The sequence below is a fragment of the Piliocolobus tephrosceles genome, chromosome 17 (assembly GCF_002776525.5).
Source record: "Piliocolobus tephrosceles isolate RC106 chromosome 17, ASM277652v3, whole genome shotgun sequence".
In the NCBI taxonomy this organism is placed as follows: Eukaryota; Metazoa; Chordata; class Mammalia; order Primates; family Cercopithecidae; genus Piliocolobus; species Piliocolobus tephrosceles.
The window spans coordinates 60,426,126-60,489,118 of NC_045450.1; the positions used below are offsets into that span (position 1 = coordinate 60,426,126).

At 40.3% G+C, this 62,993-nt stretch overlaps 1 protein-coding gene and 1 pseudogene across 1 annotated transcript; both read right to left on the reverse strand.

The window, feature by feature from the left end:
* Positions 1-24,903: 24,903 nt before the first annotated feature.
* LOC111552505 lies at positions 24,904-26,094 on the reverse strand (annotated as a pseudogene).
* A 4,150-nt stretch (positions 26,095-30,244) lies between these two features.
* On the reverse strand, positions 30,245-36,572 carry CPHXL (cytoplasmic polyadenylated homeobox like). Its single transcript, XM_023226761.2, is given in 4 exon segments — positions 30,245-30,271; positions 30,273-31,178; positions 34,197-34,390; positions 36,508-36,572. Coding segments are annotated over 4 exon segments (1,152 nt in total). The 5' UTR covers positions 36,533-36,572.
* Between the last annotated feature and the right edge of the window lie 26,421 nt (positions 36,573-62,993).

Consider the following 62,993-nt stretch of genomic DNA (forward strand, 5'->3'; position numbering starts at 1 on the left):
CCGGCGCCCACCACCATGCCCAGCTAATTTTTTGTATTTTTAGTAGAGATGGGGTTTCACCATGTTGGCCAGGCCAGTTTCAAACTCCTGACCTCAAATGATCTGCCTGCCTTGGGCTCCCAAAGTGCTGGGATTACAGGCATGAGCCACCACACCTGGCAAATCATGGGAAAGTAGAGTTTGATAAACTGATGTTATTTGGTAATACTGTTTGACCCCAGTGTTTTTTGGAATCTGAAGTTTGCTGTTGAATGGGAAATTGGAATGGAGTTCCATGTATCCAGGCTTTGATGCTGTTGTTCTAAGCAGGGCTGGGTCTGATTAGTGGGTGATGTCTTTCTGTGGTGCTATTTGGCCCCACTATTCTTTAGCGTATAGGGAGGCTTGGCCTTTAAAAATCAAACTTCCATGGAAACTGCTTTACCAAAAATTTTGGTTGATAGCCTTCATTGGATTCCCTATCTGGGCAAACAAAGTGTAGTCATGTAAACCAGTGAGTTAGTATTGCTATCTTATAGCTAGAGTTCTGAGGTTAAACTACTGGATCTTTGTTTATGTGTGTGTATACATGTCTAGATGTGTTTGTGTATGTACATTTATTATGTTATATATTGTGTTTGCCAAATTGGCTTATAATAAAAGAGCACCCATAAATTAAACCCAAAGTATTTTTTAAGTTCATGTGACTTAGGTAAACCTTTAATAAACAAGTTGGCTTTAAGATTATTGGTAAAATGAGAAAATAGAAAGGCCTTCAGAATTGTCAGCATAAATTTTTGTCTGGATTTTATATTTGTCTCTGCTAGATATTTTGAAGTGTCAAAGTTTGGCATAGAAAGTTATAAAACTATGGGGCCGGGCACCGTGGCTCATGCCTGTAATCCCAGCACTTTGGGAGGCCGAGGCGGGCAGATCGCCTGAGGTCGGGAGTTTGAGACCAGCCAGACCAACATGGAGAAACCCCGTCTCTACTAAGAATACAAAATTAGCCCGGCGTCCTGGCGCATGCCTGTAATCCTGGCTACTTGGGAGGCTGAGGCAGGAGAATCACTTGAACCCAGGAGGTGGAGGTTGCAGTGAGCCAAGATTGTGCCATTGTATTCCAGCCTGGGTAACGAGAGTGAAACTCTGTCTCAAAAAAAAAAAAAAAAAGTTATAAAACTATGAACCCTGCAAAAACAAAATAATCTTGGTTTGTGTGCCTTTTTTGACAAGTGAGACTAATTTAATGTTGTTAGTGAATCTTCTGAGTTACGGGAAAAGTATCTATGTACTTACCTTTAAGATTCCTACTTAGGTGAGTACCTGATGTTCATGGGCTATTAAAAAAAATGATTAACAAGGAAATAACTAAGTTTAAGTATATCTAGCTGGGTCTAATATCTCAGTTTTCAAAAAAAATCTCAATTTTCAGAAGTAATCCAGATAAATTGTTAAAAATGAAAGAATTGAGTCCATATAAATAGGACAATGTTGTAGGTGAACTTTTTGTGTCATTGAAAATCTTAAAATTTTCAATTTTCAATTGGATGTCAAGGTCATTTCCAATGAAGAAAAAGTTATGATGGGGAGCAACATATTTCTTTTTAAAATTTATTTTATTTGTTTTAAATTTCAATGTTTTGGGGGGAACAGGTGGCTTTTGGTTACATGGATAAGTTTGTTAGTGGTAATTTCTGAGATTTTTGGTGCACTTGTCACCTGAGCATTGTACACTCTACACAATGTGTAGTCTTTTATCCCTCACCGTTTCCCACCCTTCCCCTGAGTCCCCAAAATTTGTTATATCATTCTTATGTCTTTGCATCCTCACAGCTTAGCTCTCGCTTGTGAGAACATAAGATGTTTGGTTTTCCATTCCTGAGTTACTTCATGTAGAATAATGGTCTCCAACTTTATCCAGGTTGCTGCAAATGCCATTATTTCATTCCTTTGTATGACTCAATAGTATTCCATGATATGTGTGTGTCTATATATATACATACATATATATATATATATATACATACCACATTTTAAAAATTCACTCATTGGTTGATGGGCGTTTATGCTGGTTTCATATTTTTTCAGTTGTGAATTGCACTGCTAGAAACGTGTGTGCAAGTGTCTTTTTCCTATAATGACTTCTTTTCCTCTGATGTGGGATTGCTGGATCAAATGGTAGTTCTACTTTTAGCTCTTTATGGAATCTCCATAGTGTTTTCCATGATGGTTGCATAGTTTACATTCCTTCCAGCACATCCATAACAACATCTTCTATTTTTTGATTTTTAATTTATGGCCATTTTTGCAGCAGTAAGGCAGTATCTCATTGTGGTTTTAATTTGCATTTTCCTGATAATAAGTGATTGTTAGGTGGGAGAAAAGAGACAGAGACAAAGCTTGGGGTGGCTGGACAGCAACACAGGTTTATTGGATGAGGAAATCTGCGGAGAGAGACACCAGTGAGCGCAGGAGTCCTAGCCTCACTTACAGACTAGGGCAGTTATAGGTCCGGCCGGGATGGAGGGAAGTGTTGCAAAATGGGATTGGGGTAGTGCCGCTAACCGCTGATAAGTGAGAAAATTCCTGTGGTCAGGTGGTTGGGCCTGGGATCTGCCCGACATGTTGTTTCCACCGCCTGGGCCCCAGTGGAATTTTCTACCCTGGTGAGGGTGTGCATGATGGCACGAGTTTACAGGATGGTGCAGCTTGGCTAACATTCCTGTGTTTTACTTTCATATAAAACGAATAGAGGTGTTGTTGATTATGTGACTGCTTCCTGCTGAGTAGGGGCGCTGAAATCAGGGTTCGGGTTTTGAAGCAGTGGATGTCTGACTTCAGAGTCACTTTTCTGGAGGCCCTGATATTGGACTTGGTGGAGGAGAAGGATGGTATCAATATGTTTCTGGGTGTTTGCCTGGACAAGGGAGTTCAGCCTTTGGGAAATAAACAGGGATATGAAGGTGAGTATGCATGGGCCAATTGTTAGTATTAGGAGGAGGAAGATTAGAAACCCTAAGAAAGGGACATCCCAATGCATCCACTTTGGGAGGGATGACCCCTGCCACCAAGAGTGAGTGACTTGAAGTCAGATTTCTACAGCCCTGTCACAGAGCCTGTGGGCTGTGTCACAATCAATGCCAGATTCATTAACCTAAAAACAGCATTCTTGCTTGAACCTGGGAGGTGGGGGTTGCAGTGAGCCGAGATCACGCCACTGCATGCCAGCCTGGGCGACAAAGCGAGACTCTGTCTGAAAACAAACAAACAAACAAACAAACAAACAAACAAACAAACAAACACCTCAGCATTCTTTATGGAGGCATATACATGTGCCCCTTTTCTCAGTGATTAGCAGGTCTAGGGCCCTCCAGTTTTGGAGGACGACTCCAGCAATGGAGTCTGTCTGTCTCTGGAGGCTTGTCATGGAGGTATGCATGTCCTCTAGGGTACTATAAAGGAGTGTGGAGATTTTTTGATATAGGGCCGTCCAGGTTGATATACCTACCGTTCTGGTGCTGAGTGTGGTAGAGATGCTTAAACCTGTTAACAAGGGAATGAGATGCAGAACCTGCCTACCGTGTGTGGAGGAGGATGAGATAGGAAACACTAAAGGAACCTGAATGGTCTGGTTGTTTGGCAGGATGTTAATGTCTGGGGATTGAAACACTAGGGGGCATGCTCCTGACCAGTTGGTTGGTAGGCAGAGATAAGAGTTCCTGCCACAAAAGAAGAACACATGGGGGGTGGATGGACAAATGTAGGTTATGGTGGCAAACCATAAGGAAATGGGAGTTGAGTCGTCAGGGAAGCCCTCTTGGATGCTTTTCTCATTCTCCCATATTGAAAAGCTACCTGCAAGGGCAGCCCCAGTGAGGAAGTGATAAGGTACGTCAGTATGGGAAGAGGTGAAGGAAGTGTGATTTTGTAGGGAAAGGAAAGAAGAGGTTCTGTCCACTAACAGCCATTGTGAATTGGAAGAAGGGCTGGAATGGAGAAAGCATGAGAGAGAGGAGTCATGGCATTTCCTCTAAGGGAGTCCCTTAACACTTGGTGGGTGTTGCTGACAGAGAGGGGTGGGGGAGAACATAGGAGAAGTGGGTGCTGAGATGAAAGGGGGGCCAGAAAATTGCAGTCGATTTTTGAAGGCTGAGGAAGACCCTTTTCAGTGATTTGGTGATTTTGATGATCCTGAGATGGGTCCAGAGTGAGGGTGAAGTTGAACAGGGATGGAAGTAGGTTCCCCACTCGAGTCTTGTGAGGGGGTTGGAGAAGAATCAGCTAAAGCAGAGGGGAGCCTGAGCTATGAGTGACATCTGGGTGGAAACGAGGCCTTCAATGGGTAGTCTGGGGGGATTTGCCTGTATTAGGGATAGATGAGGATTAAGGAGTTATAGTAGGGTAATAGCCCTACATTCAGCATTTTGGAAAGAGTGAAATGTTTGTGGAGGGAAGGTGTTTAAATGGCTGAGGGTATAAAAAGATTCTGTAAATGGAATGCCCTCATATGTGAAGTATAGGGTTACGATAGACTGGATCCAGGTACGTAAGTCTGTGGGGATGGCAGTGAACCATTGGGTCTGTGGGGATATGCATAACCAGCAGTTAGAGGAGAGGGGAGGCTGGGTTGGTTAAGGAGGTTGTGTGGCAGGTTGACGAAGGGTGCCCAACTGCCAAAGGTTGGGGGTGGGGACTTAGAGCATCCCACAGACAAGGAAGACAAAAGGAGAAAAAGGAGATTTGAGTAGGAGTAAAATGTTGGAAGGTGCCCTGCAGCCGTAGCTCCTGGATTATTAGTGTGAAGAATTGGAGTGAACTATCCAGGGATGTGGGGAGGGAAGACAAGGAAAGATCTGTTCAAAATGGCTAAATGCTGTCTCTACTAAAACACAAAAATTAGTTGGGTGTGGTAGCATGCACCTGTAATCCCAGCTATTTGGGAGGCTGAGGCAGGAGAATCACTTGAACCTGGGAGGTGGAGGTTGCAGTGAGCTCAGATTGCTGCCACTGCATTCCAGCCTGGGTGACAGAGTGAGACTCCATCTCAAAAAGAAAAAAAAAGAAGATGTATGTTTCATAAAGAAAGTTATAAAGAAATGATAATAAGTTCGTATGAGAAAGCACCTTGTTTGGTGAATTTTTTTTCTAAAGTAAAATGACTCATTACTAAAAAAAAAAGAGAAAAAAAAAGAGAAAAAATTTAGGACAAAACAAAAAGTTCAAGCATGCCATAGATGATCTATGTAAGTCATAGGCAGTTTTTTTCTGTTTCTCTGTATCTATCTTCATGCACATAAAAAGAAAATGGAAAGATGAAAAAGTTTAGATAATAAAGTATTCTTTAAAACCTGATAGAAAATTGGAGAAGGTTGGCTAATTAACATTGCTCAGAGTTAAAGGTCTTAGTGTTGATGAAAGTGAAATAAGAAATGTTATAAAGAAACACATTGGCAGTTTGGCAATTATTATTATTATTTTTTATTTTTATTTTTTTGAGACAGAGTCTTGTTCTGTCACTCAACCTGGAGTGCAGTGGCACAATCTCAGCTCACTGCAACCTCCTCCTCTCAGGTTCAAATGATTCTCCTGCCTCATTCTCCTGAGGAGCTGGGACTACAGGTGTGTGCCACCACACCCAGCTAATTTTTGTAGTTTTAGTAGAAACAGGGTTTCACTGTATTGGTCAGGCTGATCTTGAGCTCCTGACCTTGTAATCCACCGCCTCAGCCTCCCAAAGTGCTGGGATTACAGGCATAAGCCACTGCACCTGGCTGGCAATTATTTTTTAATATAGTTAAGCATGAAGCCAGATTTAGCCTGCAGCCAAATTTCACACGTGCTTGCATTGCTTCACACTGTATTTGCAATTCTGTATAGATAGTACTATCAGTAAAGTGCTTACTGGTCATGCACCTAAAGTGAATTTCTTAATTGCACAAAATGTATACTGTTATTGGTGAACTTAAAGACATTAAATTGTGTATCAGGAACAAAATATCCATATATATATATATATATATATTGGTTCTGGGTAAGACTTTAACCTCTAAGGTAAACTGAGTAGGAGAAAAATTGGGGATTGGTTCCTTGTTTATTTATTTTTGCTTCTAATTTTCATTTATTTGCTTTTCTCTTTGGGGTTTTACTTATAGATACATGTAAATGCAACTGATGTATTTTAGGTTTCCCAAGAAAGGCTTTTTATTTGGTCCTATGAATAGTCATTATGTTTTCTATGAGTTTCTAATAATTCATTGTTTGCTCTATTTGTCTAAAGTTCTTTTTTTTTTTTTTTTTTTGAGACGGAGTCTCGCTCTGTCACCCAAGCTGGAGTGCTGTGGTGTGATCTCGGCTCACTGCAAGCTCTGCCTCCTGGGTTCACACCATTCTCCTGCCTGAGCCTCCCAAGTAGCTGGGACTACAGGCACCCACCACCACGCCTGGCTAATTTTTTGTATTTTTGGTAGAGACAATGTTTCACTGTGTTAGCCAGGATGGTCTCAATCTCCTGACCTCGTGATCTGCCTGTCTCGGCCTCCCAAAGTGCTGGGATTACAGACATGAGCCACCAAGCCTGGCCGTCTAAAGTTCTTAAGCTACCTTTGTCAAGCCTCTAAAAATTGATAAAGGACACTGGCTATTTAAAATCTGATTGTTTTTGCTTACCTCTAGTAATCTAGAGAGCTATAAAAGATTTAAGGTTTCTGGCCAAAATAATTAAAAGACTTACTTTGAAAGTTCTGAGCAGAAATAGTAACATTTGTTGTTTGAAAAGTTAGGTGAGAATAAAAATATTTTAAATAGTGTTTATTTCCAAGGTAATTCAATTCAATCAATAATTTGAATTGGTTTCAGGTCTTTTCCTTCAGGTAAAGTGAGAAAACACTGTATTACGGGTACACATTGGTACACATTTTTAATGTTCAGAAATGATTGGCCTTGTCCATAAGGAAATTACATTGATTGGGATTTCTCTCAAACTAATTTGGTTGTGTTGACAATTATTAAAATTAACTGACATTCATTTGGATTAAGTAGTAATTTAAAAATGTGAGGCTTTCTAGTGATTTTTTTTTTTTTTTTAAATTGAGATAGAGTCTCATTCTGTTGCCCAGGCTGGAGTACAGTGTCTCAATCTCGGCTCATTGCAACCTCTGCCTCCTGAGTTTGAGTAATTCTCATGCTTCAGCCTCCCAAGTAGCTGGAATTACAGGCACTTGCCACCACACCTGGCTAAGTTTTGTGTTTTTAGTAGAGATGGGGTTTCACCATGTTGGCCAGGCTAGTCTCAACCTTCTTAACTCAAGTGATCCACCTGCCTTGGCCTCCCAAAGTTCTGGGATTACAGATGTGAGCCACCACCCCCAGCCATATTCTAGTTATTTTTAATCCTAGGCCATTTATCTATCACTGATGGGCCTTCACGTATGTACTTGAAAACAAAATATATACAAATGTTGCACTGGTTTGAAGATTTTAGTAATGAAAGCTACCTAATCAGTTGTCAGTATGTTATCTAGAAAACAATCTTAGTAATATGTGATGAAGCTTTTTCAAAATAGCTGAAAAGAAATTATTCCGTGCCTGCTTTTACTTTGTCCTTGTTTTGTCCTATAATATTTAAGTGAAGGGAGATTATTTAGCCTCATATTGAATTTCCAAAACTGATATTTGCATTTGCCATTTTTTTATGACGGAGAGAAAAGTTAGTTATCTTACTCTGATAAGTTTGACATAGGACCTATCACTTTTTGAAGCTTTGGGTGACAGTTCTGTCACTAGAATGCTAGCAATTAGATATATGCAATGAATAGCTTAATTACTTTAATAAAATGTCTTGAAGTGCTGCAGACAGTAACTCTTGGACACCAAATCACAGTATTTTAATTTGTGACATGTTAGAGAGAATGATAATACTTGCTGTGGTATAAATATCCCATTACCTAATCCTAGTTTTGTTAACTTTCAGGGCTTTGACTCCTTAGTCTGAAAAAGCCACCACCCCCTGCTAAATCTTAAGTGTTAACACCAGTTGAAGTCTCATCTTCAGACTTAGTAGAAGATGACAATCAAAATGAACTGTTTTCGTGAGACATGGGTCCAGGAATAAAAAACACTCAATCCCTCTAGGCCCAGGGACTATCGAAGAAGAGGTGGTGGCCTGAGACTGTAAGGGCTGATTTTGAGGGATAAGATTAGTTCATTTTTTCTTTTTATATGTTTCCTTTGAGACAAGGTCTCCCTCTGTCACCCAGGCTGGAGTGCAGTGGCGCCATCATGGCTCACCACAACCTCTGCTTCCCAGGCTCAAGTGATCTTCTCACCTCCACATCCTGAATAGCTGAGACCACAGACGCATACCACCATGCCTGCCTTGGCCTCCCAGGGTGCTGGGATTACAGGTGTGAGCCACCACTCTGGGCCTGGAGTTTCTCTATAAATCAAACATTAATCTCAAAAGCACACTGAAGCATGGCCAGCATCTGGTCCCCTGTGTTGGAAAAACAGAGTTTTCTTGGAACACAGATCTACTCTTTAATAAAAAAATATAAAAGGTTGTAAAACATTGATGGAAATCTTACCTTACGGTGGAACTGATTAAAATTTTAATAGTTAAAATGAATCACAAAATTAATTCAATTTTAATTTAATTAAAATTAGTTTCCAGAAGTCCGAGAGAGACATATTAGGCTTATTAGACTTATTTGTTATGTGAGAGTTATGTAGGAAGCATTGTCAAATCTGAGGTGGTGTTTAGCTTCCTTTGGGTTGTATTTATATAGATGTGTTCTTAATGTGTGTTCCAGGAGCCCATGAGATTTTAAAAATTCTCATATGTCTTAATATATATTGTCAGTAGTAATTATGATTATTATAATTGTTGTATGCCACAGAAATAAGCAAATTTCCTTGTTGACTCTGTTTTTAACTATGGCTGTCTTAAGACTTTTGTCACCCATTATTGTTTTTTTTGCTTTGATTCTTCTCAAAAAAAAAAAAAAAAAAAAAAGACTTATAACTATAGTCCAGGGCTTGCTTCTTTGGGAGAGTTCATAAACAAAAACATTTTATTTTATTTTTTTTTTGAGACAGAGTCTCACTTTGTTACCCAGGTTGGAGTGCAGTGGCACAAGCTTGGCTTACTACAACCTCCATCTCCTGGGTTCAAGCGATTCTCTTGCCACAGCCACCTGAGTGGCTGGGATTACAGGAATGTGTCACCATGACTGGCTAGTTTTTGTTTTTTTGGTAGAAATGGGGTTTTGCCATGTTGGCCAGGCTAGTCTTGAACTCCTGACCTCAAGTGATCTGCCCACCTCGGCTTCCCAAAGTGCTGAGATTATAGGTGTGAGCCACTGTTCCCAACCAAAAAGGACTCTTAAATGCAGATTTCTGATAACTTTGGAGATTGTGCCATTGGATTAGAGAGAAAACTTCCAGGGCATGAATAGAAAGGCAGACATGTTCATAAATATTGCTGACGTATTTTGAAGCAGAGCAGGGAGTTGATTGCATGGACTGGACTAATGGAGGACTGAAATAAGTTGTTATTGCTTTTGGTTGCTGTTGTTTGTTACAAACATTGCTGATTCTTCAGAGTCTGGAGAGCTTTTTCTTTTTGAGCTATTTGTAGCCTTTAACAATTGAGTAGAGTATACTCTTGTAAACAGAATTTGAGGCATATTTCTCTCTCTGCCTAATTTCTCAAGAACTTGTAAATTAGTTGTGAATGTTCTTAATTCCTGGCAACATGTTTGCATAAGTGCAATAAGACTCTGTTTTCTGGCTGGGCGCAGTGGCTCATACCTATAATCCCAGCACTTCGGAGGCTGAGGCAGGTGGATCACGAGGTCAGGAGATCGAGATCATCCTGGCTAACATGGTGAAACCCTGTCTCTACTAAAAATACAAAAAATTAGCTGGGCGCAGTGGCTGGCGCCTGTAGTCCCAGCTACTAGGGAGGCTGAGGCAGGACAATGGCGTGAACCCGGGAGAGCTTGCAGTGAGCTGAGATTGCATCACTGCACTGTAGCCTGGGTGACAGAGCGAAACTGTCTTAAAAAAAAAAAAGAATCTGTTTTCTTTTATAATGGGACACAGTTTGAGGAACTGGTGATTTTCCCAGGGCTTTGACTGAAATGCCTTTGTGAGAGGTTCTAGCAAGGCCATTTTAGGAGAGGCTATGTGGACGATGATTCTTGCTGCATTTGTGAGGGTAATCAGGCCAAGTATATGGGACTGAAGCTTTTTTTGCAGGTAGGTTGGTTCTGCTGTGATTTGTCTTTGGCAGAAATTGGGAACTGGAGAGAGAAAGACTGTGTTTCTGAAGAAAACTACAGTATTAGATTAACCTTTGATTCCTGGGTAGCCACGTGGTCGCCCATGGTATGGAGCTGCCGACAACATTCTTCCTCAGCGTGATGGAACCAGTAAGATTGGCGATCAGATTCCTCACGATTGAGGAATCAATAAATAGAAAAAGGAGACTGGACTGAAATTGACCCAATAGTCTTATAGACAGTTTTTTTCTTTGAATAAACATAGAAATCAACCCTTCTGGTCTTAAAGGTTGAAACTTAATATTTGTTTTATCTGAGTTCCTTCCACAGGAAAGTAGCCCCCAGGCCTCTCAAAAAGTGTCAAAGAACTGAGAGTCACCAGATCCTTGCATCCAGACGATGGGATGCCAGGCCCTTCATTCATCATGATTTGTTCCTTACCCTTTCCAAGTTCCTGTTGTCCCATGCATAGTTAATGTTTCTTCCCTGCTATATAAACCCCTAATTTAATCAGTAAGAGTGATGAATTTGAGACTGATCTCCTGTCTCCTCAGCTGCAAGTGCCTGATTAAAGCCTTCTTCTTTGGCAATAATCATTGTCTCAGTGATTGGCTTTCCTTGTGGCCAGCAGCAGAACCTAGACTGAACCCCTGGTATTTTGGTAACATGAACATAAACTGGTCCTGGCTAGTTTTAGAGTCAGATAATGAAGGTAAAAAGAGTCTTCAGCAAAGTTTCCCTTTTAAAAAAAAGCAGCCCCCCCAATCACTTCTTTACTAACAAAAAGGCTTTTCTATGCCTTTTCCCATCTCTTTGCCTTCTGAAACTCCCCAAATTTGAATATTTGTTCACTTAATGATATCCCATATGTCATGTAGGCTTTCTTCATTCTTTTATTCTTCGCTTTCATCTGACTAAGGTATTTCAAAAGACCTGTCTTCAGACAGTTGTGGTGGCTCATTCTTGTAATCCCAGCACTTTGGGAGGCTGAGGCGGGTTGATTGCTTGAGCTCAAGAATTTGAGACTGGCCTGGGCAATATGGCAAAAACCTGTTTCTACCAAAAATACAAAAATTAGCTCAGTGTGATGGCACATGCGCCTGTAGTCCCAGCTACTCAGGAGACTGGGGTGGGAGGATCACTTGAGCCTGGGAGGTTGAGGCTGAGGTGGGAGAATTGCTTGAGCCCAGGAGGTTGAGGCTGCAGTCAGCCAAGATGGTGCCACTCTACTCCAGCCTGGTTGACGGAGTGAGACCCTATCTCAAAACAAAACCAAAAACCAAAACACACACTGACAAACAAAACAGAAAAAACAAATATAAAACTTGTCTTTGTAACCTGGGGAACTCTTTTCACGTATGTGTTGGAAGTAGGGAGGAGTGACTATTTATACTAAGAGCTCTAATCTTTGCCTGCAAACAAGAATTATTTAGGGGAACAATTTAAAAATAAAACTAGGCATGGTGTTGATACAGGAGGTAGAGAGAAATTATGTAGGCAGATAGTGAGGGTAAAAGGAGCCCCCAGCAAGGTTTCCCTTTTAACAAAAGCAGCCCCAAATCTTTTCTAACAAAAAGCAGCCTGAAAAATGGAACCATAGACATAGATAAGGCTTCTTTTGGTAAGTATTCTAAAGGAGAACATAGAAGCTGTTAGGGGAATTTTCATATTCAAACCAGAAAAACAAACCCATGAAGATAACAAACCCATGAAGATAATGCTGGCCATATTTGCTCTCTCTGAATCCCCGAGGTGGCAGAAGAGGAGGTCATTGCTCTGCAGCAGGACCAAAAAGCCCAGAGCTAGGCTGGGCCCAGTGGCTCATGCCTGTAGTCCTGCACTTTGGGAGGCCAAGGTGAGCGGATCACTTGAGGTCAGGAGTTCAAGGCCAGCCTGGCCAACTGGTGAAACCCTGTCTCTACTAAAAATACAAAAAATTAGCTGGGCGTGGTGGCGCACCTCTGTAGTTCCAGCTACTTGGGAGGCTGAGGCAGGAGAATCACTTGAATCTGGGAGGCAGAGGTTGCAGTGAGCTGAGATCACGCCACTGCACTTCAGGCAACAGAGTGAGACTCCGTCTCGAAACAAAATACAAAAATAAAAAATAAAAAAATAAAAAGCCCCGAGCTTGCTTGTGAAGAACCTGCCTGTCTCATTCAATTGTGGGAGGCCACTCTGCCTATGGAGTAGCCATTCTTTTGTTTATTTACTTCTCTAATAAACTTGCTTTCACCTAAAAAAAATTGTACTCTCAATGGGACCCATTGAGCATTCTTACCTTGAGTCAGATGCTGGGACTGGTCATGCCCCTGGGTTTGATCTTTTTCTGAGAAGCATTTATAATCTAGTTTTCTCTGTTTTACTCTGTAGTTTTTAAACCAAACCTAAGTAGGAGAAGAAGATGTGATAGTCATGCAACTCAGGCTGTGTCATTCCAAATATCAATTCAATTGAACAAAACTGATTTGACTACCTGTCGCTGGAATAATACCCACAAGTAAAAGGCAATGCATTATCCTAGGAATGATGCTACTATTGGCATGATTCAGGGTCACACATGAATCTCCCTTCAAATCAAAGGAGCCTTTCTTTCATGGTCATTTTTTGTGGCATCCAAAGTAAATTTGTTTGATTTAGGAGACCATATGAGGTCTCTCAAAGGATTGTACTCTCTCTCTCTTCTCCTAGTGGGACTTCAGTTTCTGAATATCTTTTCTTGACCCTCATCACTTCTTCACAGGAAATACCATTTCATAACGTACAATACATATGGAATTAATTGCAGAAAAATTTCTTTAAACAGGAGAGCAGAATTAGCCATAGTAAAGAGCTAGGCTAACACTCATCCGTATTTCCTCTTAGTCATTTTTATCCCAGGGTTAACAATAGATGAGGAGACTTCTAGGGAGCCACACACCTCATTTTTGTCACTCTCGTCCCTAACAAAACCAATTGAACTCTTTGCTTGTTTCCCCATTATTAGAGTCAGAATTGCAATATATTTTCTAATGATTTTCTAAGTGTTATTATTTTGATAATTAGATATACTTAAGAACATATAGCGTCTTAATGACAACCAATATCCAATAAACCACTCTTATATCATAGGCATTGTGCTAAAGCTGGCGTCCTCAACCCGGTTAGGAACCGGGTCGCCCAGCAGGAGGTGAGTGGAGGGCCAGCGAGCATTACCTACCTGAGCTTCACCTCCTGTCAGATCAGCTGCTGTGTTAGATTGTCACAGGAGCACAAACCCTACTGTGAACTGTGCATTTGAGGGATCCAGGTTATGAGCTCCTTATGAGAATCTAACTAATAGCTAATGCCTGATGATCGGTGGTGGAACAGTTTCATCCCAAAACCATTACCCACCCCTCCTTGTCTGTGGAAATATTGTCTTCCACAAAACCGGTCTCTGGTACCAAAAAAGTTGGTGAACGCTATGTTAAAAGGTTATATCTCTTCTCTAAATTAATGAATCAGAATAGTTTTAGTTAAGAAATCTTAAGTACAGATGGAAACTGGAAACAAGTGAATAAAGTATAAACACTATGGCAGAGGCAACCTCCATCTACATCATTTCCTGAACTTGCCATTTTCACCATCATTCCAAGTGGGGCCAGTACCACAAAGCCAATTACCAGTATTCCCATAGAATGTACTTTTGTTACTGGGACTTGAGTAATCCCTGCCTCCCACATCCAGTATAGATACATGAAGAGACAAGTAAAATTCTTCTCTCCTATATCCTCTCAGAATGAGATCCTTATAGCCAATGGCTTGTTAGAGTCTATACGTTTGATGCAAAACCCAGAACTCATTATTTTCCTCTAAAAATACATTTTCACTTGGTCTTCATTGGTTTAAATACCATTTTCACTGATAGAATTATATTATTTACAGGGATCCCTTTTTCTTTCTTTCTCTCTTTGAGACAAAGTCTTGCTATGTTGCCCAGGTTGGAGTGCAGTGGCTATTCACAGGCACGATCCCACTACTGATGAGCATGAGAGTTTTGATCTGCTTTGTTTCTGACCTGGGCTGACTCACTCTTCCTTAGGCACCCTGGCGGTCCCCAGCTCTTGGGACATCACCATATTGATGCCAAACTTAATGCAGACATCCAATTTGCATACTGCAGACACACAGTCTGCATAACACAAGCACACTATAGCACAGAATGTCTGGGCTCAAGCGATTCTCTTGCCTCAGTCTCCTAAGTAGCTGGGAGTACAGGTGCACACCACCATGCCAGGAATCACAGACATCTTCTTTCTTTTGGTAGACATTGTCTCGCTCTGTCTCCCAGGCTGAAGTGCAGTGGTGCAATCACGGCTTACTGCAGCCTCTACCTCCTGGGCTCAAATGATCCTTCCACCTAAGGCCCCCCGAGTAGCTCGGACTGCAGGTGTGGACCAACACACCCAGCAAATTAAAATACATTTTTTGGAGAGATGGTGTTTTATGTTGTCCAGGCTGGTCTTGAACTCCTGGCTTCAAGTGATCTTCCAATCTCGGCCTCTGAAAGTGTTGAGATTACAGGTGTGGGTCACCCTACCCAGTCCACGTATCTCTCTGATAACTGAAGAGACTTAACTTAGCTTCATTTTTTATCAGCTATTATATTTAAAATAATTCAGTATGGAGTTTTATTTCAAACATATATTTATTTCAAATATATGTGTATAAATCGCATTTGAGACATTAAATTAAAAAATAGTCTGAGACTTGGGAATGTACATGCATTCTTACCCCAGTTTCCTTGTAATTACATATGAATAATCTCTCTGAATATTCTAATACTAAAATATAGGACATAATTCTCATGGTGATTTCATTTCCTATAGTCTCTAAATCTCAAAATATGACTTAATTACCTATTGGCAGAGACTGACCCAGTATATTTTCCTTCCCCATCAGTGAATACAAATGATATTTCCACCTTTGGTAAAATACATAAACAGCATCCTTGTTTTTATTTGTTTTCTTTCCTTTTTTTTCTGAGACGAAGTCTGGCTCTGTCACCCAGCCTGGAGTGCAGTGGCGCGATCTGGACTCACTGCAAGCTCGGCCTCCCGGGTTCACGTCATTCTCCTGCCTCAGCCTCCTGAGTAACTGGGACTACAGGTGCCTGCCACCACGCCCGGCTAATTTTTTTTGGTATTTTTAGTGGAGATGGGGTTTCACTGTGCTAGCCAGAATGGTCTCGATCTCCTGACCTCATGAGGCCCCACCTCGGCCTCCCAAAGTGCTGGTGTTACAGGCGTGAGCCATTGCGCCTGGCCTTTTTATTTGTTTTCTAATTTTGTGTAACAGGAAAACGTTTCTTAGCAAAATACCCGATATAAGGGAACTGGCAAAAGCGCTGGGCCTAGTCTTTCTCTTTACCGTGGTTCTGACAGATAATGAAGTAGAAATCTAATGCCCACCTGAATATTAGACTCTGGAACCCCAATTTCTTTGGCCAGTTGTTCTCTGGCAGCTTTATCAGGGAAAGGGTCATGTTGAAACCATGATTGGAGGATATCCTTTTGACTCTGGTTATACTGAATTCTGTTTCTCCAGAATTCTTTTTGAGTATGCCTGATGAACAGAAAAGGGGGAGAATAGCATGAAGAATATATTTATAGGTTTAAATCTGTGGTTTAATTTAATTAATTTATTTTGAGACAGAGTCTAACTCTGTTGCCCAGATTGGAGTGCAGTGGTGCAGTCTCAGGTCAATGCAACCTCCACTCCTGGGGTCAAGCGATTTTTACGCCTCAGTGTCTGCAGTAGCTGGGACTACAGGTATGCACCACTGTGCCTGGCTATTTTTTTTTCTTTGTAGAGATGAGGTCTCATCTACCCAGGCTGGCCTCGAACTCCTGCATTCAATTGATCCTCCTGTCCTGGCCTCCCCATTTTGTTAATTATTATTATTATTATTATTATTTTGTGAGACAGAGTCTCGATCTGTCACCCAGGCTGGATTGCAGTGGTACCATCTCAGCTCACTGCAAGCTCTGTCTCCTGGGTTCACACCATTCTCCCGCCTCAGCCTCCCGAGTAGCTGGGGTGCCACCACACCTGGCTAATTTTTTGTATTTTCAGTAGAGACAGGGTTTCACTGTGTTAGCCAGGATGGTCTTGATCTCCTGACCTCGTGATCTGCCCGCCTCGGCCTCCCAAAGTGCTGGTATTACAGGTGTAAGCCACCGTGCCCATCCTATTATTACTCTGTATTTTTGCTTTTTTTTTTTTTTTTTTTTATAGCTAAAGTCATGCTAAATTGGGTACATAAACATTTAAATATATATATTAGAAAACAATAGTTAATGGCCTAAGTTTCCAAAGAGAGAACTTACACAGAAAATGTATAAAATTACCAAAGGAGGAAGCAGTAGGGAGGAGGAAAATTAATAAAAATCAATGAAAAAAGTGAAACTCATGGAACAATTGAAAAGGTGAAATAAGACACACAGGAACTGGTACTTCTAATGAAAAAGAATATATCTCAAAAAAATTCAGTAGGCTGCATTAGGCAGTTCATACATTCTTCCCTCCACATAAACTGTCAACTTTAAAACTTTAGGTAGATGACCCGTGTGTGGGACTCATGGCTGCCATCTTACGTTTGAAATTCAAGAGTCCAACTTCAAAGCACCCATGGCTGTTCTAACACAATTTATCAGCTAAAAACAACTGCTGCTCTACCAGTCTGTACCTCTAATCATGTTTGTGCTATAAACTTTGACAAACTGAAAAATAAGCAAGGCATGTAGCAATCCCAAAGAACAGAGAAAAAGCTGATGGGAACTTACCACCTGAAGTACCGACCAAATTCATCTTGGGTAGAAAACCTGGACTCCCCGGAGATCAGCGAGTAATTGAGCAGCTCCCAAAGACACAGGCTTTATATAGGATCAGGGTGACCCGCCCCTTTCTTAAATACCTTTCAATTTAATCCCCTCATTAAATATTTAACACCTGTAGAAAGAAACTTGAAGTAACTAGATTAAGCGGAAGTACAGATTCTACTTGATGATTTTGTCTTTTTCATAATACCTTTCTAAATATGACTCTTGTTTATTTCAGTTTGGCCATAATAGTTTCCACTTTATAAGAATGTTCTTACCTTACTTTGTATTTTTTGTTTTCCTCGGCTTTTCTGAAACTCGTGTCTTTTCATCATTGCGATGGTGCTATGTGTCAACTTGGCTGCTCTACACTTCCTATTTTTTCAATAAAACACGAATCTAGGCGTTGCTGTGAAGGTATTTTGTAGATGTGATTGGGTTATATAATCAGTTGGCTTTCAGTAAATGAGATTACCCTGGATAATCTGGGTAGGTTATTTTCAATCAGTTAAAGAGCAAAGCTGAGGTTGCCCTGGGGGGTGGGGGTGGTGGAAATCACATCTGGCTGGGTGTGGTGACTCAAGCCTGGAAACCCAACACTTTGGGAGGCTGAGGCAGGAGGATCGCTTGAGCCCAGGAGTTAAAATTCAGTCTGGGAAACACAGGAAGATCTTATTTTATTTATGTAAAAATTTAAAAAAGTTCCGTAAGTGCTCAGCTGCTTCATCTGCTGTTTCAGGAGTTTCCATCTGCTTTTCCGAAGGGCCTTCCCTACAGAATTTATTCTGCCTACCCAGCTCCTAGAATTATAGAAGTGAGTTTTGTATTGCTATGGCCTGAATGTTTATGTAGCCTCAAAATTCATATGTCAAAATCTTCACCACCAAGGTAATGGTATTAGGAGGTAGGGCCTTTGGGTAGTGACTAAGACATGAGGGTGGAGTTCTCATGAAGGGGATTAGTGTCTTCATCAAAGAGAGCAGAGAGGGGGAAGGAGAGAGGGAGATCCCTGTGATCCTTCTGCCATGTGAGGTTAGAGTGAGAAAACGACTTTTTACTAGGACGTGAGTCCTCACCAGACACCTAACCTGATTGTACTTCCCAGTCTCCAGAACTGTGAGAAATAAATTTCTGTTGTTGATAAGCTAACCAATCTATGGTATTTTGTGATAGCAGCCTGAATGGACTAAGGCATATATATGTCTTTATATATATGTACAATTGTGTATGTGTATAGATGTATATGTAACTATATATTTATAATATAAATACACACAGGCACACACACATATATATAGTTCACTAGTTCACTATTAGATATGACCTCAGAACACTATTGATGGTTTCTCTGATTGAACCCTGAATGATACAGATGTTGGTGTGCCCAAAATCATATTTACTGTCACTCGTGTCCGTGTGAAGAGACCACCAAACAGGCTTTGTGTGAGCAACATGGCTGTTTATTTCACCTGGGTGCAGGCGGGCTGAGTCCGAAAAGAGAGTCAGCAAAGGGTGGTGGGATTATCATTAGTTCTTATAGGTTCTGGGATAGGTGGTGGAGTTAGGAGCAATGTTTTGCGGGCAGTGGGTGGATCTCACAAAGTACATTCTCAAGGGTGGGAAGAATTACAAAGAATCTTCTTAAGGGTGGGAGAGATTACAAAGAACCTTCTCAAGGGTGGGGAAGATTACAAAGTACATTGATCAGTTAGGGTGGGGCAGAAACAAATCACAATGGTGGAATGTCATCCGTTAAGGCTATTTTCACTTCTTTTGTGGATCTTCAGTTCTTTCAGGCCATCTGGATGTATACGTGCAGGTCACAGGGGATATGATGGCTTAGCCTGGGCTCAGAGGCCTGACATTTACTGCTTTCTTTTGCATTAAATGAACAGTTCCTAATATAGCATTATTTTTCTTTTTTAGAGACAAGGCCTGGCTCTCTCGCTGGAGCCTCAAACTCCTGAGCTCAAGTGATCCCCCTGCCTTGGCCTCTGAAAGTGCTGGGATTATAGGCATTAGCCACTATGTCTGGTCAACATTTTCTTTTTCTTTTCTTTTTTTTTTTTTTTCAAGATGAAATCTGGCCTTGTGACTCAGGCTGGAGTGCAGTGGCTCAGTCTCTGCCCACTGCAATCCCCATCTTCCAGGTTCAAGCGACTTTCCAGCCTCGGCCTCCTGAGTAGCTGGGATTACAAACGTGTGCCATCGCACCCGGCTAATTTTTGTATTTTTAATAGAGACGGGGTTTCACCATGATGGCCAGGCTGGTCTCGAACTCCTGGCCTCAGATGATACATCCGCTTTGGCCTCCCAAAGTGTTGGGATTACAGGCATGAGCTACCGCGCCCAGCCTGGTCAACATTTTTATTAATGATTTTTTGCTGTATAGTTTGAGTGTTTAAAAATGCTTTTGGCCAGGCCAAGGTATAGGGATTAAAGGCCTGAGCCACTGTGCCCAGCCTTTTGCAGAATTGTAATAAGAATAATCTAATATGGCAGACTTCATCTTACTTCTAACCTGACAGTGCCCCCCCTTTTTATCTTATTCTAACACAGAGTTCTCATAGATAACTATGAGAAATATTTAGTTTATAATTAAACATAAGGCAAGAAAAACTGAGCCCTTCCACTCCTTGCCCCCACCAATTCGGAGGTTAAAGCAACATTCATGAGACAAGGTTAAAATTATGGCCGGGACTTAAACTTTTCTGAAAAATAGGCATGGTTAACCAATAACCTGCCATCGATCAGGGTGTTTTTCTATAGGTTGTTGAGTACTCCAGAGTCACGTGGCCAGGGGTTACAAAATTTATAACTTCCCCAGCTACCCCTATAAACAACATCGTGAATGTAAAACTCAAAGAATGAGTGTGTGAGATATTTTTCAGATTTGGCACTTTAGTAGATCAAAAGCCCCTCCTGGTCCGTGAGGCCCCCCTCCCACAAACTAACTCAGCTGCATGAAGACAGTTTTACATACCCCTGTGATTTCATAAATTGTTTCTCAGCACGCTGCTTGCCAAAATATCCTAAAAAAGCCCTAGCCTCCGAATTATCAGAGAGATGGGTTTGAGAAGTTTCTCCTTGTTCTCACCTGGCTGGCCCTGTGATGATTAACCTCTTTCTTTCTTTTTTTTTTTTTTTGAGGCAGAGTCTCACTCTGTCGCCCAGGCTGGAGTGTAGTGGCGCGATCTCGGCTCACTGCAAGCTCTGCCTCCCCGGTTCGCGCCATTCTCCTGCCTCAGCCTCCGGAGTAGCTGGGACTACAGGTGCCCACCACCGCGCCCGGCTATTTTTTTGTATTTTTAGTAGAGATGGGGTTTCACTGTGTTAGCCAGGATGGTCTCGATCTCCTGACCTCGTGATCCACCCACCTTGGCCTCCCAAAGTGCTGGGATTACAGGCGTGAGCCACTGCGCCTGGCCTGATTAACCTCTTTCTTTGCTGTAATACCTGTTGTTCTAAGGGCATCTGGCTTTCTGAGCAGCAGACAAGATAAACCCAACTGGCTATTACAATTTTACCTTAATTACCTTTTTGAAGGCCCTCACATTTGAAGGTACTAGGGGTTTGGACTTCAACATATGAATCATATGAATGGGGGGGTTGGGCAGAATTCAGGCCATAATAGCCCTCCAAGGGTTAAATCTTGATTTTGACCCCTGAGGTTGAGTCCCCATTTCTGTCTCCTGAGGCTTCAGTGCCCACGTGACCAGGACTGGAACATGCCTTGCCGGATCCGGGACCTCATCCTTGAGGCTTCCCCACCCTGGGTTTTTAGGCACTGGAAGTCTGAGGAGGACTCAAGTGAAAGTGGCTTGTTGGGGGCCCTGGGCCTTCCTGTGAGCAGTTGTCTTTGTGGAGGAAAATGGGATCTTGCTGCATGCAAGCCTGCGATGCGACCCGCTCTTAACTAAGTCCTTGCTTAGCCTGAGTCCCAGGGCCTCGGGAATCCTTTGTGCAGTGACAGGGCCTTCCTGAAACGTGTGGACATCTTTTCACAGAGGCCCTCAGTGGCTAGGGGATGTGGGTACCCACTGGCGGGAGCCGGGACACCTGAGCCGTCTGGGAGAGGCCCAGGACCCTAACCAGACAGGCCCCCTGGCCCTCAGCAGCCCCCACTGCCCCAGAAAGTCATGCTCACAAAGAGCATTGAGGTCTTTCCTGCAGACACTGGTTGTTTGAGAGGACAAACGTCTGGCAAACAAATCAAGAACAGACATAGAAAGTCCAAATATGAAACATTACAAACAGTACACTGCTGCATGTGCCCTAGGAATGAAAAAGTTAAGAGGATGTTGGGGTGATTTTATAATAAATTTGAAGATTTCGATGAAATGGATATATTCTTAGAAAAATTCAACTTCCCGGCTGGGTGCAGTGGCTCGCACCTGTAATCCCACGACTTTGGGAGGCCAAGGTGGGTGGATCATGAAGTCAGGAGATCGAGACCATCCTGGCTAACATGGTGAAACCCCATCTCTACTAAAAATACAAAAAAATTAGCTGGGTGTGGTGGGGGGGCGCCTGTAGTCCCAGCTACTCGGGAGGCTGAGACAGGAGAATGGCATGAACCCAGGAGATGGAGCTTGCAGTGAGCAGAGATTGAGCCACTGCACTCCAGCCAGGGTGACAGAGCAAGACTACGTCCAAAAAAAAAGAAAAAAGAAAAATTCAAAAATTCAACGTCCCCAAAAATGATCTAAAGAGAAATGCTTGTCTTGTAATTGTTTAGAGTCTTGTAATTGTATAGAGTTATAGAGTCAGTAGTCAACAATGTTTCCATGAAAATAATGTCAGAGCCAGGCAGAATCACTTTAAATTTCAAGCATTTAATAAAGGAATAAATGAAGCCAATATCACTCATGAACATAGACACCAAAATCTTAAACTACTGGCACCTGCAATCTAGAAATACATAAAAAGGGTATGTCATAGCTATTGGATTTTTATAAAATCGCAATGCTTTACAATAGTCACTACATGAACAGATTATGGAAGAAAAATACCATCATCACAACAGATGAAGAAAGACATTTAAAAACTTAAAAATTTGGAGAGATTTCAGAGTTTTGAGGGAAGAAGCTAAGAACAACAGAAATAAAAGGGAACCCCTTAACCCCATATTTGGTAATGTATTTTGGAAATATACCTAATGTGAAGCTTGGCGATGTGGCAATGATGTTGTTTCTACCCTGATTTAGCATTTTACTGCATTTCTCAGCCAAGTAGTAAGGAAGAAAAATGAAAGTAGAAGGACTGGAAATAAGAAAGAATACTTTCATTGGCAGACGGTGTGATGGTGTGCATACAAAATCCAGTGAATCCACAGACGCTAGTATACTTTTATTCACATTTCTGTTTATAATGCTATGTTTTGTCAACTGAAGAATGATAAGATTCATAAATATGGAAAGGAGAGCTTTATTTTTCATAAAGGATTATAGCCTGCAGGGTGGCCGTTCTGACAGGCTGGGAAGCATAGCTCCCCAGCCAGAAACTAGAAATAGACACTTCAAGGGTCCAAAGAATAAGACAGGAATTGAAGCTGGATGGGGTGGCCAGATATACATATTCAGTGAGCTATAGAGACAATAATGCATATTTATGAAAGGAGAAACATATATATATATATATATGCAATTCAGCTTCATGCCTCTCTGTGACCCATGTTCAAAGATGGCGGCATCAGCATGATCCCAGGGTGGAGTGTTGTGCTCTTTGACATCCAAAGGTGAAGTAGAGGACACAAAAACCCTCACTGGGCATTCGTCATAGACTGGCCAGGATCATTCCATGGTTGGTGGTCTCTCATCAGAAGAAAAGCTCATCTGTTGTTATGCTGAAACTGCTAAAAGGGAGAGCAGTTAAGCAGTCGGTTGATATAAGTGGTGGAATCTTTTGAAAGGGCTGGTTTTTTTGAGCTCTTACAGAAGAAAGCTTAATGTCAGTGAAGGAACAGGTATAACGAGCTGTGTCTGACCTCCCATCCTGTCATGGCTGAGAACTCAGTTTTATTTTTTTTGAGACGGAGTTTCGCTCTTGTCACCCAGGCTGGAGTGCAATGGCTCAATCTTGGCTCACTGCAACCTCTGCCTCTCAGGTTCAAGTGATTGTCCTGCCTAAACCTCCTGAGTAGCTGGGATTACAGGTGCCTGCCACCATGCCTGGCTAAGTTTTAGTAGAGACAGGGTTTCGCCATGTTGTGCAGGCTGGTCTTGAACTCCTGACCCCAGGTGATCCACCTGCCTTGGCCTCCCAAAGCATTGGGATTACAGGCGGGAGCCACCACACCTGGCTGAGAACTCAGTTTTCTAGGTTAACTCTTGGGTCCCCTTGGTCAAGATGTGGTCTGTTCAGTAGGTTGGGCCCTTAGAACTTTATTTTTATTTCTCAGTTTCATAACAGAGGAGAAAAGCTATTCTTTCTTTTTTATCTTGTCCAAATTAAACTTTCAGTAATTTAAAGAATATCAATACAATATCTATATTTTTAGAAATATTTTTTACTGTGTGTGTATGCATGTATTTATGTGTATTTCAGATTTACAAGACCTAGCTTTACCTTGTTTCATTTTGATAATTCTTATACCATACTATTAATTAGGCAACTCACTTTAAAATTAAACATTGTGTCTCTGGTAAGGACTAGTTAATTCCAGAAGCCCAGAGATAGACAGGGGCTCACTGTTCACTTCTGTATTCCCTCTGTTCTCAAGTGGGTAATTGTGACGATACAGTTACTAAGGGTAGACTGTAAAGACTGGTTAAGTCCAGAACCCAGGTTGATGGGAAATGCCCCCTTCAGGATAATAGAAGAAAGGGGGGATGCCTTCTTTTTTATTTTTTCCTTTTTTCCTCCTCTGTTCTCCTCCCAGATGGGTAGTCATGTCTTCGTATCACAGGACATGCCCGTTGGATGCATCCCCTAAAAGTGGGAAAAATTTAATTTCTCCAAAACTTAAACTATTTGGCTTATAAATGAACTAGGAGAAAATTACAAGTCAGCCTTGGAACCCAGTGCCCCTATGCAAGAGGTCCTCAGATTAGCCTCTTCAGTCTTTCATAACTGAGAGCAGAACAGGAAGGACAGGGCTAAGCCTGTTGGGTAGGGCAAATGGCATCCCTTCCCCTCAAATAAAAGATCCATACCCCTTTTTATTACTTAAGGGACCAATTACCATTCTCCCACTGGTCCTTGGTAATGTCTAAATACCTCACACCTCTCTGGGGCAAAAATATAATTTCCAAGATCAGTGCTCACTGAATATTTACCTGTCCTCTAAATTCATCTTTCTCTCTAATAGCCTTATTTCTCCCAGGAAAGCTACCTAAATCATTAACCAACAGCTTCAACCTAGAAAGCCCTACCTCAGAGATTTAGAAATATCCCACACTTACTCAGAAAAGTCCTAGCAAAAAATCTAACCGAGCAATCTCTTGAGGGGGGATAACTTTTTTTTTTTCCATTCAATTGTCACTTTATTGAAAGATGGTAGAATTACAAATTTAAACTATAACCTGGTAATTTTTAGTTAGGCAGCAAGTTTTAATAAATAAAAATAAAGGCAAACTGCTTATTCAGAAGTGATCATGGAACAACTCATATGCAGAGTAAGAAGGATGAGAAACATCTCATTGGCCGATAGATTTCATTCTCTCACTGTATGAAATAAACTTTTCATTTTTAGGAGTGGTAAACTATAACTTCAGTGGACACCAATACAGAAATATTTTGTCACATAGGCTAGTTTCCATTTAGTCAACTGTTTCTAGCTATCTCAATTGGGATAGATACATTTACATAACTGGCTGTGCTTGAGCCTTCTTTGCCAGCAGCTTTAGGTCTGTAATGCACTTGGTAATTGTCTCCTTTTCCTGCTGTGCAGAGACGCTCTGCACCAACCTCGTGCTTCTCCACCCAATTTATAATGTGCTCTTGTTCCTTTCAACACATCATGTTCTATACAGATATATGATAGTCCAGGCAATTTTTTTTTTTTTTTTTTAAGACGGAGTCTTGTTCTGTCACCTAGGCTAGAGTGCAGTGGCGTGATCTCAGCTCACTGCAAGCTCCACCTCCCAGATTCACGCCATTCTCCTGCCTCAGCCTCCCCAGTATCTGGGACTACAAGTGCCTACCACCAAGCCCAGCTAATTTTTTTTTGTATTTTTAGTAGAGACAGGGTTTCACCATGTTAGCCAGCATGGTCTCTATCTCCTAATCTTGTGATCGGCCCGCCTCGGCCTCCCAAAGTGCTGGGATTACAGACATCAGCCACCGTGCCTGGCCCCAGGCAATTCTTTACTTCCTTGTACACTCTATACAGTCGTTCCCAGTAAGTAACCTCCAAAGCCATAGGAATGTGATTCCTCTGCACATCTAAAAGGAAATGACAGGACCTGATGTGACTTCTCCAAATCAGTTGTATACTGGATTTGTTTGATGGGAGCCTGCTTTACCTCTTCTAGTTGGGCAAGTTTTTGCTCATTGAGTTTATCAGCAAATTCTGCAACAGAGGCACAATATTTTTTAATTGCATAGACAAGTAACCCTACTACTAATATGCTAGAGAAGGTCTCTGTGGTAATCACTTATATTTCTCTGGATAAAGCATACAAGATAAGCCCAATTCTGAGCACATAGGGTCCTGTTACACCAGTTTTAGGATAAAGAAACTGGAAGAATTCCTCAGGGATCAGTCCAAGATGAACTTTTCCTTGATATTCAGGAAGAGGTGGTAGAAGGGCAAGGTGTGGCTGCCCTGTCTGAAAGGTTCTTGTTGCCTGCAATACCCCTGGACCTAGGAAGGCTGCATTCTTCAGAGAGACGGCCACTGTGGCAGCAGCAAAAAGTACCACCCGGGACAGCATTGTCAGTGAAGGTCCAGGCAGCAATTTTAGCAATCCCCCCCATGAGAGGGGGCATAACTTCTGCCGTATGCAGATAACTTCTTTATCTGTGCCCCCTTCACAGGACTCCTGGGTCACTAGGGCTCATCAGGGAAAGGGAACCCAGAAGCCTGGCATGCTGGCAAAAGTATAAAAATTTTTGCCAATCAGACTTCAGGCCTCTCTCTCTCTGTGCAAACCATTTGTAGGTATGGTAGAAACCACTGTATTCTCTGCCTCTCCATGAATGACTTCTGACTTCCCTTCTTGGATTTTCCTTTCTCTGAGCTACCTGTGGAGGCTTTAAATGTTTTAAAAACTGCTTGCCACCTCCTTAAAAGTACCTCATATGCTCATGGTTAAGTCATAACCTTAGTTAAGATTTGTTTCACCTGTGAGGTTACTTTTGGTAATGTTCAAAGGCCAGAAATATTGTTCGTTTGGGCTGGATAAAGTAGGGCAATAACAGATGTAAAATGATTTTTTTAAGAGTGCTATGGTTAAAAGTCAGCTTAATTAAAAGCAGATAGCCAAGCAGATACATATATTAACAGCTGAAATGTTCATGAATACCAAGTGGAATGAGAGTTAACTGAATGCACTGAACTAATAGAAGAGTGAAGTAATCTTTTTGACTTTTTGCAAAATCCTTTGTTTTTCAGAGCCAAGAAAACTTTTCTTTTGAGCTTTTCACAATTGAGTATACTCCTGTGAACAAAATTTGGAGCACATTTCTCTCTACCTGATTTCTCCAGAATTTGGAAACTATGTGTGAGTATTCTTAATGTGTGGCAATATAGTTATTTGCATAAATGCAATTAGAATGTTTTCTTTTGCAACAGGACACCATTGGAGAAATTGGCTGTTTTACCAGGACTTTGACTGGAATGGCATGCTTTCCTTTAATGAAATCAAGCTCGACTTACAGGGCCAATAAAAGTTCCTTGGGGAGACTGGCCTCATACCTTGTCTACAGAGTCCCTGTATGGGGACCTAACCTGTGGTGAGTAAAGAATGTCACTGTCTAACAGGCCCAAGTGCTCCAAGTTATGTAGAGACCTCAAGAGGAGAGAAATCTACCCTCCTCATAGGTATTTGAGGGTACAAACCCATGGCTGTGCTTGGCTTTTAAAATGTCTTCTCTGAGATTTCTTATGGAACAGAGTTCCATCAAAGCCAATTTTAAAAGCCTATGTAAAAATAATTATCCTTGCTGCATTTTATGCAATCAGGCCAAATATGATAAGGCTAATGTTTATTTTACAAACAAATCATTCCTATCATGATTTTAATAAAAAGGAGGACTGTAAAGAGAAAAACTATGTGTCACAATTTATGGTACACCTACTATTACTTTCTAATGTCATCAGTTCTAAGCTTTTGTCTGCATTGTAGCCTAACCTTGCTTATTTCTGTGAACCAACCAGTGATCTCTCACTGCAGCTCAGAAGAAACAAAAGAGATGGGTAACTTAAAAATCTGGACCAATATTCTAGTTCTGGGCACATTGAAATAAGTTGGCAGCCCAAGTCTTAGCAGGCATGACCATGGCTACCAGTTACCTGGGCATCTTGGCAGCCTTAATTTTTTGGAGCCGTCCTCATTCCCTTATTTTGCTTTGGTCTGTGTCTTCTAAATCTAGTAACACAATCTGTCTCCTGTTGCCTTCAGGCCATCAAGCTCCAGATGATCCTCAGTGTGGGATACTGTCCTCTCAATATTCAAGAGGCACCCCCTCTACAGGGGACCCCTAGACTGCCCATTAGTGGGACAGGAAGGCAAACTCCTGCCCCTGTCTCCCTTGGACCTTGCTAGATACTACTTTTGCCAACCCACGGAGTCACCCTCCTACCCTGACAGCTAGTAAGAGGCCAAGACCTGCAGAACCAACACAGCCCCTTTGTCAGCGGGAAGAAGGTCTTGGGCTCTTGAGGGGGAAAATTTTACAGGTAGTTAGACAGGCATGAGCCAGGCAGGAGAGGGCTCTCCCCCACCCCCTAGGAAAGCCAAGTGATGGTTCAACAAGTTCACATTGCCTCTGTAAAAGCAATAAACTGGCCACCCGGGCCAGGGAGAGGCCATTTTCTGATGGTCCATACCTGTTACACTAAAGTGTTAATTGAATGCAGATGCCAGGGAGCAGCACATTCTGGGGCATGTGCATCAAGAGACCAAATGGTAGAATATGTCCTGGGGGCACTCCACCAGAAAGGGGAGGAAAAGCCTCAGATGGGTTCACATACAACTTCCTAAACATACTTTGTGTGCTTATTTTTCAAGCACTGCACATGTGGGCAGACTGCCCTAAAAGAAGAATCATGGAAAAGGGGTCACCCTATAAAGTCCTAAGATCAAGGTTAAAGACCACACTTGACCTTCATGTCCCAACTTAGGTTTCTTCCAAACTTACTTTCCTTTCTTTCCTGTTCTAAAGTCCTTTTAAATAAACATCCACTCCTGCTCTGGAAAAAAGAATGGAACATTGTGCCTCATAAATCTCCCATGTATCTATAGATCTAGTTCATTCTTATTAACTGTGCTAGCTTATTACTTTATACTTTATTTTGATTCTTCATCAGTCAAGTTGAAATACTGTGTTTCTATGGCTGTGTATTCTTTGGAACACTTGAAAGAATTTCTATGTAGGACGCATCTAATAGAGAATTGGTGGGAAATTTCAGCTTTTAACGCAAGTTGTCTAATTCATATTATAATATATGCTTTGACAAAACTCTGGAATCTTTCAGAAATAATTCTACATGTCAAAGACCAAAACTATTAAAAAGACCTGGAAGTTCAAAGACACTTGATCTTTTCTAAAAAATCAGGTCAGCACCTGACATTCAGAGACTCACCTGGGTACTTCAGATCTTTGTTGGCCTTGGTGTCACATCCCTAGATGATTTGGTCACGAACTCTGGATTCCTGGGCAGCAGCTGTCAGCTAAGAGGGCTGGTGGGGGTTGCTTCAGCACAGCAACTTCCTGAGGCTTTTCAGAGTCCTCTTGTACAGTTTTTTCTTCTTCCTTTTTCTAGAGACAAGGTCTTGCCATGGTGCCCAGGCTGGTCTTGAATCCCTGGGCTCAGAGAGGTCTTCCTGCCCTGGCTTCCCAAAGTGCTAGGATTACAGGTGTGAGCCATTGTGCCTGGCTTTATGTACTGTGTCTTTAAAGGCCTTTCAATGAAAACCTCTTGCCTTTATATTGGGCTGCTTTTGAGATGTACAAAGGCCGGGCTGATGTTGCCGCAGCTCCCTTCACAGGCAGAGCTTCTTCGGTGGAGCTGGCTGCTAAGAAGATACAGCTGGGTCGTGGTAGGCCACATCCTGGAGATACTGCTCTGGTCCATGGAGGAGAGAGTTTTGCAAGAGGAGCCTTTAGAACCCCCCATCCAATTGTCACTGCTGTGGGACTTTGTGGTTACTCTGTTGTTGGCTATATTGCCTCTGAGGTGAACAATGCCTGAAGCAGGGGCTGGGCAAGAGCCTCCTTCTGAAGGCAAAATGTCGTTAGACTTTGCATGATGTGGTTTGAGCGATGCTCCTGCAATCTTTGTGCTTGCTAGTTTTTCAGTCCATATTATATGGAGTCAGACTTTTCAAGGCCACCATAAACTATATGGTCAGGAGCTATAACACATGTGGACACTGTAGACAGTTTTAGTTTTCTTCTTCTTTTTTATTTTATTTTTCACAGACAGGGTCTCACTCTGTCACCCAGGCTGGAGTGTAGTAGAATGATCACGGCTCACTGCAGCCTCTACCTCCCAGGCTCAAGTGATCTTTTCACTTCAGCCTCTGAAGTAGCTTGGACCATAGGCACAAGCCACTATGCCTAGCTAAATTTTTTTTGTTTAGTTTTATTTTTTTGTTTTGTTTTGTTGGTAGAGATGGGATCTTCCAATATTGCCCTGGCTGGCCTTGAACTGCTGGGCTCAAGTGATCCTCCTGTCTCAGCCTCTTGAGTAGCTGGGACCACAGGAGCACACCATCATGCCCAGCTAATTTTTTAAAAAAGTTTTTTATAGAGACAGGGACTCACCATGTTGTCCAGGCTTTTCTTGAACTCCTGGGCTCAAACAACCTCACTGGCTTTTTTTTTTTTGTTGTTGTTGTTTTTATTAATGTGGAGGCTTCTGGTAAGGGCTTTGCCTTGGGCTACTGTGTAGGTGACTGGTTCTCTGACACTTAGCACTACTTTGCAGAGCTGCATCCTTGGTTCCCTGCTGCAGACCCTTGCCTACTCCTCACCTTAAAGTTGCTGCACTTGGGCCCTGGGGTTGCTCTGAAGCCCCTTCCTGCATATCTTGCCCCAGACACAGCAGGGGTGAGTCGGCAGCTATTTGGGGAGGCACGTGCTGCAGTTGAGAGCACAACGGCTTTCCATTATTCTGAGGCAGTTGACTCTGCAGCTGTGACGGAGCCGAGGGCCACTGCTTCCCTAGATCCCAAGGGCCTGAGTCCATCGGCAGCCGTTCCTGGACCATCATCCCCTCTAAGTAATTCTGAGGCTGTTGGTGCTGCTGCGGGTGATACTGCCAATCATTCTGCTGCTGTTCTCGCAGCAGTGAGAGAGAGAATGAGCAATGACAATGGTCTTTCTTCACCCCATATGCGCCTTGAGCATAATCCAAAAGGAAGGGACTTGCATGCTGGCTTTCCCTGGTTTCAGTCCTTTCTCCATGAAAATATGGCACAGAAGATGGAGGAGGATGAAGGCATACTGCAGAGTTGTAGCTGAGAAAACGATAGTCAGTAGAATGCCCACTTCTTGTGTCACCTCCATACTCCAAAGCACAGCGTGGTTGCTTTCCAGTGCCTGTGACCAGATGGTATCTCTGGGAGGCCACCTGTTGACTGGGAATCCCCGGTTTCTCCAGATAAGAACACTGGGGGCCCACCTGTTGACTGAGAATCTCTTGGTTCTCCAAAGAGAAGCAATTGTAGCCCATCTGTTGACTGGGAATCTTCTGTTTCTCCAGAAGGGAGCAACCAGCTCTTCTAATCAAAACCCCCTGGGCTCCAGAGAAGCTCTGCTCTGTGGCATAGTTGGGAGCTGCAGCCTGGGCCTCCTGGCAGCTTAAAAATGGATGGGCTTGGACTGGAAAATAATGCTTTTTCTGAAGAACAAATATTCTGTGTCTTTCTGCAGGTGGAAGTCTGGCTCTTTTATTTTGGAACCAATTCTAGAGAGAAAAGATAATATTATTTTATTAACTCTACTTATCTGAATATATTCTTATATGCATTCCTTAATGTAGGAGGATTTTTCTATTTAAGCCTCTTCCAAACAGAATCCCTGACTTGCCTGCTGACATTAAAGCATATACATAATAAAGGCAATCTATCCTAGGAGGCACATGCGGTAACACAGGTCATGCACTGTGCATTTCTAGAACCATAACCTCCTTCACTGGAGACAGTGACACCATGGTTTACATGTAAACCATGGCTCTCCAGAGTCTCTCCCCAACCTGTTTGTGACCCATACGCAATGTTCTTCTTGTTCACTAAGAAACCCACTCTGTGCTACAGAAGAGGCTCCCAGCTGTCCCACCTAGTCGTGCATTATTCACACAGCCCTGCTACTTTACTCATACTCTCCCAGTAAGGAGAATTAGTGGTGTATTTTCTGACATCCACATTTCTGTCCCTTTTCTTCACTTTTTTTTTTTTAAGAGACAAGAGTTTTGCTCTTGTTGCCCAGGCTGGAGTGCAGTGGTACAATCTCGGCTCACTGCAACCTCCGCCTCCTGGGATCAACTGATTCTCCTACCTCAGACTCTGAGTAGCTGGGATTACAGGTGCATCACCATGCCTGGCTAATTTTTTTGTTTTTTAGTAGAGATGGGGTTTCGCCATGTTGGCCAGGCTGGCGCTGAACTCCTGACCTCGGGTGATCTGCCCGCCTCAGCCTCCCAAAGTGCTGGGATTACTTGTATTTTACAAAAAATGTAAGTGCTGGCATGAGCCACTGCACCTGGACCACTTTTCTGTTTCTTATATGGACATAATTCTTACATGCATTGGTTCACAGGTTACAACTAAAGAGTACAATTGTTTGAATAACTTCCTGAGCATATATTTGTTGTATGACTCTGAGGGAAAAAAAAGAAACCATTTTTCCTCTGCTCTCATACCACAACAATCAACAGGGAAAGCCTTGTGTGAGCAAATGTGTTTTTCCACACACCAGGCCAACAGTTCTGCAGTGCACACAAGCTGGGTGTCCTTCAGTTCAATTCTGACACTACATACCTGGAAATACTGTCAGATCCCACAGGTTGAGGGCTCAGTCCTGCAAGACTGCCCCTCTTTCAGATGCCAGTTGCAAGTCTGGGCTTCTGAAACTTTTGACTGACTGGCTTCAGGTCAGGGCTACTGTTGACCTCCTCTCTGGGTTTGATTAACTTGCCAGTGTGGCTTACAGAACTAAGTGAAACACTTAGGTCTACCAGTTGATTAGAAAGGATATTACAAAGGATATAGATGAGGGGATGCATAGGGTGAGATATAGGGCAAAGGATGCAGAGCTTTCCTGCCTTCCCTGGACAAGCCACCTCCAGGAACTTCCACATGTTCAACTACCTGGACCCTCTTCAAACTCAGTCCTTTTTTTTTTTTTTTCCTGGAGGCTTTATTGTATAGTCATGATTGATTAAGCCATTGGCTATTGGTTAAATTGGCTATTGATCAATTTAACCTTCAGCTCCATCTCCTCTCCAGAAGTTGGAGGATGGGGTTGAAAGTCCCCATTTTCTAATCCTGCCTGGATCTTTTCAACCCTCATTCTGAAGCTACTAGGGGCTACCACCCATCAGTCAGCTCACTAGCAGACAACTCTCAGATTTAAATCTTAGCTAAGTGCTCTCCCAACCCTTCAGAAGTGCATATTCAACTGTTGACTTAGCGTTTCCACTTGGATGTTTATCTGACATATGAAACTTCATGTGTCCAAAATGCAAATTTTGATTTCTCTGACACACCTGCTCCTCCCTAGGTCCCCTCCTTAGTAAAAGGCAACTCTCATCTTCCATAGACTTAAGTCAAACGTCCAAGTAACCTTTGAGTCCACCTTATCTTTCACAGCATATCCCACACATGGTAAACTTTGTCAGCTTCATCTCAAACATCTACAGTCTCATTAGTCTCATCCACCTGCACAGCTAGCAAGCTGGCCCAAACCACCATCACCACCGCTAACTACAGCAGCATCAACTCATCCACTGCTTCCAAATTTGCCTCACTGCAGTCTGGTTTTCACAATACATACCCACTGTATTTTCACAAGTACATGATACTATTTCTTATGCAATTAAATGCTATATACTGCTTAAAATATTTTTCATATTGTTGTGTGCGTGTGTACAATTTTCTCTGAAATTGGTTACGGATACCAGTATCTGAGAATGTCTCAGTCCCTCATACCTATGAAATGGTGTGGCATTTGCATATATACTATGCATGTTCTCTCATATGCTTTAAACCATCTCTAGATGACATACAATACCTGATACTTAATATAACACAAATGCTACATAAATATTTCTTATTCTGTATTGTTTTAAAATTTGTATCATTTTAAAATTTTTGTATTGTTATTTGTGCTCCCCCGCCAACCCCGACCTCCCCTTGTTTTTGAAACAGAGTCTCACTTTGTCACACAGGCTGGAATGCAGTGATGTGATCAGGGCTGGAAACGAGAGCCATAGCACCCATCCTATTTTCATTTTTTAACTTTCCAAATCTGCATGTGGACCCAGTGGATATGGATGATTAACTGTATATACATATATATTTTAATTGCTCTCTCCCATTTCTTTGAATTCTGTACCTTCCTATCCAATCCCCTGCATTCTACCTCCATCTGTACTCATTGCCCTTTAATGTTATAGGAAACAGCTGGATGTGGTGACCCATGCTTGTAATCCCAGGACTTTGGGGCGCTGAGGCGGGTGAATCTCTTGACCCCAGGAGTTCATGATCAGCCTGGGCAACATGGTAAGACCCCATTTTTTACAAAAAATGACGAAGCCCAGCAGGGTGGTGTGCTCCTGTAGTCCCAGCTACTCAGCGGACTGAGGTGGGGGAATCATCTGAGCCCGGAAAGTGGAAGCTGCAGTGAGCTGTGATTGTGCCACTGTAAATCCGCCTGGGTGACAGGAGTGAGACCCTGTTTCAAAAAAAAAAAATCTTGAACTTACATCTATTACATTCACTGGACATTCAAATTTGTTGGCCAGTGTTTTCCTAGTTGTGTAATCAGGATAACAGTTTTCTCCAAATATTTCCTTGAGTTCCCGCAGTAATTCTTCGGAAAATTTATGTCGGTGTTTTGTTTTTCTTTCTTTGTTTGTTTGTCTTTCTTCATTATGATGATTCTCTTCGGCTGGGAAACCTGACAAAAGTATCAACAGAGAGAAGAACATTGGAGAATATTGGTAATTACCAGACCAAAGAAGACTTCCAAACAGTGTTAGCACCATTGATTCCCTCCCTTTCCCAAGGTGAAATCCAGGCGTGACCTCATAGCTACCCACAATAATAAAATTACAAATGAAAGCAGGAATTGGCTAACTCTAGGCCTATGGGCCAGATCCAGCCAGTTGCCTGATTTTGTAAATAGAGTTTTATCGAAACATCAGTCACATTCATTCACGTACGCATTGTCTATGGCTGTTTTCAAGCCACAGTAGCAGAGTTGAGGCTCAAATGTGTCTAGGGTCCACACAGCCTAACATATTTACTATCTGGATTCGAGAATTTATCTTTAAAATTAGAACTAATTGCAGAAGAATATTATTTCATCACTGTAATGTATAAGAGGAAAAACTCATCTATACTGATTGAAAGGCAGGATGTGGGCTACTGAGGGAACGGAGTCGGAGCCTGAAAGGAACCGAACAAAGGCCTCTGGGTGCCACTACGTTCTCTTTATCTGAGTGCTCTCCGAGTTCCATAGTTGGTTTGTGAATATTCATTAAATTAAACGTATAAATATTCGCTATTTTTAGCACGCACACTATATTTCAATTAAATCCTTCTTTTTTTTTATTTATTTTTGAGACAGAGTCTCCCTCTGTCGCCTAGGCTGGAGTGCAGTGTCATGGTCTCAGCTCACTGCAACCTCCGCCTATTGGGTTCAAGCGATTCTTGCACCTCAGCCTTTGGAGTAGCTGAGACTACACGTATGCACCACCACCGTGCCTTCCTAATTTTTTTTAAATTTTTGAGATGGAGACTCGCTCTCTCGCCCAGGCTGGAGTGCAGTGGCGCCATCTCGGCTCACTGCAAGCTCCACCTCCCCAGTTCAAGCCATTCTCCTGCCTCAGCCTCCCTAGTAGCTGGGACCACAGGCGCCCGCCACCACGCCCGACTCATTTTTTGTATTTTTAGTACAGACGGGGTTTCACCGTGTTCGCCAGGAGGGTCTCAATATCCTGACCTCATGATCCACCCGCCTTGGCCTCACAAAGTGCTGGGAATTACAGGAGTGAGCCACCGCGCCCGCCCAGCCTCTCTCTCTTTCTCTCTTTTTTTTTGTAGCGATAGTACTTTGCTATGCTGCCTAGGCTGGTTTCAAACTCCTGAATTCAATTGATCCCCCTGCTTTGGCTTCCTTGTTTTATTAATTGTTACTGTGCATTTTTACTTTAGGCATACAACCGAAGTCATACTAAATTGGATAAACACTTAAATGTACATATTAGAAAATTATAATCAATGACCTAAGTTTCCAAAGAGAGAATTTACTGAAAATGTACAAAATTACCAAAAGAGGAAGCAGTAGGGAGGAGGAAAATTAATGAAAGAGGTAAAACTCATGAGACAATTGCGAAGGTTAAGAAAGATACATAAGAACTGGTACTTTGTAATAGAAAGTAATACATCTTAATAAAATTCTGTAGTATGCATTAAGTAGTTCATATATTCTTTTCTCCACTTAAAGTGGAGACATTAAAATTTTAGGTAGATATCACTTGTAGGGGACTCACGGCTGCCATTTTACATTTGAATTTCAAGAGTCCAACTTCAAAGTACCCATGGCTGTTCTAACAATTTATCAGCGAAAAACAGCTGCTGCTGCAACAATCTGTACCTCTAACCGTGTTTGTGCTTTAAACTTCGACTTGAAAAAAAGCAAGGAGGCCGGGCGCGATGGCTCAAGCCTGTAATCCCAGCACTTTGGGAGGCCAAGACGGGCGGATCATGAGGTCAGGAGATGGAGACCATCCTGGCTAACACGGTGAAACCCCGTCTCTACTAAAAAAATTTCAAAAAACTAGCCGGGCGAGGTGGCGGCGCCTGTAGTCCCAGCTACTCGGGAGGCTGAGGCAGGAGAATGGCGTAAACCCAGGAGGCAGTGCTTGCAGTGAGCTGAGATCCGGCCACTGCACTCCAGCCTGGGCGACCGAGCGAGACTCTGTCTCAAAAAAAAAAAAAAAAAGAAAAAAGAAAAAAAGCAAGGCATGTAGCATTACCAAAGAACGGAGGAAAAAGCTGATGGGAACTTACCACCTGAAGTGCCATCCGAATTCATCTTGGGTAGAAGACCCGGACTCCACGGAGATCAGAGAGTAACTGAGCAGCTCCCAAGACACAGGCTTTATGTAGGGTCAAGGTGACCCACCCTTTTCTTAAATACCTTTCAATTTAATCCCCTCATTAAATATTTAACACCTGTAGAAAGACACTTGAAGTAATTAGATTAAGTAGAAGTACAGATTCTACTAGGCGATTTTGCCTCTTTAATAATACCTTTCTAAATGACTCGTTTAATTATTTTGATTTGGTTACGTTAGTTTCTACATTATAAGAATGTCCTTACCTTACTTTGTAGTTTTTGTTTTCCTTGTCTGAAACTCATGTCTTTTCATCATTGCGATGTAGACCAGTCAACCTGGCTGCTCTACACTCCCTATTTTTTCAATAAACCATGAATCTAGGCGTGGCTGTGAAGGCATTTTGTAGATGTGATTAGTTTATATAATCAGCTGGCTTTCAGTAAATGAGAATATTTTGGATAAGCTGAGTGGGTTCAATTCAATCAGTGAAAGGGCTTAAGAGAAAAGCTGAGGTTTTTCTGGAGGGAAGCCAGAAAACACATCTGGCTGGGTGTGGTGTCCAATGCCTGTAATCCCCACACTTTGGGAGGCTGAGGCAGGAGAATCACTTAAGCCTTGGAGTTCAAGACCAGCCTGTGCAACACGGTGAGACCCTATCTGATTTATATGAAAATTAAAAAAATTCCCACCCGTGCTCAATTGGTGCCTCAGGCATTTGACTGCTTTTCCAAAGGGCTTGCCACAAACTTTATTCCTGCCTATCCAGCCTCTACAGTTATAGAAGTAAGTTCTGTATTGCTATGATCTGAATGTTTATGTAGCATCAAAATTCATAGGTCAATATCCTCCCCCACAAGGTAATGGTATTAGGAGGTGGGGCCTTTAGGAAGTGGTTGAGTCACGGGGGTGAAGTCCTCTTCAAAGGGATTAGTGTCTTTATCAGAGAGCTGAGAGGGGGAGGGAGGGAGGAGACCTCTGTGATTCTTCTGCCATATGAGATTAGAGTGAGAAGATGGCTGTCTAGGAGGAAATGGGCCCTCACCAGACGCCAAACCTGATTGTACTTCCTCATCTCCAGAACTGTGAGAAATAAATTTCTGTTGTTTATAAAGTAGCCCATCTATGGTATTTTGTTTTAGCAGCCTAAATGGACTAAGGCACGTATATGTCTCTCTCTATATGTATGAGTATGTATGTGTATTGTATATGTATTTATATATTTATAATATAAACACACATACATATGTTTTATATAGCTCAGTAATTCACTATGGGATTTGACTTCAGAACACTGCTGTTTCTCTGATTGAACCCTGAATGATACAGACCTTGGTATTGGAGGTGGTTCTATAAGAACAGAACCTTACAGAGATATATATGCTTATAAATATACAACTAAAAATAGGTATACTTTAAGTTATATATACGTCTTCTTTTTATATAAGGACTCCAGTTCCAGTGGTAAAGAGAGCAATGGTAGTCCATGGCACGATGTGGCAAACACTGCCATTGAACAGCCCCAGCTGAGTGCCAAACTTAACCTGCAGCAGCAACCAATACTGAGGCCTTAGAGTGCTAACATAAGGACACATGCATTACACTGGACCGTTTCCTTTGTGGAAGGGTCACTGCATCGTTCTTACTGGAACAGATACTCTGGGGACAGATTTACCTTTCCTGAATGTAACACTTCATCAGAATTACTATTGTGGACTTAGGAATGTCTTATTTATCCTCATAGCATTGACTTTGATCAAGGAGCTCACTCTACAGCGAATAAAGTGTGGTAATGGCTAGGAGCAGTGGCTCACACTTGTAATCCCAGCACTTTGGGAGGCCAAGGCAGGTGGATCACCTGAAGTCAGGAGTTTGAGACCAGCCTGGCCAAACTGGTGAAACCCTGTCTCTACTAAAAATACTAAAATTAGCCAGGCGTGGTAGCAGGCGCCTGTAATCCTAGCTACTCAGGAGGCTGAGGTGGGAGAATCACTTGAACATGGGAGGCAGAGGTTGCAGTGAGCCAAAACCGCACCATTGCACTCCAGCCTGGGTGACAAAGCGAGACTCCGTTTCAAAAAAAAAAAAAAAAAAAAAAAAAAAAGTGGGGTAAGGACTCATAATCTTTACTTAGCAGTTCAATTGTTAAATATCTAAAGCAACAGATATAATTAGGAGAAAATACTTTCAAGGGCTAAACCACCTAGACAATGAAGTTACCTATTAAACTAATATTGTCTGTATATCCCTGCATTTAAATAAGCGACAGCCCATGATTACAATTAATCAAATATTAATAGTATATTTCAGTTTATGTTCTTTTATATATGCTATGGGAATAAAATAATTGAAATTATAATCAAATTTATCTACTAGTTTTTAACCTTCTCTAGGAAATTTCTTTTGTTCTTCCCCAAATCATGAGAGCCTGAAAAAGACAAACCATCATTTGTGTTACTTTTTGCACAATAGGGAATATTTAAAGTACAATCATGGTTTAGAAATGCATTGCTTTATAAGTGAAGTGTAGAACTTGGGGACACCACATGCCATTCTATTTCTTGACAATGACACATATTATTTTACTGTCAAAAAAGGCAAGCATATATCAGCCTTCTGAGTAGGTGGGACTACAGGCATGTACTACCATACCTAGCTAGTTTTTTTTTGTATTTGTAGTAGAGACAAGGTTTCTCTATAGTGGCCAGGCTGGTCTTGAACTCCTGGCCTCAAATAATCTACCCGCTTCATCCTCCCCAAGTGCCAGGATTACAGATGTGAGCCACCGCGGCCAGCCATGGCTTTATCATTTTTACTCCAAGAATAAGACATAACTGACAAATAAAATTACATATGTATATGGCATACATGATGTTTTGATGTATGTATATATCATGAAATGATTTCAATCAAGCCAATTAACATATTGTCACCTCACATACTGTCATTTTATTTTGTGGTGACAACATTTAAGATCTGGTCTCTTAGCAGTTTTTTTGTTGTTGTTTTGAGATGGAGTCTCACTCTGTCACCAGGTTGGAGTGCAGTGGCTTGATCTTGGCTCACTGCAACCTCCGCCTCCTGGGTTCAAGTGATTCTCCGGCTTCAGCCTCCCGAGTAGCTGGGACAACAGTTGTGTGCCACCACACCCAGCTAATGTTTGTATTTTTAGTAGAGATGGAGCTTCACCATGTTGGCCGGGATGGTCTCGATCTCCTGACCTCGTGATCCACCTGCCTCAGTCTCCCAAAGTGCTGGGATTAGAGGAGCAATTTTTAAGGATACAATATATTATCATTAACCATGTAGTACAATAGGTCTCCCGAATTTATTAATCTAACTGAAACTGTATACCTTCTGACTAACATCTCCCCATTCGTCCCACACCCCAGCCCCTGGCAACCACCATTCTACTCCCTGCTCCTTTATTCGTTTTAGTTCTTTCTTTTTTCTTTTACCTTTTTTCTTGAGATGGGGGTCTTGCCATATTGCCCGGGCTGGAGTACAGTGGCTATTCACAAGCACAAACATAGTGATCTCCCTGTTTCAGCCTCATGAGGAGCTGGGACTACAGGTGTGCACCACCACACCTGGCCATCCTTTTTAAATATGGAATTTTGATTATTGTTTAAAGGGCACAATTGTATTTTGTTTTGTTTTATTTTATTTTTGAGACAGAGTCTCGCTCTGTTGCCCAGGCTGGAGTGCAGTGGTGTGATCTCGGCTCACTGCAACCTCCACCTCCTGGGTTCAAGCGATTCTTCTGTCTCAGCCTCCTGAGTAGCTGGGATTACAGGCATGCACCAACATGCCCTGCTAATTTTTGTATTTTTAGTAGAGACAGGATTTTGCCATGTTGGCCAGGCTGGTCTTGAACTCCTGACCTCAGGTGATCCGCTGGCCTTGGCCTCCCAAAGTGTTGGGATTACAGGGGTGAGCCACTGTGTCCCCTGACAATTTTCTGTCATTATAGGAAGTTTAAAGTCAGTGATTACTTTCTTTCTTTGTCAGGCAAATAAACAAACCCACAGAGAGGCTCATGGTTTACTCCCAGATCCCAGTTCTAAGTATGCGGCAGAACTGGACCAAGAGCCAGGTCATCCTGCATTGATATACTTACAAAATCTTATACATATATTATTATTTTTTGTGTGGCTAACACTATCCAGGGGAGGAAAATGATATGTAGATCAATATCACTTAAAATTCTGCTATACGGAATTTATTATAACAATACAATTTTTTTTTTTAAATTTAAAAAGTGGTCACAGAACCTAACATCTTAAGATGACTTAAAGTCAGCAAAAGCAGATAAACCAAATTGCATAATACTGGCTTGATATTATTTTTAATTGCATTTAGTTTTTCAATGAGCTTTCTCAGATTGAAGTAGATCTATATGAATTTGGTTTTGATTTTGCAGAAGATGATTGTGATAATAAGAGAAAATGCGGTGGTCCTTATAATAACTGAATCATGGCTGGGTGTGGTGGCTCATGCCTGTAATCCCAGCACTTTGGAAGTCCGAGGTGGGCGGATCACGTGAGGTCAGGAGTTCGAGACCATCCTGGCCAACATGATGAAACTCCCTCTCTACTAAAAATGCAAAAATTAGCTGGGGCGTGGTGGCAGGCACCTGTAATCCCTGCTACTTGGGAGGCTGAGGCAGGAGAATCGCTTGAACCTGGGAGGTGGAAGTTGCAGTGAGCCGAGATCACGCCATTGCACTCCAGCCTGGGGGACAAGAACGATACATCGTCTCAAATAAATAAATAAATAAATAAATAAATAAATAAATAAATAAAAAAAATAACTGAATCGTGCAGAGAAGTGTATTGTATCAGCCTAGTCGTCTACACTAGAAAACTACTTCTATCATAATTGCTGAATCAATATATTGTCTTAAATCTATTTGTTCTAAATAAATTTGTCAAAAGTCAAAGTGCCCATTTACAAACTTTACTGACTTACCAAAAATTTATTTTTCTGTTTATCGTAAAGATTTTTTAGGCCAGGCATGGTGGCTCACCCCTGTAATCCCAGCACTCGGGGAGGTTGAGGTGGGTGAATCACCTGAGGTCAGGAGTCTGAGACCAGCCTGGCCAACATGGTGAAACCCTATCTCTACTAAAAACACAAAAAATTAACCTGGTGTAGTGGCAGATGCCTGTAATCTCAGCTACTTGGGAGGCTGAGGCAGGAGAATTGCTTAAACCTGGGAGGCGGAGGTTACAGTGAGCTGAGATAATGCTATTGCACTCCAGCCTGGGTGACAGAGCAAGATTCTGTCTCAAAAAAAAAAAAAAAAAAAAAGACAATTCATAGTTGGATGATTTTCTTAAATTTATTTTTTAAATATCATTAAGGAGACCTAAGACGATATAGTTGAACATTTCCCATTTTATGTTAAAAGTACCATTAAAGCGACTACTATTTATTGGCTGTCAGGGCAGTTTTGTCTTCTAATAAATACAATATTTATGTGACAATATATACTTTTTAATCAGAAACCCGAACGCAATTGCGATGTAACGTAGCAAATAAGATAACAATTACAAAAGTCACCCTGCAAACAAAACCAGGATTATAATGGCTTGACAGTTAAAAGACTAGGATTAAGAAAATTACTCAGAAAATACCTGGCTGTAACTTCGAGCAAGAAGTTCCCATTCTAGAGAAATTTCTATGAAAAAAATCCAGTAGTTAAAGAAATAAAAAACTTATAGTGACCAGAGACCATCTCTTTGAAGGTAGAATTCAAAGAATACAAAACCAAGGCAACACTGGGTTCCAATAAATGCAAGATACCATGACAATGTGGAATCTTTGTTCTTAAAGGGCCTCCATGGATAAAAGATTTTTAGATGTAGGAAGATATTTTCATTCAGTTCAGCTATTTACTCATATATATATATTTTACTCTTGTAACCAAAGAAAGTAGTACCCTACTTTCTTAAAAAAATACCTTTACCATTTCTTTTTTTTTTTTTGAGATGGAGTCTCACTCTGTCGCTCAGGCTGGAGTGCAGCGGCACGATCTCAGCTCACTGCAAGCTCTGCCTCCCAGGTTCACGCCATTCTCCTGCCTCAGCCTCCTGAGTAGCTGTGACTACAGGAGCCTGCCATCTGTATTTTTTGTATTTTTAATAGAGATGGGGTTTCACTGTGTTTGCCAGGATGGTTTTGATCTCCTGACCTCGTGATCCGCCCACTTCGGCTTCCCAAAGTGCTGGGATTACAGGCGTGAGCCACCGCGCCCAGCCTACCATTTCTTTTTTTCTTGTGTATTCACCTCTTAAACTCCTTAGGGATGCCATTATAACCTTTACCTTCTCTCCACCGGGCACTTCCTGCAGGCAAGTTTATCTTACTAAATGTTTGCTTAGAAATTCTAATGACCATGTGTTGAACCAAACCTGGCACCCTCTGGAACTCCTCCCTACCAGGAGAATACCTAGGGACAATGGTCAATTTACAACCTAGTTCTGGCCAGATGCTGCCAGCTGGAGCATCCCCTAGCTAAGAATGGAAGCAAGTCACACAGACCCTGCACCTCCTCGTGCCCCTCCCCTGCATGCCATTCATGACATATCCACCTTTAAAGCCCCTGCTTTTTGCCCCAAAAGATGAAGTGGTTTCCTTAAGGGAGGAGCCTGTACTGTTTCCCCTCAGCTAAGCTCTGGAATAAAAGTCACTTTCTTTTACCAACCTCATGCTTGTTATCTAAATTTGCAAGTGGCTGAACCGGCATTCAGTTACAATTTTGGTGGCCCATACAGGGAGTGTTTTGTGTTCCAGGGGCCTGAGCCTGCTGGTCTGGTTCTACTGGAGAGGGCATATGGCTGCCTGTGAACACCAGCTGCTTATGGCTAGCGGACTCCATGGCTGGAACATTAGGAATTTCTCTGAAGCTGCCAAGATGCTTTTGTTTTTGGAAAACTGTCTTTCACTTCTGGCATGATGCCTGTGGCCTTGAAAGCTTTGTTGGTACAAAGAAAATGAACTCTGAAGAAGGCAACCTTTGGAACTGGGTGAGCAAGTTGGAGTATACCTGACCACCCCCTGCCTCTTTTGGGGTGTTGCTGCAGCTCTATTCTATTTAGATTTGGCTGCCAGAAACAACATTTGAGCTTTTTCTGCATTTGTGTTTGTGTTTGCAGCACCCTTGAGGCATTGCTTGGTTTGGACTCAGTCATCTGGAAGAGCTATTTGGAACTGAGGCAGGAGATTTAGGACTGAACTCAGCCTCTTAACTGGGATCTGTTTGGAAGCACTCCATTTGTTTGTGTGAGTGTATGACCTTTGTGTATAGGCCCTGACTCCTTCCTTTCCTTTTCACTTTTCACTTCATCTTCCTGATTATCTCAGAGAGCCACCTACAGCCTTAATCTTCTTGGCCAAAGGCACCCTTAGCTCTGTCTGCTTGGAAATAGTTTAACTTGACCAGTGATTTACGGAGGCAGGAGGGATTCATCCCACACCATGCAGGTCTAGGATGGGAGGTAAATGGGAGTGGTGAGGGTACCGACCACACACCACGTAGTGGCTTTAAGGGTCATAAATCTCCTTTTCTTCCCTTCTTTCTCTTCTTTTCCCCTCCTTTAAAGCCTGGCTCCTTTGCTGAGGCCTGCCAGGAACTTCATACTCTCATCCTCTTTGGGATTCCAGCTAGTTACATATTATGATCCATTTTTAATGCGTGTTTTAAACTAATGGGCAAATTATAGCAAGAAAAATTAAGAGCTCAAATGGTTAGCCTGCAAGTAACTGTAGAGTTAAAAAGAGTCTTCTAAAGCTCTCTATCTTCCTCTCTTTTCTTTACTGTCTGCGTTGAATCTGCTGTTACTAAGTTGCTGGTGCTGAGATAAGATTCATTATTTGTGCTCTAAATGGAATGTAGACATTGGAAATTTGTTTGAAATGGAAGGAAAAATAAAAGAATAAAAGAGACTTAAAAAAAAACTACCATAGAGATTCCTTTACTCAAATTTTGTTTTATTTATTTATTTATTTATTTATTTATTTATTTATTTATTTAGACAGGGTATTGCTTCATTGCCCAGGCTAGAATGCAGTGGTGTGGTCATAGCTCACTCCAGCCTCCATCTCCTGGGCTCAAGCAGTCCTTCTGCCTCAACCCTCCAAGTAGCTAGGACTACAGATGTGTGCCACCATGCTCAGCTAGTTTTAAAAAGTTGTTCATGGGGATGGGGTTCTTGCTATGTTGCTCAGGCTGGTGTTGAACCCCTATCTCAAGTAATCCTCCTGCCTTGGCCTTACCCAAAGTTTGGTTCACTGTTTTCATTGGATTATATATTGTGGCAAACAAAGTTCAGCCATACAAACAGGTTTCAATTTCATCAAAGAATAGTGTGCATCTAGCTATCTTTTATAAAATCGCAAGTTTGTATTGTTAGGTAGAATTCCAAAGTAAAAGCTATTGGACCTTTGTGTGTGTATATATGTGTTTACATATATTTATGTCTATGTACATACATTTTGTGTTTAGCATGCTATTAAATTGGCTTATAAGTGAGTACTCATAAATTAAGTCCACATGCTTTTCAGGTTCATGTGAATTTAGTAATCCTTGATAAATAAAACTTAGTTTTAAGAATATTGGTGAGATAAAAATAGGTAAGTCTTCAGAATTTTCAACACATATTTTTGTCTGAGTTTATTGACCAAATGATTTTGTATTGTCATATATTAAGATGTCAGGGTTTGATATGTAAATGTTATAAGACTGTAAACCCAGCCAAAACCAGAATAATCTTTGTTTATGTGATTTTTGGATGAATAAGACTAATTTAGTGTTATTTGTTCAATGAAAACAGTGAAATCTTCTTAGTTATTGACAAAATGCTTGGATGTAACTTTACTGTTCTTGGATAAATATCTTATGTTCACAGCCTTTAAAAATGGTGAACAGAGAAATAACTTTAAATAATGATATACTACTGATATAGTTTGGATGTGTGTCCCCATCCAAATCTCATGTTGAAATGTAATCCCCAGTATTGGAGGTAGAGCCGGGTAGGAGGCAATTTGATCATGGGGGTAGGTTTTTCATAAATGGTTTAGCACCATCTGCTTGGTTCTGTCCTCATGACAGTTAGTTCTCATGAGATCTGGTCATTTAAAAACGTGTGGCTCCTCCTCATTCTCTCTCTTCCTTCTGCTCTGGTCATGTTATGTGCCTGCTCCCCCTTTGCCTTCCGCCATGATTATAAGTTTCCTGAGGCCTCCCTAGAAGTCAAGCAGATGCCAGTATCATGCTTCCTGGACAGCCTGCAGAATCATGAGCCAATTAAACCTCTTTTCTTTATAAATCACCCAGTCTCAGGTATTTCTTTACAACAATGAGAGAACAAACTAATATAATTACCTTTGTGTAATAGGTCAGTTTTCAGAAGTAATCTAGATATGCTATTAAAAATGGAAGAACTGAGTACATGTAAATGAGATAAATGCTTGTAAATGAACTTTTTGTATAGTTTAAAATCTTAAAAGAATGTAGGATGCTTATTGGATATGTGGGTCATTTCTAATTAAGAAAGGGTTATTATATGTGGAATAGTTCTCATCTATAAAATGTTAATATCCAGTAGGGAGTTCAAGGTTTCTTGCTTCCTAGATTTATATAAAATATGTCAAAGAAGATGTGTTCTTATTGAGAAAAAGAATAATTTTGTCTAAGTTAAAACTTTTCTAAGAGTTTATTTGAATTATGGATTTGAAAACGTTATTTATGAAACAACGTAGAAAGTTACCAGTAAGTAGGAAAGAGAGATGTGAAGAAAGATATGGATATGAAGAAGTCTTTTTGGTAAGGAAAACTATAAAGAAAAAAGAGTACTTTTATCTGAGAAACAATCTTGTATGGTAAATGCTTGTCCTAAAGTAAAATGACTGGTTATTTAAGAAAGAGGTAGCACAGGGCAAGTCAGAAAGTCCAAGATGTCATAGATGGTCTGGGTAAGTTGTGATAAAGTTCATGAAGGGGAGTTTATAAAAGGAATTTTGTATGTGATTAATTTAGCTCTAATTAACAGGGAATTATTTTCTAAAGAATGGTCCCCTATGTTAAAACAATGTTTTCTTAAGATATTGATTTGCTCTTAATAAGATTAAAAGAAATGTTGTGTTTCAATTCTATAACTTGTTGTTTAAAAAACTTCTCAGATTAGTATCTTAAAAGTTCAACTGTTGTTTCACTGCTTTCAGCTTTTTTTGCCCCTTAAAATGGACTGAGATGATAACTCTCTCCTTCAGCTTTTTCATCAGCTCCTGTAAATTTTCTTCTCTGATTCCAACTGTTGTTGTGGCCTGATGCTGAAATATTTTAATCTTAGAGTTCCATAAAATCAATGTTTTTCCCTAGTATAACTTGATTCTATACACTTGACTTTCCTTGATGTGTCTCAATTTTCAATATAATCGGGAAACTTCCCATGCATTTACTAAGAGTCATGTATTTCCCTGCTATATTCATAAACTCAAACATATTCTTTCTGTGTCCAATTAAATCCAAGTACTTTTAAAATCAAGTTTGTCTTCCAGATTATCTAAACTGGCTTCCCATGAGGAAAATAAGTCACATGAAAGAGGTTATTCTTTGCCTTTTTGGTAACTGGCTTAAGAAACAAGATTTTACATTTTATCAAGATAGTTCACATGTTCTCTCTTTCTTTCTTTCTTTCTTTTTTTTTTGAGACAGAGTCATGCTCTGTCACCCAGGCTGGAGTGCAGTGGTGCGGTCTCCGCTCACTGCAGCCTCTGCCTCCTGAGTTCAAGCGATTCTCCTCAGCCTCCCAAGTAACTGGGAAAACAAGCGTGTGCCACCATACCAGTCTACTGTTGATGGACATTTAGGTTGATTCCATGTCTTTGCTGTTGTGAATAGTGTTGCAATAAACGTATGTGTGCATGTGTCTTTATGGTAGAATGATATCTATTTTTTTGGGTATATACTCAATAATGGAGTTGAGTTGTTAGGTCAATTGGTAATTGTGTTTTAAATTCCTTGGGGAATTACCATATTACCATTGGGAAAATGGCTGAATTAATTTACATCCCACCAGCAGTGTATAAGCGTTCCCCTTTCTCTGCAACCTTGCCAGCATCTGTTATTTTTTAACTTTTTATTAAAAGGCCTTTCAACTGGTGTGAGATGGTATCTCATTGTGGTTTTGATTTGCATTTCTCTAATGATTAGTGATGTGGAGCATTTTTTCATATGCTTGCTGGCTGCATTAAGTCCTCTTTTGAAAAGTATCTATTCATGTTCATTGCCCACTTTTTAATGGGGTATTTTTCTTGTAAATTTGTTTAAGTTCCTCACAGATGCTGAATATTAGACGTTTGTTGGATGCATAGTTTGCAAATATTCTCTCCCATTTTGTAGGCTGGGTTTTGACATATTTTTAACTGAATAAATTCCTAGTAGTTGCTATGATAATGTGACAATAATAAACTCTACCATGATATATTTCTTGATACTATTTTATTTGAGGAAATTTACACATAATCCAGTCACTTGCTTAGCCTGTTTAATTTACATATACTTCGTAGCTCTCCCAAAGAGGACTTACCCTTCTGTCATGTGTGAATGAGCACAGCTTGAGAGATGCTGGATGACAGTCCTTGAGTTAGATATTAAAACATACAAGATTATTTTTTATGTGCCTTGAACATGTGAATTCACAACTTTCACTTGAATCATTGAGGTAGGTGTGTCATACAGGTTAAGAAAAGCATTTATATTTTTCTTCTACTTCCCTGGTTCTTTATGAAATGAACTGTAATATAATCTAAAATCAGCTTTTGATATTATAATATTATTTGAAATTTGATAATTCAGGTCTAGTTAAAACTGATAAAATAGTCCCATGTTCCAATTTTATGCTAGAAGGATCATTTCCTGGCATCTAGTAATTACTAATGTGTTTTTCAGGGTCATTCTTCTTAAGCAAAATTAAAGAGGTAGAGAACAAAAACTGGAAAATAGAAAGAAGTTGTGCCCTCCTGGAGGAAGAAAAAAGCTCTCAGTTCCCAAAACTCTGTGGTAAAATCAGTTTCATGAGGACCCATTGTATATCCATGAAGACCTTTTTATGTAGGAGAGGCAGCCCACTGTGTACACATCTCTCCTGGTGAATCCAATGGGCATAGTTTCAGCTGACTTTGTTTCATCAAGTATGATTTAAACATTTATTTTCAGAGTGACAGCCAAAGTCATTTTGCTCCAAATTGAAGTATAGTACTTTTCAGTTCCATAAATGTTTCTTATGAAATATTTTTTAGGATAAAAATTTCTATTTTATGTGAGTTTAACTTGCTCTTCAGAATAGTCTCAAATGTGCTATAGGATAGTGATGGATGTAGGGGTCACTGCTCAGTCTTTCCTACTCCTTTTCCCTCTCTAAGTTGGCATCTGGTAGTGAAGGACTTTTAGCATTTCCGAGCTCTGAGCTCCATAGGGCTGACATTTAAGAAGCTTTTGGGACTCAGTTTGCTGGTGTGGAGTGGGATAAATAGCAGTGAGTGGAGGAGAGTGGAGAAGAGTGGAGGAGAATGGAGGAAAGTGACATCTATTCTTAATGGAGGGGAGGGTCAGGTCAGACAGCAGGAGACACTGGGGAGGGAGTAGCTCTAAGGGGAATTGTTTTGGGTTCCCCAGCTGCCTGGGTACTGGCTCTTTCCTCTCTTCTACTCCTTTCCCAGTCAGGTTCACTGTGATTGAATTATTTTTGGACAGGTTTTAGTTTTATTTCTCTTTTACCCTACACCCAGATTTGAGAGCTGGCATTGTCATGACCCTGGCAAATTGTTTTTCTATTCTCCTTTTTATTGAAGCATCCAACTATTAAGTTTGAATTGTCTCTTCCTTTAATTCTGTGTATTTTTGCTTCATGCATTTTGGGACTGTGTTGTTAGGTACATACACTTTAATTATTGTTATATCTTCTTGATTATTTGACACTTTCATAATGATAAAATATCCTTCTTTGCCCTAATAATAATTTTTATCTTAAAATATTTTGTCAGTTTTGTCTGGCATTAATACAGCTACTCCAGCTCTTTTGGTTATTGCTGGTGTAGCTTTTCCATCCTTTCATGTTCCGTTTATTTGTGTCTTTAAATCTTAAGTGCCTATTGTAAATAGCAAATAATTATGCTATGTTTAAAAAAATCCATTCTCCAAACCTCTTCCTTCTAATTTGACAGTTTAATCCACTTACTTTAATATAATTACTGATAAGATAGAATTTATTTTTTGCTATTGTGCTATTTGTTTTCTATATGTATTATGTCCATTGTATTCCTCAGTTCCTTGATTCTTGAATGCTTTTGTGTTAAATAGATATTTTATAGTGTACCATTTTAATTACCTTTCATTTCTTTTAAAATATATATTTTTAGTTATTGTATTAGTGGTTGCCCATGGTATTATAATTAATATTTTAATGTTTTAAAGAGACAGTGTCTTGATCTGTCACTGAGGCTGGAGTGCAGTGGCATGATCATGGCTCATTGCAACCTCAGGCTCCTGGGCTCGGTGATCTTTCCACCTCTGCTGCAAGTAGATAGGACTATAGGCATGTGCCACCATGCCTAACTAATTTTAAAAAATTTTTGTAGAGACGAGGTCTCCCTGTGTTGCCCAGGCTGGTCTCAAACTCCTTGCTTCAAGTGACCCTCCTGCCTCAGACTCCCAAAGTGCTGGGATTACAGGGATGAGCCACCATGCCCAGCCCAATATTTTAATTTATGACAATCTAGTGCAATATAATACCAACTTAATTTTAGTAGTATACAAAAGTTTGTTCCAATATAACTCTGTTTTCTTCCTTCTCTTATTAACATTTATTCTTATATATGTTTTTAAGAGATGGAGTCTCGCTGTATTGCCCAGGCTGGTCTTGAATTCCTGGGCTCAAGTTATCCTCCTGCTTCATCCTCCCAAAGTGCTGAGATTACAGGCATGAGCTACCATGCCCAACCTACCTTCCTTCTATATGCTGTTATTTTTACAAATTAGATATTTATTGCTTGTGTACCCATCAACATAGACTTACAATTACTGGTTTTTGTAGTTGTCTTTTAAATCAGATAGAAGAAAAGAAAATAACTATAAACAAAAATACATTTATGCAGTCTTTTATGTTTAACCATATAGTTACCTTTACCAGTACTCTTTATTTCTTCATTCGGGTTTGAGTTACTGCCAAATATCCTTTCATTTAGGCCTAAAAGAACTCCTTTAGTATTTCTTGTAGGACAGTTGTGCTAGCAATGAATTCTCTTGGTTTTTTAAAAGTCTGGAGATGTCTTAATTTCCCCTTCAATTATGAAGTATAGTATTGCTGTATATAGACTCCTTGATTGACAGCTTTTTACTTTCACTACTTTGAATATGTCATCCTACTCTCTTATGTTCTCTTTTCCTTAATTTCTAATGAGAAACAGCTATTAATATTACTGAGAAGCCATTGTATATGAATCACTCCTTGCTTGCTGGAACCAAGTTTTTTCATCTTTATTCTTTAAGAGGTTGATTATGTTGTAGTGAGGTATGAATCTTTTTAGTTTATTACACTTGAAGTTCATTGTGTGTAAACCAATATTTTTCAGCAAATTTGGGAAGTTTTCAAGCATTATTTCTTCAAATATTGGTTCTTGACATTTCTCTATTCTCCTTCTGGGTCTCCCATTACATATATATTGTTACTTTCAACAATTTCCCACAGGTCTCTGAAGCTCTGTTCATTTTTCTTTATTCTTTTTCTTTGCTGTTCCTCAGACTGGATAATTTCAATTGACCAATTTTGAAATTTGTTGATTTTTTATGTCTTTTCATATCTGTTACTGAGAAGCTGTAGTGAATTTTTCTTTTCTGTTATTAAGCTTTTCAATTTTATAACTTTTATTATAAAGTCGAATTTTATAATTTCCATCTCTTTATTGATGTTTTCTGTTTGGTTAGACATTGTTCTCACACTTCTTTAGGCACACTCTCCTTTTGGTCTTTGGGCATATTTAGACTAAATGATTTAAAGTCTTTTCTAGTAAGTCCAATATCTGGGCTTCCTTTAGGACAAATGCTATTGATTGCTTATTTTTGTGTATGTGTGTTGGCAGTACTTTGTTTCTTTGCACGACTCATAATTTTTTACATTATTAAAACCTGGAGGTTTTAGTAAGTATTATGTGGCAAGTTTGGAAATCAGATTTTCCTACATGTCCATGGTTTGTTTTTATTGCTGTTTATTGGTTATTGTTATCTGTTTTGTTACTTATATTTCTTTTTTTTTCTTTGTTTTTTTTTTTTTTTTGAGACGGAGTCTCTGTCATCCAGGCTGGAGTGCAATGGCGCCATCTTGGCTCACTGCAAGCTCCACCTCCCGGGTTCATGCCATTCTCCTACCTCAGCCTCCCGAGTAGTTGGGACTACAGGCATCCGCCACCAAGTCCTGCTAATTTTTTTGTATTTTTAGTAGACACGGGGTTTCGCCAGGTTAGCTAGGATGGTCTCGATCTCCTGACCTTGTGATCTACCTGCCTCGGCCTCCCAAAGTGCTGGGATTACAGGCATACGCCACCGTACTGGTTCTTACTTACATTTCCAAAGCAATTCAGTAAAGTTTGTATTCTTTGTCATGTGTGGGCATTGATGCCACTACTCAGTTAGCTTAGTGGCTAGCTAGTAATTAGACAGGTTTCCTTAGAGGTCTGGAATCAATAAATCTTTCAGTTTGCTGAAGGGCTCTCTGTGCATGTTGGGCCATGTCCTCAAAACTTAGGCAGCTTGTAACTCCATCTTAGCCTTTACTTACTGCCTACATAGATCCTCAAGGTAAGCCAGAGATGAGAGCTGAGGGCCTTTCCAGGTCTTTCCTGAGCTTGTGCACTATCCTGGGAGTACACAAGGTCTTTTAGATCCCTGAGATTTTGTCAGAGCCTTCTGATGTCCTTCTAGACATCTTATTTTCAAACTTCTGTTTTATTTTCAAGGTTTTTGGTTAGTCTTTTGTTTGCCTCAGCTGTTGTTCATCTCCTCAAGCAGCCACAAAGTTAAAACACTTGCCTGTAATTGTCTTCAAAAATAACATCACCTGACAGAAATTCTTTGAAGTGAGTGAGCTCCAAGGCAACCTCTTAATGAGTTTTTCAAGAGAACCACCAGACAAATAAAAAGTGATAATATTGGCTGGGCGTGGTGGCTCACGCCTGTGATCCCAGCACTTTGGGAGGCCAAGGCGGGTGGATTATGAGGTCAGGAGATCAAGACCATCTGGCTGACATGGTGAAACCCCATCTCTACTAAAGGTACAAAAAATTGGCTGGGCATGCTGGTGGGTGCCTGTAGTCCCAGTTGCTGGGGTGGCTGAGGCAGGAGAATAGCGTGAACCTGGGAGGTGGAGCTTGCAGTGAGCTGAGATCATGGCACTGCACTCCACCCTGGGGATGGAGCAAGACGCCATCTCAAAAAAAAAAAAAAAAAAAAAACAAAAAAAACAAACAAAAAAAGAAACCAAGATAATATTTTAGAAATTATACTTTGAAAGAGCTTCATCTGTATTCTGGTTCCACAGATGACTGCTAGGCAGCACCAGAAATGCAGATGAGCATTTTTTCAAGGCTTTTTCTGAGCTAGAGAGTTGGGGGGTGGGACCAGGGAAAGTTAAAATGTCACAAAGTTGACTTTTCTTACAGCCATCCAGTCATTTTTCTTGAGTAAACTCTCCCCAGGTCACTGGAAGCTTTTAATTCATTTTTTAAAAATTTCTACATCCACTTCAATCACACAAAAGCTTTTGATTCATTCCTGGAGATCTGCAAAAGGTAATTCTGATCATTTAAATAAAATTTTCGTTGCTTTTATGGAAGGGTGAATTTTTGAGGGTCCTTGCTCTGCCATTTTTGCTGATGTTACCACCATCAAGATTTTCTTGAGCAGGGGTCTGCAAACCTTTCCTAGAAAGGTACCAATTGTAAATACTTTAGAGATTGTGCTTCAGATTGTGTTTGTCTCAGCTACTCAACACTGCCATTGTAGTACAACAATAGCCATTATAAGTATGTAAATAAATGGCTGTGTTTCAATAAATCATTATGTATAGAAAAGTCACAGACTGGATTTGGCCCAAGGATCATATTTTGCCAACCCCTCTTTTTGAAGATTAAAAACAACCTTAGAATCCCAGACCACACTGCTCTTTAGTCATCTTCTTTCTATTCTCATGGAAGTTGTTTTTCTTCCAACTGAGATACACTAAGATGTTTAAACATTTAAGACATATTTAATTCTGCATTTTTACTATAATTCAGAAAATTTATTTTTGTTGCTTTCAATTTATATTTACATTTTCCTCCTGAATTCACATTATTATTACAACCAGAGAACCAAATCAGAATAAATTGATTCATTATCATCCAGAATATGGGATATGTATTAGATTCCAAAGAAAGTAAAACAAGTTTAAAATATAAAAAGTTTCAATTAACTTTATTTTTGTAGCATGTAGAACACTGTCTTACTTATATAAACTATCCAGTGGTTAAAAAAGGTGCTGATCAGGAAATGGAGAGTGAATGGGAGCATTAATGGGAATATGTAGAAAGAAAGCTTACACTAAATAAAACGTCCAATAGAAGTTTTGATTGGAGACCATAGAGGCCATGCATCTTTTGAGTGAAAGAGAAAACTATTGGAGTTAAAAAGAATACAAAGAATACAGTTAATTTCCATATCACTGATATATAGTAGATTATCAAAAAAGGTAACCCATAGTGAAAAATAAATTCTAATAGAATCCCAGTGAACTGTAAGGTAGGAGGTATCTTATCTCTAGGTAGGTAGTTGCTTACCAGGTATATTTTGATGACTACTAAGAAGACCCTGTAGATTTCCTTCTACTTCAGCTCTTCCTGTGATTTGATAAATACTTATTTCACAGGCCTTTTCCTGATGAGTAAAATAATGCAATGTATGTGTAATTTTTTGCTGTCTACAATCATCTTTTTCCTGATTCCTAGTTTGATTTAGACTTCCAAGAAGTTAGAATGTACAAGACATTGGGTCCCAGTAGAAAGAAAATGACAAAGGTAAGTAATGGTGGAAAAAAGGTAAGTAAAATGACATTAGAGGAAGATTATCCCATTTTGCAATTTTACCTGTGGTCCTTCTAGTAGTTGAAATTCTTGGTCTCTAAGGTTTGCATTTGCTATCCTTGTCACTATCTTCCCCTTCTCCTCCTCTCCTCCTCCTCCTCTTCCTCTTCCGAAAGCAAGCAAGCAAGCCAGAAAGCAACAAGGCTATATAGTGTTGCAGCAGCCCTTCCACTGAAAACAACTATAAAAGAAGGATGAACTGTGAGTTTTTGATGGGATAGCAGAGCTACCAAAGCAGTAAAGATGTGATGAAACAAATTCCCAGAAAGAAGGTAATCCTAGGATTTGAGCTCAATATTTGGCACAACTTATATCCTCAAGGCATTTGCTGATAGAGAAAGCAAGAGCTAGAGATTTCAGCTGAAAACCAGAGCAGAAGGCAGTGGCCAGCATCTGAGCAGAACATTTGCCAGTTTCATAGAACTGGAGAGATGAATATTGAAGATCACAGCTAGACAAAGACTACAAATAATGTAAAGTCTTTAATAATCTTTAACAAATATTGTAAAGACTTTACAATAAAATGTTCAAGAAATTAAATGATCAAATAGAACATTTAAACAGGAACTGGAATTTTTATTCCAGTAATTGGATTTTTTATTCAATCCAATAAAAAGAATTGAATACCAAGTCTAGAATTGAAATATGCAGTAAATGAATATTAAAAATTCAATGGATAAATTTAACAACAGATTAGATGTAGCTGAAATGAGAAAATTAGCAATTTGGAGGATAAATCTTTTTTTTTTTTTTTTTTTTGAGACGGAGTCTCGCTCTGCCGCCCAGGCTGGAGTGCAGTGGCCTGATCTCAGCTCACTGCAAGCTCCGCCTCCCGGGTTTACGCCATTCCCCTGGCTCAGCCTCCTGAGTAACTGGGACTACAGGCGCCCGCCACCTCGCCCGGCTAGTTTTTTGTATTTTTCAGTAGAGACGGGGTTTCACCGTGTTAGCCAGGATGGTCTCGATCTCCTGACCTCGTGATCCGCCTGTCTTGGCCTCCCAAAGTGCTGGGATTACAGGCTTGAGCCACCGCGCCCGGCCTGGAGGATAAATCTAAGAAATATACTAATAGAGAAAGGAAGAGGCAATGTAATGGAAGATAAAAGACCAAAGAGAGAATGAAAAGTCCATCATATGTGTTATTATAATCCTTGAAAAAGAGGAGAGAAACCATAAAAAAGAAAAGAAACTTGTATCTGAAAATCTATATGCTGCTACTATCAAGTTATTTGTTTGTAGGTATGTTACTCTTAAGCTTTTAAAGCACTTTATACAAGTTTTATAATACCTTCCAATATTTAAATTTTTAGTATTTTAATGTTAAGTAGATTTTTGTCTTTAACCTGTTCTAATTACTTACACTAGATTAAAAATAATTGCATAGTGAAAATGTGTTGTTTTACATTGAAAAGTCATGGATAATTAAAAAGAATTACAAATTAAACACTAAAATTATTAAAATGCAAAAGTTTCTTCCTTTTTTATTTTTTTTTTACTGAGACAGGGTCTTACTCTGTTGTCCATGCTGGAGGAGTGCAGTGGATAATTAAAAAGAATTACAAATTAAACACTAAAATTATTAAAATGCAAAAGTTTCTTCCTTTTTTTTTTTTTTGCTGAGACAGGGTCTTATTCTGTTGTCCATGCTGGAGGAGTGCGCTGGTTCCATCATGGCTGACTACAGCCTTGACCTCCTGGGTTCAATTGATCCTCCCATCTCAGCCTTGTGAGTAGCTGGAACCACAGGCACAAACCACCATGCCCAGCTAACTTTTGTATTTTTTCATACAGATGGGGTTTTGCTGTGTTGTCCAGGTAGGTCTCAAATTCCTGAGCTCAAACAATTGTCCCGCCTTAGCCTTCCTAAGTGCTGGGATTACAGATGTGTGCCACCACACCCGGACATTTTTAAAAAATTAAATTTAGTTAATTTTTTTGCAGAGATGGGGTTCTCACTTTGTTGCCCTGACTTCAAGTGGTCCTCCTGCTTTGGCCTCCCAAAGTGTTGGAATGACAGGCATGAGCCACCACTCCAGGCCCATGCAAAAGTTTCTAAATAAAATTTGGCTACATTTTATGCCTGAGTACATAGAGTTTTGTTGCTGCTGTTGTCATCAGTGGTGGGGGTTAACAATTCACAAAAACTACTACTTATAAAATTATCAACTATATAATTATTGGACAAAATAATATATTTCACTCTATAAATAAACAATTCATTAGAACTTGAAGAAATTTAGAATATGGAAGAGATGCTTCTGCTGAAATAAGGAGAATGTGAAATACCTCCTCACGGAATGCTGTCATTTTCACTTATCATTTCCAAATATTAGGAAAGAAGACTCAGAGTAGATTATAGTCTGATACATAATGGCATAATGATAGCTGTTACATAAAGAAACCACATGTAATTATCACATTTTGCATGAATCAGTTGCTTTTCAGTCTCTCTAGAGCTGAAATAAAAGTATTTTAAGTCTCTTTAATTTTCCCATTTTGACCCTGGGATGTACTCATTTGCCCGGCAAGAAAATTTCCCCTAAATGGCTCTAAATGGAGAGAAGAGGGACAAAGGGAAAGCAAATACAAAGATATATAACAAATAGCTTGGATTATACGTGAAATAATTAACAAACCAATGTTCCCCAGAGCTGGCAATCCACTCACAGAACAAGAATTCACATGTGCATTTAACAAATAACACAACCAATTAAGTGTAAGTCTGTGCTAGATCCATTTAGACTCACAGAATACAGGCATTCAATGAAATGTGGAAGATATTAGTTCTAATTTCTGTCCAAAGCCTAAATCCTATGGAATATTCCAGGCCCCATGTGTAATGGGAATCTACTTGAAAGCATCCAGTGATCAGACTAGCTCACTTTCAGATGGAGTTATTTTCACAAAGTTAGACACAGTGTGATAATACTTGCCTCCCTGAAATTTTCAAATGTTGGTCTTTGTTTTCTTTCATGAATCTATGCAAAAATTGTATAGTTCCTATATAAAATAGCATACTTTCTGAGATCTGTAAACAGATATCATGATCTTAAGTCTTGTTTTCTCCAGGCTACATATATTTGCTTTTAAAAATTAATATTTATATAATCCAGTTTTTGGGCAGTTCAGTATCTGGTTTACTTTATCCTAGATTCATCCAAGTTTGTCAGCATCATTTGTAAAACAAAGTGCTGACATTTAAACACAATACTCTGTCCAGTTTTATTTCTCTTTCTCCAACTAGATGATAAGATCCTAAAGAAATTGGAGGAGAGGAGACTCCTTGTAATGAATAGAATTAATGAGAATCTGGAAGATCTTGGTAGTAAGTTAATGAAGGTATATGTATTTTTCTCTCAATATGAAGAAATAAAAATATCAGAAATTTAAACAAAGAAACTGCTCACTTAGTTTATTATCAAAATAAGAATACAGTATAATGTGGCATAATTTTGAATAATCTATGGAGAGGAAGAGTAGAAGCTCCATTTGGTTAGATTCTAAGAACATTCCCCATCAAAGGACTATGTTGAACTTCTGAGAAGGAAATCTAATTATAGCATACTATGGCTCTTGAGCAAATTATACTTACATAGTTAGTTTTAAAATTAAGTATGTTTCTTGTGGTTTCAATGAGGTTGAAGTGATATTTTTCAATGAAAACTAATTTTTTTTTACCTGTGTATAAGCAAACAAGATTTAATTATGGCTGCTTAATGCAAATACCATTTATTGTGGTGATAGACAAGCAAAATTCTATTTGAGAGAAGCTGGGAGGTTGAGGGGGGAGTTGCTGAATTAAAGAAAACAATAGGGTTGTTAGTATCTTAATTTTGCATAATGGGGAACAAAGATATATTATCTGAAGTTAACAGAATAACTGTGAGGTATATCTTTTATTTATCAAGCTGGTAAGGCAATAGTTACATAAATTTCTCAATCTATAAATAATATTATAATATATAATATAAATATAATATACACATTAAATATTATATATAATATTTTTATTATAAATATAACAATATTTATAATGTAGGGGCATGTTTCTGATGAAGAGAACTGGGGGCAGACAGGTCTATTATCACAGGACTGTGTATTATTTGTATAGTTTTTGGTATACTTGTAGTACTTTGATAAAATTATAAAACATTAAATGAAAAATACCTGAATGATTTCAAAACCTAATCAGTTCTGGTTCCAAAATGGCAGTGTAGAAGCAAGCTGGCTTCACTCCCCTGCCCAGAAAACAAAAAGCAAATATATAGTGCTGAGATGATCACTAGCAATATCCCAGAATTCATCTATGGGAATGAGATAGTTCCCAGGGCCATGGAGAAGTGGAAAAAATCTAAGCATATAGTAAGAGAATTGGACTTCCATATCCATAACACCCTTTCCTCTCATCTGTCCACCACCAAGGCATGCAGGAAATTTCCCCTTGATTCAGGGTTTCTACACTGGAAAAAGCGAGATCAAGGTGGACCACCACCTTCCACACCATCTTGGTTCGCTGGCAGGATACCATAGTGACATAGTGAGACCCAGTTTTTTAGACACAGTGAGACCTAATTTCATAGGGCCATAGAGACCCAGTAACACAGTGACAGTGAGTCTCAGTTTCTAAGACAAACACCCCCCACAAAAAACCCCCAAAATATAGAAAATCAACAAAATGAGAAGTTGGTTTTTTTTTAAAAGATAAATAAAATTGACAAACCTTTAGCTAGACTGAGAAAAAAAGAGAGAAGACCCAAATAAATAAAACTAGGAACAACAAAAGGAGACAGAACAACTGAGACTATAGAAATACAGAGTCATTAGAGATGATTCTGAATGATATGCGAACTGGAAAAATCTAAAAGAAATGGATAAATTCCTGACCCACCAAGACTGAGCCATGAAGAAATAGAAAACCTTAACAAACCAATAATAAGTAATGAGATTGAAACCATACTAAAAAGTCTCCTATCAAAGAAAAGGCCAGTACCTGTTGGCTTCACTGATGAATTCTACCACACATTTAAAGAATAACTAATACCACTTTTACTCAAACTCTTCAAAAAAATTGAAGTGGAGAGAACACTTCCAAACTCATTCTATGAGGTGAACATGAACCTGATACCAAAACCAGACAAGGACATGACAGAAAAAGAAAACTACAGGCCCGTGTCACTGATGAATGTAGATGTAAACATTCTCAACAAAATACTAGCAAACCAAATTCAACCACACATTAAAAAGATCATTCAACATGACCAAGTGGGATTCATCCTATGGATGTAAGTATGGCTCAACACATGCAAATCAATAAACATGATACTTCACATTAATGGACCCAAGAGCAAAACTCATATGATCACTTCAATAGATGTCAAAAAAACATTTGATAAAATTCTACATCCCACCAGGCACAGTGGCTCACACCTGTAATATCAGCATTTTGGGAGGCTGAGGAGGGCAGACTGCTTGAGCCCAGGAGTTCAAGACTAGCCTGGACAGCACAGTGAAACCTTGTCTCTACAAAGAAGACAAAAATTAGCCAAGTGTGGTGGCAAGGGCCTGCAGTCCCAGCTACTTGGGAGGCTGAGGTGGGACGATTGCTTGAGCCCAGGAAGTCGAAGCTGCAGTGAGCTGTGATTGCACTACTGCACTCCAGCCTGGGTGATAGAGTCAGACCCTGTCTAAAAAAAATTATTATTTTTTTTTAAAAGGAAAAGAAAAGGAAAAAGAAAAAAATCTATATATTTTCCATGACAGAAGTCCTCAAGAAAACTGGGTATAGAAGGAACATACCTCAAAATAATCAAGGGCATATGTGACAGACCCACAACTAACGTACTGAATGGGGAAAAATGGAAAGCCTTTCCTCTAAGATCTGGAACACGATAGGGATGCTTACTTTCACTACTTTAATTCAGCATAATGCTGGAAGTCTTGGCTAGAGCAGTCAGGCAAGAGAAAAAAATCAAGGGCATCCGAATAAAAAAGAAGTCAAATTAGCCTTATTCACAGATGACATGATCTTATATTTAGAAAAAACCAAAAGTCTCCATCGAAAAAGTATTAGAACTGATAAATGAATTCAGCATAGTTGCAGGACACAAAATCAACATACAAAACCAGGAGCATTTATATAAGACAACAGTGAGCTATCTGAAAAAGAAAATAAGAAAACAATTCCATTTACAATAGCTACAAAGAATATAAAATACCCAGGAATCAATTTAATCAAGTGAAAGATCTATACAAGAAAAACTATAAAAGAGTGATAAAAAATTGAAGAGGACACAAAAAAGGAAAGATAGTTCATGCTCATGAATTGGAAGAATTAATATTGTTAACATGGTAATACTACCCAAAGCCATTTACAGATTCAATGCAATCTCTATAAAAATATCAAAGACATTCTTCACAGAAATAGAAAAAAACTCCTAAAATGTACATAGAACTACAAAAGACCCCAAATAACCAAAGCAATCCTGATCAAAAAGAACAAAGCTAGAGGCACCATATTATCTGACTTCAAAATATTCTAGAAAGCTGTCATAACAAAAACAGCTTGGTATTGGAATAAAAACAGACATATAGAATAACGGAATAGAACAGAGAATTCAGATATAAACCCACGCATTTATAGCCAACTCATTTTCTTTTTCTTTCCTTTTTTTTTTTTTTTTTTTAAAATGAGACAGAGTCTCATTCTGTTGCCGAGGCTGGAGCGCAGTGGGGTGATCTCGGCTCACTACAACCTCCGCCTCGTGGGTTCAAGTGATTATTGTGCCTCAGTCTCCTGAGTAGCTGGGACTAGAGGCTTGTAACACCATGCCCGGCTAATTTTTGTATTATTAGTAGACATGGTGTTTTGTCATGTTGGCCAGGCTGGTCTTGGACTCCTAGCCACATGTGATCCATCTGCCTTGGCCTCCCAAAGTGCTGGGATTACAGGTGTGAGACACTGCACCTGGCCTATAATCAACTCATTTTCAACAAAGAAGATACAGTGGGGAAAGGACAGTCTTCTCCACAAATGGTATTGGGAACACTGGGTAGCCATATGCAGAAGAACGAAGGTAGACCCCCATCTCTCACTCTATACAAAAATAAAATCAAAATGGATTGAAGACCTAAATATAAGACCCAAAACTGTAAAACTACCAGAAGAAAACTTTGGGGAAATGCTCCAGGATATTGATCCGGGCAAATATTTTTTTTGTGTAAGATCTCAAAAGCACAGGCAACAAAAGTAAAAATAGACAAATGGGACTACATCAAACTAAAAAGCAGCAAAAGAAACAATCAACAAAGTGAAGAGATAACCCACAGAATGGGGGAAAATATTTGCAAACTATACGTCTGACTAGGGTTAATAACCAGAATACATAAGCAACTAAGAAAAACTCAATAGCAAGAATACAAAATCCAATTAAAAAACAAGAAAAAGATTTGAACAGACATTTCTGAAAAGATGACATACAAATGACCAATGAGTATATTAAAAATAACCATCATGGATCATTAGAGAAATGCAAATCAAAACCACAGTGAGATATCATCTTAAGGTCGGAGGCAGGACTTGATTCTAGAGGCGGGACTTGGGCACTGGACTAGATTGAGGACTAGCTAAAACAGGGCTGTGGTGGAAGAAGTTTTCTAATCAGATTCACCCACTAATGTGCCATATAAATTTACCATTGCCATGGCAACACCCGGGAGTTACTGCCCCTTTCTATAGCAATGACCGGATGACCCCAAAGTTAGTGCCCCTTCCCTAGAAATGTCTGTGTAAACCACCCTTTAATCTGCATGCAATTAAAATGGGTATAAATATGACTGCAAAACTGCCCTAAACTGCTACTCTCTGCCTAGAAGGTAGCCCTGCCCTGAGGAGCAGTCACGAAGCTATAACACTGCCTCTTCAATAAAGCTTTCTTCCACCTCCTGCTTGCCCTTGAATTATTTCCTAGGCAAAGTCAAGAACACTCTGGGCTAAGCCCCACTGTGGGGCTCACCTGCCCTGCTGAATCAATCTTACCTCAGTTATAATGTCTTTTATCAAAAGACTAGAAATAACTGATGCTGGTGAGGATGTGGAGAAAGGGGAACTCTCAAAAGCTGTTGGTGGGAATGTAAATTAGCACAGCCACTATGGAAGACAGTATGGAGCTTTCTCAGAAAACGAAAAATAGAACTACCATATGGTCCAGCAATTCCCTACTGGAGAGAGAGAGAGAGAGAGAGAGAGAGAGAGAGAGAGAGAGA